Source organism: Haliotis rufescens, unplaced genomic scaffold (genome assembly GCF_023055435.1).
Source record: "Haliotis rufescens isolate VD_foot unplaced genomic scaffold, xgHalRufe1.0.p SCAF_93, whole genome shotgun sequence".
NCBI lineage: Eukaryota > Metazoa > Mollusca > Gastropoda > Lepetellida > Haliotidae > Haliotis > Haliotis rufescens.
This window is the reverse complement of record NW_025964387.1, coordinates 1,046,664-1,107,611: the sequence shown is the minus strand read 5'-3', so window position 1 is coordinate 1,107,611 and position 60,948 is coordinate 1,046,664. Positions and strand designations below refer to the sequence as shown.

The 60,948-nt window shown below is 40.4% G+C and overlaps 2 protein-coding genes across 2 annotated transcripts; one reads left to right on the top strand and one right to left on the bottom strand.

Moving 5' to 3' along the window:
* The first annotated feature begins 261 nt into the window (after positions 1–261).
* On the top strand, positions 262–23,508 carry LOC124131981 (stromelysin-1-like). The gene is made up of 10 exons (XM_046495537.2): positions 262–415; positions 5,777–5,900; positions 8,109–8,219; positions 11,442–11,542; positions 13,201–13,435; positions 16,084–16,239; positions 16,674–17,138; positions 19,186–19,349; positions 21,591–21,771; positions 22,936–23,508. The coding sequence occupies exons 1-10, from the start codon at positions 293–295 to the stop codon at positions 23,247–23,249; spliced, it is 1,974 nt and encodes a 657-aa protein (XP_046351493.2). The 5' UTR covers positions 262–292; the 3' UTR covers positions 23,250–23,508.
* Positions 23,509–32,090: 8,582 nt separating this feature from the next.
* LOC125377687 lies at positions 32,091–46,349 on the bottom strand. The gene is made up of 8 exons (XM_048391607.1): positions 46,189–46,349; positions 42,827–43,061; positions 41,814–41,984; positions 37,909–38,089; positions 36,826–37,016; positions 34,858–35,091; positions 34,500–34,614; positions 32,091–33,226 (listed from the first exon to the last, which is right to left on the bottom strand). The coding sequence occupies exons 1-8, from the start codon at positions 46,224–46,226 to the stop codon at positions 33,123–33,125; spliced, it is 1,269 nt and encodes a 422-aa protein (XP_048247564.1). The 5' UTR covers positions 46,227–46,349; the 3' UTR covers positions 32,091–33,122.
* Between the last annotated feature and the right edge of the window lie 14,599 nt (positions 46,350–60,948).

The window sequence follows — 60,948 nt, the reverse complement described above, 5'->3', positions numbered from 1 at the left end:
CTAATAATTCAGTAATATTATGATAAGTAATATTCCACTATAACAATGATGAACTTCATCTAATTTCCATTATGACAAGATAAGCTTATTATCAAGGAATGAAACTTTATGATATATATACATACACACATTGACGACACTCATCTTATCGTATATCCAATATGTCGAAGGTTATACTCTGTTTCCTGCTATAGGAAGGACCTAGCTTCCTATACACTTACGTCTCATTGTTCACCGTGCCATATGTATGTATTAGTTTAAACCATCACCCACAACGACAGCGGGCTTAGCAATGCTCCCTGCAGCAGTCCTACTTCTCCTCTGGGCGGGGCAGGGCGAGACCCATCCCCATAATGGATCGTGTGACTTGGAGCCACAGAATCTGCATAAACCACGAAATACCCTCGAGGCTGTGGTAAGATATTGTATGATTCTAGACAATGAGTGGGCATGAAGCCGCTTTGAGCATCATTTTAGTTATATCACGATGACGGAGGTAAATATAAATTGTCAATGCAAGCGAATAACCAGCCTAGATTTTCTGCCGAACTTGGCGTAAAGGGCAAATTACTGTGGAAATTATATGAATGGACCACTGAAAATCAGTGATGACACCAGGTGTTCGCGAAAAAGGCAAGCATTTTCTGCCCTACCGGTGGCACCACTACTCATACAAGTAAGTATTCATTGCCTGACGCAGAAAAGCAGTACTCCTGCCATGCGACGTCATGTGATCGATGGACCAGAAAATCAAGTTACACGAAAGTACCATTACTGATTTTGTTGAAACCTATAAAAACGAAGTGGGGCAGAAACTAGGCGTTCATCACATAGGTGAAGTCCACGACATGATGCTGATAAAGCACAAAACGTCTTCAGGGCAACCAGGATTCGAACCCACGATCAAATGTTTCTGGCACGCATAAATTACGCAAATCTGCACAACTGATTACCACGACAGGGCCGAGTGTGCCCTAATTGTATCTTCAACTAACTTTATTGCAACCAATAGTTATGGCCGAGTCAACACCATGACTGCTCCTAATGGGTCCGTGCAGCAAGACTTATTCTGACTAACACCCATGATGTGTGGTTGACTGTAAGACAATCAACGCTGTCATGCTACGACAATCCAGCCACGGCACACATTAATATTGCACGCGCGTTATTCCCATTTGAACCCTACGTCAAGTATGTGTGCAGCGTACTTATTTAGCCTGGTAATTACCGTGGGAGAGAATGCTAGCAGTAGCAAGTATAATGTGAACGTATTAGAAGACTACGTCTTACAGTTTATAAGACAGATATTACAAAGATTTAAAAATGCCTACCAAAGCTGACGAGGGGTTTCAAATAACAATAATAGCTTTTACTGAAACAGCTGATTTGACGGCCGCAAAGAGCGTTGAAGTTGATATATATTGGAAAAGACCTTAACTATCTCAGAAGGTGAGGTGAGGTGAAATGGGGTTTTAACGCCGTGTTCATGATTTTTGCACTTCTATAGCGACGTGAATGCTCGTGTGTGTGTGTGTGTGTGTGTGTGTGTGTGTGTGTGTGTGTGTGTGTGTGTGTGTGTGTGTGTGTGTGTGTGTGTGTGTGTGTGTGTGTGTGTGTGTGTGATTGCACTGAATTGACTACTGCCCGGGGGAACGGGTGGCCCAGTCGTCTAAGGCGCCGCAATTCGCTGTGCAGAGTTGCGTCAAATAGGCACGCAAGATTGTGGGTTTGAATCCCGGTTCGCCTCGATTATGTTTCTAAGTATGTCAGCACCATACCCGTGCTCGTGGGTTTCACCGAAGTGGTAAACGTCTAAGACCTGCATCACTTCGGGTTTTTCACCCACATTAAGCTGACACGCCGTGATATAACTGGAATGCTGTTAAAAGCAACGTTAAATCCAACTCACTCACTCACTTATAGCGGTACCCTATGGATATACCATGCCGCAGTTTAACAAGGATACGTAGATTCCGAGCCCACCAGTTCTAGTTTTAGTCCCTTTAATGCCGAGCACCAGGCAGGATAACAATAAGCACTTTTAACGTCATTCGTTTGACGCGCCCGGGATCCTTTCTCCGGGCACTGGCTTTATCCAGTACACCGCGGAGACTGCCCAAACACCAAAGAATTCATGTTACATTTCATCACAGTGAAATAGAGATAAAGTTCTGTATTTTTCAATGGGTGCTGCTCATTCTGTTTTATATTCAATCTAGAACCATCAAATGCACCGCGGCAACATTCGAAACTATGCTTATAATCAAAACATGTTGACATTCATTTGCTTGTGCAGCCTAACGTGACACTCCGGGGTTTCAAAAAGGTCAAGGCAATCGCTTTAATTATTGTTAAGTGTGGGGACGTAGATCTATATGATCAAGTGAAGCAAACATCACGTTAAACAAACGAACAGATTGATGGCTACCGTTTTCACTGCTGATACACTCTGACAAAGTTATTTGTGTTAAGTATCAGAACTAACTCAGAAATAATGCATAGCCGCTAAGCTGCAGTCGCGCCATGCATCGTTTATTGCGAACAAATCACAATGGGTTGTTTTATCCCATCAGTCTGAATAAACCCTACTTTCAACGAAATCGTGACTGCTGCATAATCGAAATAATACCCGACATCACCGTCAATGCTGATTGTAACCACGGTAACCAGACTGAACAGTGAGGAATATACATTGCATGCTATCAGATCGTGAATCTAAACTTTTCCCTGGAACTATTTAAAGTCCTCATCCTTTGGGGTTGATATTAATATGTTGTACCAGAAAACCAAGATGGTGTCAAGGATGTGATAATGCCCCTTTGGGTTGCTCTTGTTGAGCGAGGGGCGGTCGGGTCGGGTAGCCTAGTGGTTAAGCGTTCGCTCGTCACGCCGAAGACCCGGGTTCGATTCCCGACATGGGTACAAGATGTGAAGCCCATTTCTGGTGTCCCCAGCCGTGATATTGCTGGAATATTGCTATAAGCGGCGTAAAACCATATTCACTCACTCTTGTTGAGCGAAAGATCTAATTCCCAAGGTAAAGGAACAGTACAAAAGACATCGCTCTTCAACAATAACAACACAAGGAAGTTGTGGTATAAAGTTCCATATTCATATTTTATAATGTTATTCACCCCCCCCCCCCCCCCCCCCCCCCCCCCCTTTGTTCTCCCTGGACACATGTACCATTGCCCCAGTTGTCTTGGAATATTTTACAGTTCACCACAATAATAATACTTGGATTGTCAGCACAATACCTGTGCTCAGGGCTGTCAGCGACGTTGTCAACGTCTACGACCATCTGACTTTGCACTACCACATTAAGCTGACGCGCTGTGACTTGGACACATATTCCACACAGCGTCAGACTAGACGTACTTTTATTTCGTCTCGTCTTCAGACAAACCCTCAGACGAAAGATGGCGACTTATGATAACATTCTAAGGATTTAGGTTTTTTGTGGAGGGAAGTTCCTCACTTTTACTACAGAATAAAACAAACGAAAATTTTAAAACAGACGTATCCATTTCACAAAAGTAGTTAGAATGACAGAAAACATAATATCGAGTACTTCTAATTTTGTACATTAAAAATTGTGGTCATTTTATTATTACACTTTAACATACACTTTAACAAGTAACAAAAACATCACAATAGAAGCCAAATGTGATGTCAATGCCGTCATGTTAACCGCGTCGTTACAAGCCCGAATGAGATGTTGCACGGCTGTTGCTGTGGGTCTTATCGAGAAGTCTTTATTTGGATTGTCCTGTGAATAACGGTGAGAAAACTATCTTCATGATACTAATATCAAATGTCAGTGCAAGAGACTAACCAGCCTAGAGTACCCGCCGAAACAGATTTAATTTGGCGTAAAGGGAAAATACCTATGATTTTTTTTATGAATGGACCACTGAAAATCAGTGATGACACCAGGTGTTCCATAAGAATTCCGTTGTAGTCCATTGTAAACACTATCTTGTTGGCGGTCCATGGATTAACGGTTTAACCCTTTTTGCGAACACTTTGTGTCATAACTGACCTTCAGTGATCCATTCAGATAATTTCGACCCCGATGTTGCCTTTTACGCCCAGCGGATCCTGTTTCAGCGGATAATCGAGACTGGTTATTCAATAGCGTTGACGTTTTTTATATTCCGTATTCGACGTAATAAGCGCCCAGGGCGCTCTCAAAATAAGAAATAGGGGTCTCTTATTAGAATATTATTTTGGTGGAAAAGACAGAGTTGAAAGATAAATTTCGTGGTTTATGCTGACAGACTGAAATGTTCAAATGAAACAGATATATTTTTCCAGGATTTAATTGCCAATAATTAAGAATGCATGTAACACACGAGTGCGTATTATACGCGAATAAATCAGTCCTGTGTACATTGATCAATCGGAAGGGGTGCTAATTGGGATTGTTCACTAGCCAATAAATTAGCAAATATCGCCGTGGGCGCTTATTAGAGCGGGGCGCTTATTACGTCGAATACGGTATGTCATATCAGACGCCATTATATGAGTGTCTTGGCAAGTTTTAGAGTTGGAATGAATGGCGCCCTTTCATGTACACATTCAAGTTTGTTTCATAACCTAAATAACTTTGGTTGTTATGGCAAATAGTTTTAACGCTTTAAACTTTAAGCGTAAATTCGCTCATAATTCAAAAATGACCTGACCTTTCATGTTGTCAACCTTCCCTCGTAGCATGCAAGTGTATCGAGAACACATATATTTGTACATGAACAATGATAACCTTTTCATTTTGTATTTTTAGGTTTATACCTAGCCTACCCCTGAATTGATACAATCGAGTGATTGTACATGTGATTATTATATGTACAGTACAAGTGAGTGAGTATGGTTTTACGCCGCTTTTAGCAATATTCCAGCAATATCACGGCGGAGGACACCAGAAATGGGCTTCACACATTGTACCCATGTCGGGAATCGAAACAGGGTCTTTGGCGTGACGAGCAAACGCTTTAACCACTAGGCTACCCGACCGCCCCTGTACAGTACAAACTAAAGCATACACACATGACGGGGGGAAGACAAGAACACAGACACGTAATGGTTATGTGATGTACTTGTTATAGGCATGAAATATGTGTTTTGCATGTTACGTTTGCAATGTTTCGGCAACTGTTTTCGGCCTTGAATTTTATATATCTGTAATTCTTTTTCAAATCAATTTTTCAAGTGTATACTTTCTATTGCTTGGCATTTTTTTACTGGAAGTCCCGGAGACGTACACGACTCAAAAGAAGTTAAGGATCACACGATTCTTTCATATCACTATACTCTTACAGATGAACGCTGGTAATATGATATAATCGGGAGATCCTTTACTTCTTTTGAGTAGTATATATCATCGGTAGTAAGCGCCGGATGGTCGAGAAATAGATATGTTACTAAAGTGTCGAGAGGAAGTATGTCGAGGTGATAATGTTAAAATATGAAAGCAATCAACAAGGTTTCGCTTTGTATGTTTCTTTGTTTATTGTTTAACGCCGCACTCAGCAATATTCCAGCTGTATGACGGCGGTCTGTAAATAAGCGACTCTGGACCAGACAATCCGGTGATTGACATCATGAACATCGATTCACGCAATTGGGATCGATGACATGCATCAACCCAGTCAGCGAGCCTGACCACCCGATCACGTTAGTCGCGTCTTACGACAAGCATAGACGCCTTTTACGGCAAGTACGTAGATGGGTGGGTTTATGCGCATGAAGAATATACATGTCTGGTGAAATATTTCAGGACTGGCTTGGTCGATTCGGATACATCTCAACGCGCGTATCCTGGTCTCAAGACCCGCGTTCTGTTGAGGCTTTGGATGCGGCCATAGCTCTGTTTCAAGAGCTGGCTGGAATAAACATCACAGGTGGATTTTTTACTTTACAATTTTCGCGCAATGTGCTCAAATATACTTGTATTCATTTCGAAAACTATATAACTTACAGAGCTAAATACGTTTATTTATCATCCAAAACTGGCTCCCACAGGAGATATCGTTTGGATGAGATCTAGCGATATCTACAGTGTAGATATCGCTGCAATGAAATTACATCACAATGCTTTGCAGACCATTGTGTCGTCACTGGTTACCATGACGTCACAATCAAATGACATCACTAATGGCTCTGCTACTGAAGCTGTTAGCAGTACTTTTACACTGCTATATACTGTTTACAAATTGAAAAAGCAGGAAGAATGATGTTGGATGAAAAATAAAATCTCACCCTTGTGTCTTTTGATATCAAATATATCAACACTCGTTGATAAAAGGGGCAAAAATTCTCGGCAAGCCTCGTGTTGATATATATATTTGATATCAAAAGACACTCGGGTGAGATTCTCTATATGTACCACGTCTTTGTATTAAGCGACAAAACCGAAGTGAACTTTGTCATGCTCCAGCGTTGAAATTCATGTTCACCAAATTGTTTCTCATGGAATCTTTGCTGCTTTGGGCGTTCGGAAATAGCGCCCAGGTCCTGGAGGTGCCACTGACTCAATTATGGCTTCGCGCAGATTGAGTGTATTGTTATTCAGTTACAAAGTCGCTTTTCCGTGTTGAAGCGGGGTCAGTGTAAGCTTCCAGTATAATAATATCACGGTTGTTGTATATTGAGTGTATAGTTGTGTTTGTTGATGTCATCGTACACTAACTGCAGGAGTATTTGTTTCATGTCACATGTATGTCATTGTACACAAGCTGTATGGCTTCAGGGGGCACGGGTGGCCCAGTCGTCTAAGGCGCCGCGATTCGCTGTACAGAGTTGCGCCCCTTAGGCACGCCAGAAACCTATGATTGTGGGTTCGAATCCCGGTTCGCCCCGATTATGTTTCTAGGTTTGTCAGCACCATACCCGTGTTTGTGGGTTTCACCGAAGTGGTAAACGTCGAATACCTGCATCACTTCAGGCTTTCCTCCCACATTAAGCTGACACGCCGCGATATAACTGGAATACTGTTAAAACCGGCGTTAAACCCAACCCACTCACTTACTCACTCACTGTATGGCTTCAGCTGATGTCATCGTACATCAACTGTATGGCTTCAGCTGATGCCATTGCACAGACTTACTGCATGAGTGGACGCTTCAGCTGAAGCCATTGCACATTAACTGCAAGCGTATTTGTTTCATATCACGTGCATGTCATCGCACACCAACTGTATGACTTCATCACATGTCATCGCACACCAACTGTATGGCTTCAGCTGATGTCATCGCGCACCAACTGTATGGCTTCAGCTGATGACATCGCGCACCAACTGTATGGCTTCAGCTGATGTCATCGCACACCAACTGTATGGCTTCAGCTGATGCCATTGTACACCAACTGTATGGCTTCAGCTGATGTCATCGCGCACCAACTGTATGGCTTCAGCTGATGTCATCGCACACCAACTGTATGGCTTCAGCTGATGTCATTGCGCACCAACTGTATGGCTTCATCTGATGACATCGCGCACCAACTGTATGGCTTCAGCTGATGTCATCGCACACCAACTGTATGGCTTCAGCTGATGCCATTGTACACCAACTGTATGGCGACAGCTGATGTCATCGCACACCAACTGTATGGCTTCAGCTGATGTCATCGCGCACCAACTATATGGCTTCAGCTGATGTCATCGCGCACCAACTGTATGACTTCATCTGATGTCATCGCACACCAACTGTATGGCTTCAGCTGATGCCATTGCACACCAACTGTATGGCTTCAGCTGATGTCATCGCACACCAACTGTATGGCTTCAACTGATGTCATCTCACATCAACTGTATGGCTTCAGCTGATGCCATTGCACACCAACTGTATGGCTTCAGCTGACGCCATTGCACAGACTAACTGCATGAGTGGACGCTTCAGCTGAAGCCATTGCACATTAACTAGATGCTTCAGCTGATGCAATCACACACAAAGTGCATGGACAGACGCTTCAGTGTATGTCATTGCACACCAACTGCATGGGCAGTTGTTTCAGCTATTAATCTCGAAAACTTGAAAACGTTGTTTCAGTTCTATAACATACTTACGTGACAGAATTCCCCACTCTCTCGCCACTGCCTTGTGTTCTGTCAGGTAAACTTGATACGCCTACGCTGGAGTGGATGGGGAAGGAGAGGTGTGGTGTTCCGGATGTCATGAGAAGAGAACGACCGGGCAGAAGACGATTTGCTCGGAACAAACCAGGTAACCAATATATAGCCAATTTCATCTTTTTGTACAAATCCCCTGATGGACACAGGAGGCCTAGTCGTCTTAAGCTCATCCGTTCGCCATTGCGAATTGCGTCCCGGGTTGTTAGAGACATATAACCGCGGGCTTACGTGATGTAATATAACTGAAGGACTGTTCAAAGCGACGTTAAACATGACTCACTCACTCTTTTTCTGAAACCCGACATCATCTTGGTACCAATGAGTGAGTGAGTGAGGTTTTACGCCGCTTTTAGCAATATTCCAGCAATATCACGGCGGGTGACACCAGAAATAGGCCTCACACATTGTACCCATGTCGGGAATCGAACCCGGGTCTTCGGCGTGACGAGCTAACGCTTTAACCACTAGGCTACCCGACCGCCCCTTCTTGGTACCAAAGATATGTGGACGTATTTGTTATACACGAAATCTTTGTGATTTCAGAAAGTTATTCTTCCTGTCTGATTCACTGTCTGAATACATATTGGAGTGACAGCACCTGTATACCCGCTTTCGAGAATGTACATAAGAGTGTTGATATATTAATAATGATAATAATAATACATGCACTTATCAGACAGACAGTTTATTCAGTAAGAAGGCCATAGGCCCATAATACAGACAATGAGTGATTTCATGAACTACGCATGCCAAGGAAGTAGCCGATTTAAGTTTCTCTTAGCCGTTGGACTTTATATAGATATAAACATGTGTTATATACAACATCAAAGTTTTTCGAGCGCAACAGTTAGCAAAATGAATATGCTCTCTGGGCTTTAACAACTGCAAGACTGTTGAAAAAGAAATATATTAAGCTTGGATTTGAAAGTGGATATAGTTGGATCAGATTTTAGATTTCCCGGCATATTGTTCCACAGAGAAGCGGCAGCGTATGATAATGTTCTTTTGCTGACTTTACATTTCTAATACGGAAACTGTGAATAGATGTCGTTGTTGAGATCAGAGAGTTTAAGAGAGTAAATCGGTAAGAGTTCACTGGCAGGTGCAAGGTTGTTATAACACTTTGTGGCATTATGATGATCTTAACGTTTACTCGTGCAGCAACTGGAGCGCCATTAGATGCTGAGAGACATGATCCAATATAGATCTGAATATAATCCAAGCAGCTTTGGCCTGAAATCTGTTAATCTGGTCTTTGGATAGAGGGTTTATCCTCACTTTGCCACCAGGACCCGGTTGTATCAAAGCCTCATTAACTAATGGCTACATTAAACCCTAATGATTAATTAGTTAATGAAGGTTAAATACACGTTATGCATCATTAAAGTTTGATACAACCGGGTCCAGGGATTAACAGTAGCAATGTTTATACAAGCATGGGGGCCATATCAAAGTCACCAAATATTGAACTGAGTTCACCCCCTCAATTAATGTCAAAAGTGTTCACTGGCAGTATTGGTGAGCGAATTTTCTTATTTGTTGATTAATTACTGATTAACGATCAACGTTCAGTTTGTAGATCCTGCTATATAAGAAGGTTAATTTTCATGATATGATATGAAGTGCTATATAGAATAAAATAATTAAATTTTTGTGCATATCGTATATCAAAATTTTGTGATGACTTCTATTGTTTAACCAATTAGCATGCCTGACTAATTTTCATACTGGGAACAATAGGTGGTGGCAAAGTGAGGAGATCCCGGATAGGTTGAGTTACAAGTACGTTCTTACAATTGTCAATTCGTGAGACAATACAAGTTTTGCTGCAAATGATTGTGTGAGATATGGCCGAATTTTACCAATATTATTGACATGGCAATTAGTTGTTTGGCACACCCTAGTCACTTGATGGTTCATACTCAGCTGCGGACCCGTGAAGATTCCGGGGTAGAATAGGTTTTCAGCAACCCATTCTTGCCGTTAAAGTTGACTGTGCTTGTCGTAAAAGGCGACTAACGGGATCGGGTGGTCGGGCTGGCTGACTTGGTTGATGCATGTCATCGATCCCAATTGCGTGGATCGATGATCATGATATCAATCACTGGATTGTCTGGTCCAGACTCGATTATTTTACAGACCGCCGTCATATAGCTGGAATATTGCTGAGTGCGGCGTTAAGCAACAAACAAACAAACAAACAAAATCATACTCAGCTGCGGGTCCAGTACCACGCCCAGATTTTTCCACTCATCACAGCGAACACAGTAACACATACATTACCTGTAACAAGTTGTTGAACATCAGTTGGCCAAGTTTCAGCAGTTTCGATGTCATCCACTGCTTTATATCAATATAATTATACAGCTTTCAATCTTGGCAACCCAAGCTCCAGCATCGCCACGTGAGAAACCAACATACAGACTGGTTACCATCAGCATACTAGTGTTGGTTGACTTCGTGCCTTTCAGCAATGTTGCTAAGAGATCGCGTATATAGCGTAAACAGTATTGGTCCTAAGACAGAGCCTTGAAGGACACCATGGTCAAGCTTGTAGACAGGAGATCGTTTGTAGAGGGCCAATCTGTGGATTTCTATAAAAGTGGTATTAAAAGCTTGAAGGACAAATGGAATAAGTGTCTTGAGGTGAATGGAGATTATATTGAAAATTAAAAGTGTAAAAGATATTCTGCGACTTGGTCTTATATTGAAGTTGCAAAACTTATTGAACGCCCCGCGTACATGTACATTCATAGTAAAGTCTCCAGTAGATAAGAGAATAAGAGTAGCGAAAGGAAGTATGAATATGTTAGTTCAAAGTAGGTGTTCATTATTTAAACGTACACACGACTTCAGAAACATTATGGTGTCTTTCTAAGGAAAAGAAGCAGCTAAAAGTTACTTTAGTTTAGATGATTTTTGTAAAAACGTATACGATAATATATTCATTTTTGGCATCTGGGTGATAGAATCTGCTTAAACTATACGATCTGCGCGTTATGCACTGGCGGCCAATTCATTACCAAACGGTAGGACGTAGGCATTTAATAAACATGGGAAATCAACATCGAAAACTTACTCAAAAATAGAAGTTCTATAATTACGCGTGGCAATCACCTCAGTGACCGCGTGATTAATTTTGGTAACTAAACATTATATGCTCGACAGTATTTATTTCATGTGGTTATGTGGGGAGCAAGTCCATGCGCTTCCCGTAAAATGCATTCTTTACCACCCTTCCTGTCAAATGTTGCTCAATTTAATTTTTTTTAAACCATGAAGTGTTTGATTAACTCCCCCCTTCTGTTCATAGTTCTGAAATGGAAGAAACATGACCTCACCTATTTCGTGACCACGTACACGCCTGATCTTCCCAGAGGTGAAGTCGATCGTGCGCTGGAAGATGCGTTTCAGGTAGGTTGTGCTTGTGATTTATTTCAGGGCAGAAATGCCGTGTTGTGTTGTGACTTGCCGTGTTGTGTTGTGACTTTGATGTTTTACTAAATGAATTACCAGAATATTTTGTGAAGAACTAAGTTGTGAAAATTCCGAGCCGACTTATTCTTGTTGTAATCACTTACAGTAACAATGTGTACCAACGTCATTTGGTATGACGTCCGGGGATCAAACCAGCGACCTTACGCTCTCTCGGCAGATGCTTTATCCACTAGACAAATATAACACTTACCGATGTAGAAAGTAATAAACACGAAACAATCCATTTCCATAATGTCCTTAGAGTCAATTGTATAATTCCGACTACAACAAAAGGGGGCGGTCGGGTAGCCAAGTGGTTTAAGCGTTCGATCGTCACCCCGAAGACCCGGGTTCGATTCCCAACAGGGGTACAATGTGTGAAGCCCATTTCTGGTGCCCCCCGCCGTGATATTGCTAGAATATTGCTAAAAGCAGCGTAAAACCATACTCACTCACTACAACAAAAGGATGAGTTTATGAATCAATATGAAATAGTGATGAAATCAGGTAAGTAGATACTACGCAAGTCAAACCGTCAAAGTCCTCGAATCGCTCTAATATATAGGCACGGAAGGCCGTCTAGAAACACGAAACCTCTCCAACGATCAAGTTTAGCTATGTTCATTAACAATAACAAATGGAGGTAATTCAGCATATGACAACACTCCTTTTCACAATATGGCCCTCGATAGTTTACGAGCGTTTGAGTCATTTGCTTGCACAGACAATCACTGCAAAAAAATGTACAACAATCTCTATTGCCACAAAATACATGGCACAAGTCAATACTGCCAGGCCAAGACTAGAAGTAGGCATCAGACTTCAACTCGCAAGGAGAACAGTAGTGGGTATTGCGACTTAGTGGGGGTCGTTATTTGACCTTTGCATTGTGGAAGGGCTGGCTTTAATCACACTGGACCGCCTCTGTGGTCTAGTGGTAAAGCGTCCGGGGTTCGATCCCCGGCCGCGTAATACCAAAAGACGTTAAAAGATGGTACTTGTTGTTACCCTGTCTGGCGCTCGACATGTACATTAAAGGGTTAAAACAAGGACTGGTCGGCTCGGAGTCAGTTTACTTTGTCTGAGTGGGCTATCCATGTTAAACTGCGGCATGGTATCTCAGTGAGCTAGCAATATAAATCGGCATCACTCCGGACTAGTACAAGCAGCCACACACACACACACACACACACACATACACGTCGCTATATAAGCGCAATAATCTTGGACGCAACGTTAAACCCAATTTCACCTCACCTTTAATCACACTGGATATCATCGCACGGACTCTTTTTCCAGATATTTCCAAACGTTCCACTCTTGGAAATAAGCGATTTTAGAACAAAAATGACATATTACAACCATTTGCAAAGTTGATGTTCCAACGGATGGGAATATTTGGAAAGATATGTCTGCTGAGATGAGGAAGGTTTTGAATTTTAAAGCCCTCACTTCAATTTTGAAAACATGAAAAACAGAAATCAGTCTTTACAAAGTTGTTTCCAAATTTGGAAATGTTACTTTTTGAACATCTCTGTAGTTTCCAAGCAACATAATTATAGTGATTGCGACATGTCTATCCTGTTAATATCTAGGTGTGGGCGGATGTCACTCCGCTAACCTTCTCTCGTGTTTCATCACGTGACGCGGTGGATATTGAAATCAAGTTTACTCACGGCGTCCACGGTGACAACAATCCATTTGATGGCGAAGGAGGAGTTCTTGCGCATGCGTTCTTTCCACCTACGTATCCCAGTAATCTGATTGGAGGAGACACCCACTTTGACGAGGCAGAGATGTGGACAGTCCTGCTAGATGACGATGCTCCTGGTCAGTACCACGTGTGTTAGTGAGGATTAAAAGATATTATCACAATTTAGAGACTTCAAACGCGGTTTCCTTAACCGGAATTGTTAGCAAGAGGTTTAAATATTAACCTCTAAATTGAATACTATGTAAGTACATAACAGACAACACCTACATTTTCTTTGAAACCGGGGGAACCGGTGGCCCAGTCGTCTAAGGCGCCGCAATTCGATGTGCAGAGTTGTGTCCCTTGGGCACGCAAGAAACCTGTGATTGTGGGTTCGAATCCCGGTTCGCCCCGATTATGTTTCTAGGTTTGTCAGCACCATGCCCGTGTTTATGGGTTTCACCGAAGTGGTAAAAGACCTGCATCACTTCGGCCTTTCCTCCGACATTAAGCTGACACGCCGCGATTATAACTGGAATACTGTTAAAAGCGGCGTTAAACCCAACTCACTCACTCCCTCACTCACTCTATGTGAAACCCCAAGTAGTGGCACATAATCATTTTCAGTAGGTAGATTTTTTATTTCATTTATATAAGCATTTATTCAAGTATTTATACCTGTATTAACACAACACGACGTCCCCTCATCATACAGTGTTCCATAAGTGCACGCTGGATTAACGTCTTCAATTATTAGTTTTAATGTTAAGTCATTAACTTAATGTGGTAGTCATAGTGACCCAGTTGACCTGACGTGATAATATGTGATACGCAATTGAGTATGTGATTTTATGTTGCGCTCGACTAATAAATCATCGTGTGATGAAGTTCGATACGACAGACGGAATTAGTAGCATTTTAAATATTTATACAATTGGGAATGATATTGACTTCGACGGTACTTTGTAGAATTCAGACTTAAGTATAGTTGTACCAATCAACATTTTTTGTGACAAGTGCATAGTTTTCTCAGGTCTTTCAAATTGTATGTATGGAATAGTCGCGATATCACTTGAAATGACATTAAATGAATCAGCTATGGAATGTACAAAATCAATATCAAATGAAAACCATACAATCCAGTGATGGACATCATGAGCATCGATGTGCCCAACTGTGATACCATGACATGCATCAACCAAATCAGCGTGCCTGACCACCCGATCCCGTTAGTCGCCTTTTACGATAAGCATAGTCGCCTTTTACGGTAAGCATGGGTTGCTGAAAACCTATTCTACCCAGGGTCTTCACGAGTCGAAAACGAAGTAGACCCTTTGAATTTTGTTGGAGAAACAGGGACAGCCGCCTGTGTATGGTGAGTGAGTGAGTTGGGTTTTACGCCGCTTTTAACATTAATCCAGTTATATCACGGCGTGTCAGCTTAATGTGGGAGGAAAGCCCGAAGTGATGCAGGTCTAAGACGTTTACCACTTCGGTGAAACCCACGAGCACGGGTATGGTGCTGACAAACCTAGAAACATAATTGGGGCGAACCGGGATTCGAACCCACAATGATAGGTTTGTGGCGTGCCCAAGGGACGCAACTCTGCACAGCGTATCGCGGCGCCTTAGACGACTTGGCCACCCGTGCTACCCCCCCCCCCCCCCCCCCCCCCCCCCCTCCCCCCCTCCCCCTCTTTATGGACTACAGGAGGTTTAAAAATTACAACCGACTTAACCTATGTATTTCTAAGCACCTAATCGGTCTGAAAGACTGCATAACTGTATATCTCAGTTTAAATATAACAAAGAACCTGAGACAAACTCAGACAAATTTGAAATAAAATGAAACTTGTGCTTTGTTGGAATACCAACCACCAACCACCAGTGTACCCATGCTTGCCGACTAATTGTGACAACCCGTTGGTAGGATGGGTACGAAAACAGGTCCCCAGTAATGTATCTATTTGTCAAGATCAGGGTTGTAATAGGTCTTCAGCAACCCATGCTTGTCGTAAAAGGCGACTATGCTTATCGTAAGAGCTGACTCACAGGATAGGGTGGTCAGGCTCGCTGACTTGGTATATGTATGTCATCGTATCCTAATTGCGTGGATCGATGTTCATGATGTCAATCACTGGATTGTCTGGTCCAGACTATTAACACAGTCATTCTATAACTATGAAGGTATGAAGGTAAGAAGTCAATGTTAATAGAAAATGCTCATCAACGATAATGGACACTTCGGCATTATCAATTATCGATTATATTATCAATGGCATCATTCTGTTATGAAATATACCCTGGAGAACAATCTGGATATGCGAAGATGACACCTGCCCTATGCAGGGGAATATACGTTTTAACAACATCAAATTAACTATTCATCGAAACCAATGATATTGTGCTTAATAATTACCACTAAATACTTAAATCGCTTATATTATTTCCTAATTTGCGCCAGTGATCCATTTCTACTAATGTGAATGAACCTCTAACTGCATATTATAGGAGTACTTTAATGAGGTAATGTTAAACCAACTGCACAAAATTGTCTGTACATATAAGACAAGATTTGAATATATGATCTTATAAAAGGTAAGTTACTCTGAATTTAAATCTAAGTAAACTAAATCTACTTAATACTTATGTTTATCAATCAGTTGTTTGTATATATTTACATTAAATTCATTATGAATCACATTATTGTCTCAATAATTTATTGATAGGTATTAATATTCATGTATTAAGATTTCATTTGATTCATTTAACTGTTATTCGATAGGACGACGATTGTTCTGTGTGGCCGTGCACGAGTTTGGGCACGCTCTTGGTCTGGACCACTCCGACGATACAGATTCCATCATGTGGCCCTGGGCACAAGGCTGCGGGAACGGCACGCTGGGGGCGTCAGACGTTGATGCCATACAACGACTATATGGTAATTTGAACGACATATGGTAGGGACTATACGGTAAGGTTTCGTATGAAAGGTATTGATGAGATTCTGTTTGTGTCTTGTTTAACGCTGCACACGGCAGTATTTAATATTTATGATGGTGGTCTGTAAAAAGTGAGTGAGAACGAGAGAAGCCTGCAATGGACATCATGAGCATCGATCTACGTAATTGGGATACGATGTCATGCATCAACCACGTCAGCGAGCCTGACCACCACTCTTTCTACAAGAATAATCGCCCCTTAGCACAAGCAGGGGATGCTGAAGACCCGAATCTGCACAGGGAACAAGCGTGGGTTGCTGAATACCAATTCTTACCCGGATCATCACGGGTTGGATTGACTAGAATTGACTGTAATGTACTGTTGATATTCACCATAACTTACTTTAAAATAAAATATTACGCCATCTTACAGGACCGCCGGGTGTGCCGACCGTTTTTCCAAACACGACCACGTTGCCTACCACTGAAGCAAGTACCAAGAAGAGACGAGTGACGCAAACTGCTCCCACAACAAAGAAAAAGATGAAAAAAAGAACGACCCCCGCTAAAAAGACAACGCCCCGAAAAACAAAAGCAACAACTCCAACAACAACACCAACAACCCCAACGTCAACCCCAACGTCAACAACAACTATCCAAACAACAACCCCAACGTCAACAACTATCCAGACTACAACCAAAAAGAAGAAGCGCAAGACGTCTGAGCCAAAGCCTACTACAAAGCCAAGAAGACGCAAAACTACCACCCCTACACCGTCGACGACGACCAGTACAACGCTGCCACCGCCAACTTTGCATCCCAACCCGTTGTGCAGAGGGAATGGCAAAATGGACGCCATTGATGTAGCGGGAGATGACAAAACATACGGATTCAAAGGTAGAACAGTTCTTTCCGGTCTTGTCATGAGTTTTATGTCTGAACCGCAAATATTTTGAGCCTCTCATTTTCACTTGTGAGTTGAAAAAGTGAACGAAGTAGTGTTACCTATTGACTTCTCAATATCACCTTGTTGATATTGTATATGCGTATGCTTTATGACGTAAATTACAACATCGGGCAAAAATGTTAAGCCCCTGACATTACAGTTGTACAATCGGGGTGGGCTGAAATAGGCAATTGAAAATGATTCGCCCTGTCAGTTTCATATTTAGATCAATGCATAAAGATTCAGAACGTCAAAAAAACTCCACAAGACTGTGTGAGGGGATGACGTCAACGTTCCAACAGTAAACTTTCATTTTTTGTCGAGTAATATATTCAGCAACTCCCGCCTTCAGTGTCTACATTTCACAACTTTTGAGGTACAATGGAGCGTGCTCTTCCTACCAAGATTCCAAAGAGCGTCATACAACACTTACTCAAATGTTGTTTGATCGAGTTTACAACATCGATGGTCTCAGTAAAGCTTTTGTGTGAGACATGTTGAGAATATTATAAAACTTATCGCATTAGTGACAAAAAGATGTCGAGGCAATTTCCAATTTTGACTTGTACCATATGTCCCATGTTTCTCAGTCAACACCTAGCCTTTGCATGTATTTGTGACCGACGCCAGCGGTGGGGGCAGCATCCGCTCACCTTTTCGCGAATACTTGACCGCGGTGGTCTATTTGTAATAATTCTGTTAAAAATCGGTGGGCACCTGGGGATTATTGGTAATTGTATAGTAAATTCATGCATTAGTCTAGAATTGTCTGTGACAATCCATTATTTGTATATATGTTGTACATAAGACCGTATTGTTGTAAGTTGTTCAGTTTTATTTTTAACGAAACCCCAAATTCATCAAATATACTTGAAAAAATGTCCCAACAATGAAAGGGAGACCCTGAATAGCCTACCGCGCTTAAACAACGGGTTTCCAACTGTGTGAGTGAGTGAGTGAGTGAGGTTTTACGCCGCTTTTAGCAATATTCCAGCAATATCACGACGGGGGACACCAGAAATGGGCTTCACACATTGTACCCATGTCGGGAATAGAACCCGGGTCTTCGGCGTGACGAGCTAACGCTTTAACCACTAGGCTACCCGACCGCCCCCCAACTGTGTGGAGTCAATACTGGAGGCAACTGCATGAGGTACCACATTAGTGAACCATAAAAGTGGAACTAATGAACATAGGTGCAATGTGTGAAGCCCATTTCTGGTGTCCCCCGCCGTGGTATTGCTGGAATATTGCTACAAATGGCGTAAAACCATACTCACACACACGCTCACTCTCAGGAAAGGTTTTAGTCGCTTTTATTAGGAATGTTATTGCGAATAGTTTTGGTTATTTTATGTGTGTTTCAATTACTTTTTCGGCAATGAAAAGTTAACATCACAGTCAAGAATCGTGTGCATAGCTTCATACATCGTATCGGCAATATTGCAGTCATATCCCGTTTAGAACAGGCTCTTCATTATTGTACTCATCTTTATTAAACATGCGTGTAAAACAACCCAGATAAAGACTAACATTGTATTAATACGGTATTCAGTTGTTTTAATGTAGCAGTATAAAATCCGGGTGACACAAGCAAGCAAAAGCTCGATTCCCTCTTCTGAGACCATGGGGGCTTAGAGTACGTCTGGTTCGTGTATGATCCTCGATGGTATCTATGTGGTCACTTCGTCATCAGTAATTGTATGTACAGCCAGCCAATAGTTAAAAACGAAAAACAATCAGTAGTGAAATACTAGGTGATATTCTGCACGTTGACACATATGTGCCCCTTAAAGGCGGACAAGTCACTTAAGTCCACACTAGCATGCGCTTCCCCAAAACTGTAACACTGTGAATACATCGTGATATGTTATGATTTTTGAGAGTCTTATAAGAACATGAGCTACAGTTGGTTACGTTGTTTTAGTAAAGCAAACTTTGTCCTTCACATGTATCAATCGCTTTTAATAATTTTGTTAATAAAACGTATTTTTTAAGGTTCTCAAGTATTCCGATTCAACGAAAACGGTGTTGATTCTGACTTCCCTAGACCAGTTGGTGATGTTTTCAATCCCGGACCGAAAACAGTGGACGCCGCAGTCAGTTACTATTATAAAACTAGCTGGACTAGAAAGATCCGATACATCACGTACCTCTTTAAGGTAAGTTACCTTATAAAGTATATTTAGGGAAGCATTAGATGCATACAGGGACAGCGGCAGATCATTATAAGGGGAGCGTTAGATGCATACATGGGCAGCGGCGGATCATTATAAGGGGAGCGTTAGATGCATACATGGGCAGCGGCGGATCATTATAAGGGGAGCGTTAGATGCATACATGGGCAGCGGCAGATCATTATAAGGGGAGCGTTAGATGCATACATGGGCAGCGGCGGATCATTATAAGGGGAGCGTTAGATGCATACATGGACAGCGGCGGATCATTATAAGGGGAGCGTTAGATGCATACAGGGGCAGCGGCAGATCATTATAAGGGGAGCATTAGATGCATACATGGGCAGCGGCAGATCATTATAGGGGGAGCATTAGATGCATACAGGGGCAGCGGCAGATCATTATAAGGGGAGCGTTAGATGCATACATGGGCAGCGGCAGATCATTATAAGGGGAGCGTTAGATGCATACATGGGCAGCGGCAGATCATTATAAGGGGAGCGTTAGATGACATGTAGGAGAAGCACCAGGGGCATATAAGGGGCGCATCAGATACATAGTCCGGAGAGTCTGATGCGTAAAGCAGAGCGTCAGATACATATAGGGGAGCGTCAGATGAAAAAAGGGGAGAGTAAGATGGATATAGGGGAGAGTCAGATGAAAATAGAGGAGAGTAAGATGGATATAGGGGAGAGTCAGATGAATATAGGGGAGAGTCAGATGGAAATAGGGGAGAGTCAGATGCAAATATAGGAGAGTCAGATGGATATAGGGGAGAGTCAGATGGATATAGGGAAGAGTCAGATGGCAAAAGGGGAGAGTCAGATGGAAATAGGGGAGCATCAGAGGCAAATAGGGGAGCATCAGATGCAAATAGGGGAGCGTCAGATGGAAATAGGGGAGAGTCAGATGCAATAGGGGAGCGTCAGATGCAAATAGGGGAGCGTCAGAGGCAAATAGGGGAGCGTCAGAGGCAAATAGGGGAGCGTCAGATGCAAATAGGGGAGCGTCAGATGGAAATATGGGGGTGTCAGATGCAAATAGGGAGAGTCAGATGCAAATAGGGGGATGTCAGATGTACATAAGGGAGGGCGTTAGATGCAAATAGGGGAGCGTCAGATGGAAATAGGGGAGAGTCAGATGGAAATAGGGAAGAGTCAGATGGAAATAGGGGAGAGTCAGATGGAAATAGGGGGTTGTCAGATGCAAATAGGGAAGCGTCAGATGCAAATAGGGGAGCGTCAGATGCAAATAGGGGAGAGTCAGATGGAAATAGGGAAGAGTCAGATGGAAATAGGGGAGCGTCAGATGGAAATATGGGGGTGTCAGATGCAAATAGGGAAGCGTCAGATGCAAATAGGGGAGCGTCAGATGGAAATAGGGGAGAGTCAGATGGAAATAGGGAAGAGTCAGATGGAAATAGGGGAGCGTCAGATGGAAATAGGGGAGCGTCAGACGCATACAGGAGATCGTCCGATGGGGAGTGTCAGAGGCATATCGGGGAGCGTCAGTTGCTTAATGGGGAGAGTTAGATGCATATATGAGAGCGTAAGAGGCATATTGGGGAGCGTCAGATGCATAGAGAGAGAGCGTCAGATGCATATAACGAGATCGTCCGATGCACATAAGGGAGGGCGTTAGATGCATATAGGGAGAGCATCAGATGTATTTTGAGAGATCGTCAGTTGCAAATAGAGAGAGCGTCGGATGTAGAGGAAATATATGCCGTGTGAAGTAGTATCTCTGTCACGTGCCGGGATCCGCATTTCAGAGGGCGAATGCTAGTTTCGCTCAAATTATGATCATCGATCTGCTAGCGCCCTACCCATTTCCAAACATGTGTGAAAATCTACGACTGGGCTATTTCTGGGCTTAACTCAGAACTTATTCTGACAGGTCACAAAAATGTATCCGCGTTAAGACCCTACGCACTCACTCACTCACTCACTCAAGACTCAGAAGTATCTAACATTTGTCGGGTTTTATATAATTAGAAACGTTCCATTACCTATTTTTTATTATCTTTTTAAGTCGGTGTGGATTCCGGGTCAGAAAGGTCCCGGATGACGTGAATCTTTGCTCTTGCTATCATCACTTGTGAGCCTGGTCGTGTTGTTAACCACATGCCGTTCTGATAGTGTTGGAACATTACTTACTTCAGCGTAACACAGCGTCCACCCTCATATATCATGTTCTTTATTTCGTTACATCGTGAAACATTTTCAGAACGACGTTGTATGGAGATATCAGTACAAACGAAGGAATCTGCTGAAACTGTGGGAACCGAAAGAGTTTGTCATTGAGGGAGGCTATCCTAAATATATCAGCGAGGAATTTGATATCAAAACCACTGGAATAGACGCAGCTTTCAAACTGATGAAGAAAAACTCGTTCTATCTTACTAAAGGTATGGCTAATAAAAAGGTTATCGAACCGAAAACGTGTTCTATGTAAGGTTATCGATTGTTAAATTGACCGCCTCCGTGGTCTAGTGGCCCGGAGAGCGGAAGGTCCGGAGTTCGATCCCCGGCCGCATCATACCAAAAGACGTTAAAAGATGGTACTTGTTGTTACCCTGTCTGGCGCTCGGCATTAAGGGGCTAAAACAAGGACTGGTCGGCTCGGAGTCAGTATACTGTGTCTGAGTGGGGTATTCATGTTAAAGTGGGCTAGCACTATACATCGGCATCAGTCCGGACTAGTACAAGCAGCCACACACACACACGTGCATGCACGTCGCTATATAAGTGCAATATTCTTGGACGCGACGTTAAACCCATTTCACCTCACCTGATTGTTAAATGAGTTGCGTCCGATAGGTTTGCCAGAAAGCAATGTTCGTGTGTCCGAATCCCAGTGACAGACAGACGTGTTTGTTCAGTATTTCGGCCTTGTGGCCCAGAGTGCAATTCAGTGCACAGAATAAATTTGGTAGTCACGTGACTGACATGTCATTTGTTTCATTGACAACTCTTTGAAATCTTATTGACAATGTGTTTGATAAAGATGGCTACTGACTTAATAATATGTACATCACTTGAGATGAGTAAATTGTACCTTACTTGGTGATTTATGTATGTATTTTCTAAATGTGGCAAATATTTCTTTCTTTGGGAGGCAAAGGCATCGTAGATAAACAGAACATGGAACTCGTCTTCAATGGACCCAGATTTACAATATGTACAAATAATATTTGAACAGTCTATGTTTTTGTTCTTCCTAATAACTTGTTTTTTTAAACATTGTAAAGAGAATCTTAACTTACACATCACTCGTGGAAGGGATTTACCATTTAATCTTAGATATTCCTCAGGTCCAAACCCTGATCATGATTAAGGGATGCCACAAGCAACATCCACAGATACCATCATGTCCAGACCACGTTTATACCAATACCAACTGAACATGTCGAACCGTTGTCATTTTCCAGATCCCTTAGATATTACAAGTGCTGTTCACCGTTCAATACATGTGAATCGTCTTAGTGGTAAGACCGCTTTGTAGAACGAGCACTTGACGCCCTTCATTCCATGAAACATCTTCATCGAGACATTGTGTTTCTTTTCCACAGGGGATAAGATATGGGAGGTTCAAATAAAGAGCACAGGACTGACGACAAAGAAGCCTAAACAACTGAGCAAGCACCCGGCGTTGTCCTATCTGCCCCCTCTGGACTCCGCCGGGCTCATGAACAGCGGCGGCTTCTATTTTTTCAGCGGAAACTACTACCACCGCCTGTTTCCTATCGACCGTCACCATGCCAGATGGCTGTTCCCTCGCCTCACTCTCAACTGGTGGTTCAACTGCAACATCGAGAGCGTGGGCGGCCCATTGAACATAGCCAGTGACAAGGAAAAGAACTTCGTGAAGGAGGTCCGCTTCTGAGAAATCTCACTTCTCCAAAAAACAGCCACATTGAGCAACGTATTTGATGTAACATTCATACCATTTCATACCTTTATACCATTTCTGTATTACCATCTCTAGAAGGCAATATGATGTAAAAGATAGCCCTGTCTTTATATTTGACTGTAGACATTGAAAGTATTGTTATCACCATACAAATGATACAAGCCCATATTTTTTTATTCTATACTAGTGCATATTTTAGCATCTAATAGTATGTATTATTATTGTAATGTAATTGACAGCAGAAAGAAAAACGTAATTATATTAAAATTCATCAGTACTTTGTATGTCTTTTTTTCTATCAAGTCGATGAACTGGCACACTGGTGTATACACTGAAGACACTAATCATAATGTATTCCTCAAAGAAGGACCTGTTCCAGATGTATCAAGACATGTGGATCGCGTATATTTATGGTTAAGTGAAGGTTAATGTCAAAATCATATGCATGTGACTGTTTGAAGCTACACTTCCAAAACCTATCTAAGTATTCTTCTAGTAAATAGAATATACTCATCTGTAAAGATGAAATCCGTTCTACCGTGGTCTAGTGGAAGGAGTGCCTGACCGGTGGTTCGATGCCCTGGTCGCGTCATACCAAAAGACGTTAAAACGTGCTACTAATTGTGTGATTGGCGGGTACTGATGTTAGGTCAGGAGTAATAACTACATTCAGACAACATAGAAACCTATTACGAAAAGACAGTAAAACAACTAGAGTGTCACAGATTTACTTTAAAACTAGCATATAACCACTAAAAGATATCACTATTTATAACCATATAATATAAAAACGGGCTATAGATAACCAGCAACCAAGGTTAGGCCACCACACTGGGGACCATGGTACCCAAGCAGGATTTACACCATCCTTTAAGTCATTGTAGATTATGGACAAGGTTTAGCCAGAGATTAAAATAAAAAGACATTCAGCGATTAAAACATTGGTATACATAAAAATATTTTCAATGACGTGGGCTCACAAACCCTCTCAGAACAATAATTTTACTCTACATCAACCCCATCAAGGGCATAGCCACATAAAATCTCACATGATAATATGCTACCAACTTATAAAATACATAACTTTCAAGATCAAACTTCATCAATTAATTCAATTTCTTTTTTTGAAAAGAAACAATAATAAAAGGAGCACTTATCTGATTAAAAAGATCCTTTATGGATGCAACTTTGAAATATTTAGCCCTTGTGATGGAAAAATCAACAGTCAAATAGGACATGCTTCACCATCATTCTTTCATCACAAGTGATACGGAATGGAGGATCCTCACCCTCAATAAATATTCATGGGTATATCTGCCGGGGCCAGTAGGAAATCGTCGTAAAATGACCTCTTCAAATCTAGACTGACAACCCAAGTAGGTGTAACCGATATTTATTTTGATTTCATGTGACTTATTTATGCCCATTTCTTTTGGATGAGTTGTAGGATGTAATTTCCAATCACAGATTTTCCAATCACTGTATGTTATAAAGAGAGGTTTCACAGACTATTTGACTGCTGCTTTTGCTGCAGCGTCAGCCATTGCGCCCACATGACTGGGCAACCAACAACAGACGATGTCGTATTGGTCAGTTGAAAGATCATTGTAAAGTTCTAAAATAATAATTGGATGAGTCGGAGAGAAATGTTTTCAGTGCCTAAAGACAGATAGAGAATCAGAAAAGATGATAAACTGTTTACATGCAGACTGTCATTGAATGTATACCAAGGCTGTAAGGATAGTATTGGCCTCGGCAGTGAAAATATAGTGTGTTGTATCTATTTCTTAATTTTACATATTCCTGTTGACAGTTGATTTGTGTCCGATTTTAGAAAACGTTCAGGGAAACGTCTACTTCTGGCCTCGTCAACTGCCAGGGAGGAGTAGACAAAAGCCAAAATGGAGCGATAATATCTTGATCTCGAGTAGCATAAATAATATGTGGTTTGGTTTCCTCTTAAACAGTTCTTCATAGAGGGGATGAAAAACGCAGTCAGAAGTATTTAGAATTTAGTGATATACTGAAGACACAATTTTAATACGGCTTGGTTTCAAAGAAGGGTCATCAGCCTCGTCATAGAGGCTGTTAACAGGAGAAGTTCGAAAGGCACCAAGACATAGTCTTAATCCTTGATGGTGGATTGAATCTAGTTTTTTTTTTTTCTATAATTACCCTTGCAAGCTCCAGCATAGACAATTGAGCCATAGTCCAAGTTAGAGAAGATTAAAGATCTATACACAAAGAAAAGAGTTAAGCACACCCTATTTTTGAACCATGACAAATGGCAAAAATCATGGCATCGAATGACTGACCACAGGACCTGGGCGATACCAATGTCATCGGATAGAAGAAACATTTGACAACAATTAAAGAAGATATTGGTGAGTTGTGGTTGAAATTTACTGACAAAAACATCATGGTAAAACAGGTACTGTTTTTGACTTTAGACAATACCTCTGCCTCCAGTCAGACGTTCAAATCTGGGCTCATTGCTGGCCAGGGTAGAGTCGTTTTGCATTGGCCCTCATGTAATCCGCGACTGCATGCGAACAATGAGGCCTGGCATTGTCATCCATGTACTGAGCTCGAGTAGCAAGAGAGTGGTTGTCAAAATGAGGAACGACGACTGGCCTCAAAACGTCCCGGATGTACTGAGGCCCTGTTAAGTTGCCCTCATGGTGACCAAGTCCAACCTACATGAGAGATGCACCCACAAACCATTCTAAACACATGCGTAAAGAAGCCACAATATCAACATCATTGCTTTTACAGAGTCCATTTTGTTCTACTCTATTCTTCAGAGAAACATTCAGTTCTTTTACAGTCTTCCCATGACAGGGTCATAGGATCACAATGAAGAATGGCATGCATTCTCACACAATCTTGATATAAACTTACCATATTAAACAAAGCTTCCTTTCCTTAAGGGAGAAATACACACTGCATGAAAATGTGCATTTCCATGTTTGCCATCATGTTTGGAATACAATGTTGAATTGTTGGATGCTGTGCCAATAGTAGGTGAGGTGAAATGGGGTTTAACGTCACGTCCAAGATTATTGCACTTATATATAGCGACTGTGCCCATAGGAGATAACACAGATTTACACGGTATAACCCAAGCAGATAAATGTCTATTTGGATATGTTTTCTGCTGATTTGAACATGGAATTTAGTGTTTTATGTCTTACAGAATGCATTGCAGTGTTTGTGACCCCGAGATGAGTGTTTAATACTAATTTATGAAGTTATCCATAGAGAGTTTTTCTTAAAAAAATCTTAATTGCCATTTAAAAACTGCAGATTATTTTTTGGTTCAACTGTCTACTACGAGGCACTAACTTAACCACTACTTGGGTACAACAAAATAACTTAGTCCTAAATGTTTATGAATCTGTACTTCATTTGTCATAATTGTATCCTTTATTAAAATTTTCAATAATCATAATGATATGTCAAATATTTCTCTAATTTTCCTTTACAGTTGTCCCATATGATGTCATAACATTTTTTTTAAAAATTTGAATGTTATTTATCAATATTGAAAGAATGCCACTGGCGTAATCGTCTCATATTTAGATTCTTTATGCCAATTGGGGTAGGTTGGTGGTAATGTATTCTACATAGTAAAATAATATGCACTTTAGATGGTTTAAAAGACACCGGTGAAGAATATCAATATTTGTTTTGTGTCCTATGTTTGATAAAACAATACGTAGATTGTTAACTCATATTGTCATTGACCACAGTTCTGTTCTGGTAGAGCACCTCCCTTCTGATTGACGTATTTGTCATACATATTGGCTGCATTAACACAACCGCAACGGGAAATACATATTCAAAACATGTCTTGTTTGTTATAAAGTACATTGTCTGGCAAATGATTCCCATGTAACAGTTCTCTTAACTGAGCAACCAACACTTGAACTCTCCTCTTTCCATCTCCTGGGATAAAATATGCTCAGTTAGTTTTGTACCGCTAAAGTAGTCAAAATGTCACGTTCTTCAGTGATACAAGTAGTCTATTTTTGTTGAACAATCCGGAATATGTACAGCTACATGTATTTACCAAGGCATTCACAAATTAAACATTTCCGTTGGAACTACACAATTGAACAAATTAAGCTGAGCATAAAAGAACGTTGTGATATGGCCTTCATACAATTACGTATTCATGTCGTTTATCACCCTGTGTTATAAGAGAGCATATAGTTTATATTTAATCATCTTAGCAGAAAATATACAATTGTGATATAAGGTACGGTGATACTAAAGTCAAATCTTCCCCCGATCCGCCTTGTTCATGAGGAGACCCATTCCAAGATATTAAATCTTTTGTGTTCGAATGTACATTATTTCAATTTTTTAGAACTGATGCTTACTTTAATCATGATTAAAAATTGATGACATTCTTTATGATATAAATAACAACTGAAGCAACCTTATGTCAGTTATGTTAAATATCTTGTTATATTTATAAAGAAGACCAAGCGATATGCGATTAAATTAAACAATATTATATTTACCCTGGCTAAATTAGTTTTTATACTCGTATAGCAACAAAATGATGTGGGTTTCGATATGAAAAGAGTAGTACCCAATATTTCAATAAGATAATATAATAACACTGTGTCATAGATCCATATCTTACTCCAATACAAGTATTATTGATTTATCATGTTCTTTCATTATACGCTTCGAATTTACATCCCATCACTGCTTTGAGACTATTGAAACTGAGAACTTCAGTTTTGACAACACAGGTCATGGTTCGTAGCACCAGAGGCTGCAATCTATCCAATTAAGCGTGTGAGCCTTATAACACGGTTTGAATAACTGAGTCATAAGAAGGTGTCAAATCTCCAAAGCCCACACAACAACAATAGCACTATATACCAGGGTGATAAAAACCAATGAGATATAATAATGAATCTGCTGAGGTCATGCTTTGGTGCGTATTCACAGAACCATCTTACACCGAAATGACGCTTGCTGACATGGATTATTGTTCGTATACTTGACTAAAATATCTGGTGCCCTAACGACAATATCTGACTTCATCTTAGAAACAAAATCTAGTGAAGTACCACGTGTTCCCTTTGGTTTAACCCTTCACCATGCCTGACTGATAAATAGTTCAGCCTCCTCCATGTATAACTACAACTTATATGTTAATACGTAATGTTTGAGGTATTTGTTCAAATTGCATTATTTCAATCATATGCGCATATCAAATTTGACGACGTTTCATATGTTGACATATATCATTGTGACGTGCAGTTCATACGGAAATAATTTCCCACATATGATTCGTAAATGCTTGTTACACGAATATGTAGCGGTTGAGATAGTGATATGCACACAAGTACCCACTCAGGGGCCCAAAGGATTCCAGTTCCGTTCTTAACAGAGACAGCCGGTGTTACTCTTTAAACAAAGGCTCTTACTTTAACGTTAACACGTGAGATCTAGCCATTGTTGCCTGATCACCCGAAGCTCGTAAAATATAGTGACGCGTTCCTCCAACTTCAAAGGACAAGCATTTATAAACAAGCTAAATGAGATGAAATGACGTGCCAATTTATTTCTGGTCAGAAGTAGGTCAATAAGTCCAGAGCAAGGATATTTCTTCCAGCACGTCTCACACTGCCTTGAAGGTTACACAATTTCCCGACCTCCATGTGTTGATGTTACTTTCTGTGCGGGACAGAGGCTAGTGTTACCATTTGACCACAACCAGTGACCTAGTCATTAGTTCAAGGACAACGTTCACTGCATTTGTCCTACGTGTCATCAGTTATCCAAACAATTTGGAGTACATAAACGAACCCTGATAAACCAAGGTTTGTTTTGTATAGTAACCATCTAGTAGAACCAGAATGTGTCTACATACTTCGGCCATGAATATCCCACTCAGACACAGTATACTTTCCGAGCCGACCAGTCCTTGTTTTAGCCCCTTAATGCCGAGCACCAGACAGGGAAACAACAAGTACAAACTATTAACGTCTTGTGGTATGACGCGGCCGGGGATCGAACCCCGGACCTTCCGTCCTCGAGGCGGACACTCTACCACTAGGCGGTCGATTTGTTCCTCAGTTTTCAAAAGAATCGCAACTTAAAAAGTAATGGTTAGGCTTCTTTCACAGAAAAATATATATCCTGTTGGTGTATAAGTACCTAACTCGTAAATTTGTAAGCTGTACTATATTATAGATTGCTAATATTTTACTGTCAGTTGACAGGTTTCCACAATCTAAAGACTCACTCACATCTCCACACTGTAGTTTCAACTTATTATTCATCGTAACATCAAAGTATCAGGTTCTTCTCGTGTTTTAAGAAAATATCACTCCAGTGGGTGTTGTCATGTCGCCTCCTGTAGCTAGTGACGTTGGGGATGATAATTTAAAACTATGGGATTGTTCTTGGTAAAAGTAGAACTTTATACTGATAACTTTGTGGACGTTTTTAATTTTAAGTGGATGTTCCGAGATGAACCATAATCCTTTGACTCTCAGATATGACTAAAGCAACAAATCCCTGAAAGTGGCTTAACATCATGAGGATGTTCCGAGCCTCTTATAGAGCCAAATGTGTTGTCCCTTATTGTGTGCGAATAAGATCTGTTCTTTATTCGTAAATTATATAGAAGTATTTGACTACGTTCGTGTAGTTGAAACAACAGTTTATGTCGTTATTGCATGTTGCTTTGTTGTTTAACGCTGCGTTCAGCAATATTCCAGCTTGGTGTTGGCGGTCTGTAAAGTATCTAGTCCGGACCAGACAATCCAGTTATTGATATCATGAGCATCGATCCACGCAAATCGGATGCGATGACATGCATCAACCAAGTCAGCGAGCCTGACCTCCTGATCCCGTAAGTTGCCTTTTACGCCAAGCATATTCGCCTTTTATGGCAAGCATGGGTTGCTGAAGACCTATTGCTGTCGAGAGGTCAGTTTGTTGACATAAACCTACTGTATGCATAAGACACCCCTTATGTTAATTTAGAATCAAGTGCTTTCAATAATAATTAAATAATTGGCTTTTACTGGCATTAGCGAACTAAGATCAAAATTAAATGTATAATTAATAAGTATTCTGTTATCTGTGTGCTCAGAGCCGCGTGAGACAAACATAGAACCTCATGTATGTTTACCATTCTCCACATGAGTGTTTATACAATGTGAGTTTGTTTGCAGACAGCCGGAGCATGCTGTATTATTGCTGAGTGTGACGTAGAGCAACATACGAAGTCTTCACTAAGGCGTCCAAGGAAGTCATTGTTACAGACGAAATATACTGCACAAAAGTCAAAAGAATCACTGCACAGTGTTAACTTTCAGTAAGTTCAACAGCATTTGATGAACAGTTTTCATGAATATATACTTTAGCACGGTAGTGGCATTATCCCGAAGCATTCGTATGCCAATCAACGCCCAGTTTGCCAGTGCCTAGCACGGGAAAGGCACCATTGGGGCGAGAATGGTTTTCCATGTGCTACTAGTCATGTGAATCGATATCGCATATGCATCGTTTCTAGTTCACATTAGTCTGAAACATTTAAGGAGACACATTCAAATGATATTCTTACGACCGATGCCACACTTCTCAAATGTGCAGCATGTGCTGTTGACATGTTCAACTCACGAACGTCCGTAGCCGACGTTGCAACGGCGATGGTTTGCAGTTCAGGGGCAGTTTATGATTTGCGGACGACAAACAGGCACGACAGCTGGTCGCCCTTGACCATGGAACCCAGGTGTGACGTCACAGGCAGATGACCGTCAGATCATGTTACGTCACCGTTTTGTAACTGCTTCATCGATACCGCATGACATGTTTTGGGGTCGGGCGACCGGAACCGGCTGCGAACTGGAAGACCATATCTTTGACCCATTTTGACGCCATTACAGACATGAAGGTCAGCTTTGGGCACCTACCCAACGCTGTTTAATGCCCTGACCATGTGCTGGTCTAGGAACTAGAGCAATTCATGGCAGCTCATGGTCTAGGCCTGTCATGGAGTGGCCTTCAAGGTCGCCCGACCTGGAGCCCCTTGGGCACGCTGGCACACTTCAGGAAAACCCGACAGACGTTGCAGGAACCTAGTGCCACATTGGTGTAACAATGGCGCCGTACCCCAAATTGAATCTTTACAAGCGTCAGGGAGTCAATGGGGAGGCAACGTGCTGCAGTTGTGGGCGCACATGGAGAGTATACGAGCTACTTAACTTGTGATGCCATCAGATAACCCCGCTTGTGATTTGCCATTTTGACTGCTACTGATCTTGGAGAATACTGTGGACTGATAATTTATTCAAATTCTCCCTTTTGACATGAACAACACTGTGCCTTCTTCAACACTTTCTTCTGTCATTATTCAAAGTGGCAAAAATAAAACGGTTGGGAAGTTCCTAGTTTGACTGCATAAATCCGTTGGCTGACAGGTGTCACATTGAATACGATATAAGCAATAGATCATGGCATTACAATTGTGGAGTCGTTTTAAAGTGTCTATTTGTTTGTCACCAGAGATAACAATTGTTGTTTATTCGCTCAACTGTGCAAATGAATGTTATTTATTGCCAGTTATTCAGATGAACGTCTCATGAAGGTGTTATCCAGTAGTGACCCAGGTTAGAACGTCAATGGTTATACATGTCTTACCTGCGACCGTCATTCAAACTGGTCAGCAGTACTTGTCTATGACTCGAATCTGTCATGAAGAAACACAACAAACATCTCTGTGACTCTAATTCAGTAGAGCACCGTTGTCATCTCCTTAATTCATAAAACCTGACAAGGTTATGTGAGAAATCTCATTTATTTTACATTGTTATATAAATTTGACTAATAATCTGTTCAAATCACTTTTCCTTCTGTATTATTCACAGATAATCGTTGTTTCTCAGAGCTGAAAATAATCAAAAATATCAAATGATTACATATAAATAGAGAGGAAATAGAAACATATCAATTCACTGAGATCTGTTGAAGAGTTCCTTGTTCGTTTTGTTTGTGCTCTCTTTGAAAACTGCCTGACAACAGTTGGGGCTGCTGGTATTTTGCATATGAACTGCTGGGCAAAAGAAAGTATACACTAATGTTTGATGGTGCCGAAAATGAAAAAAAACAAAACAAGAAATGGTAAATCAATGGCGATGTATTTGATAAGGGTATCATAATGGTGGTATGGAACTCATGTTTGAAGTGTTTTGAAGCTGTTTTCAGCCTTGTAACGTCGTGATAGTTATTGGTCATACATAAAACATTTAGACAAAGATAATTCAGTCCAAATGTGGATGTTACTAGATATAAGTTGAAAGAAAATAGGACACTAAAACATAAATATGCTACAAAAATCTCAATGTGTTCCTGCATATAAAATTTCACAAACCACTAAAACGTGGACAAATATTTGTTAACGAAAAAGCATGTACAAAACACTAACGTAAATAAATCAGATTCAAACAAATTACAAAGATAACAAAGGAAAACTCGTCTAAATAACATAAAACATATAATCAAAATTCGTTGTTCAGATTCTTGGAGATGCATTATGTTTATCCTCCTCATCAGTGTTAAGCATACATGAATAAGTATACCGACTGTTGCCAACACAACATTGTCTGATTTATCATTTTGATGACCCCATATGACACTTGCAAGTATTAACATTTTTATCTCTACAAACAAAAATAGTCCAAATTGTCCATATTGGTTGTGTGTAAAAAACAGGCTTGTTAGAAGGTTTTCTATCATCATAGGATTTTATAACAATTGAAATTGGACATATACATGTATCCTGATATCCTGAATGGATTCAATGTTTCCATATCATTGACCGTGGTTCAAGGCAGCTGCTGCAGCAACAAGAAGACCCAACATGACAAACACCCTCTTGCCACTGACATTCCCGGCTCTGTTTAAGCAATTTCCACCTGCAATGTACACATGATGTCTTTATGGTCACACAAGACTACACCTTAAAAAAATTACTATATTGGGAAATGGCATGTCAAGGGGATGCTGGATACCCTAAACAATGTATCAAAGTATGTTCCTCTTTAATTTGAGGATCATGTAAGGTATTTGGGAAACATAAGCACCCCCATTTTTACAAAGCGACCATAGTGCAATGACCATAATAGAGTCAATACTGTAACACAGGCTATCACCGTCGCTGAGATCGCTTTGTGATTTTTGGCACAAAACATGACTTTACTGATGCAATTATGAAACTCTTAAATGTAGAATAGTTGTGCATGTGTCTCAAATTATATTTATGTGCAACATCTGTCATATTTCACTCATCTATTGTTGCATGTAATCATTTTTTTACATAATCACATCTATTAATTCTTTTCCTAATGTGCATCACTTCTAAATGCCTTTCAAAAACCTATTATTTATCCTCTTTCCATCTTTGATCGCAAAAGTTATCAGCACTTCTGGTTTAATTACATCACTTTCGGTTTGGAAGTGCAACAAAGTCAGATCTTTTCACACACTATCATCTCATCACAGTCAATTAGTGGGTCAGTTATTTGATCAGTCATGATAAGGATAATACATCAAACATTCTCTACATAGCTCCAGTATGTACCTGTAGATCACATGCCGTACAATCAGCATTGGTTATTTATAGTCATTAGATTAACAAATTACGTACAGTTACGTATCCAGTTGTCTCAAAATGAACAAAGTTATTAATGACATCAGGGCAACACTTAATTATTACCGGGTAAATTTAAGTATAAATCTCTCACTTGATCATCCTAATAGTAGTTTTAATGACTTTGCATAACTACATTTTAACCAACGAAAAGACTTGTTGTTTTCTTATGATTTAATGAGTCTGTAACTACATATTGTCTTTAAAGAATAGAACAATAGAAACTACTTAAGGAATGGTTTTAGGGTTAGTTGTACAAACTCGAATAAAGTGAGCTATCACGGCGGGGTACACCAGAAATGTACCCATTGTCGGGAATCGAACCGAGGTCTTCGGCGTGACGAGCGAACACTTTAACTACTAGGCGACCTGACCGCCCACTCGAATACAGATATCACAAGTGTACATTACTAATCTTATGCCACCTGTCAATTGATGCCGTTTTGCCATGTGCCCATAATACTTGCTGTACACAAAAGAGGAACACAAACACTAGAGCCACATGTTAACAAACTGACACCCAGAAGATAATGTCCTACCTGTTGCTGTCTTCCATATTCTTTGGTTGTCGTTGATTTCACATGATACGCAAGCATCTTCTTCCAATGTATCCCCCTCCATCACACACTTTCCTTTGTGAGTGCAGTATCCATCCTAGATAATACATAATACATACAATGTAGGAAGCCGATTTAACACTGGAGCATGTAATTTTCTGATACTTACTAATATATCACTGACACTTGCAAATTCAGAATAACATAGACAAATGCACCATTACTTTGATTTTGTATACATCTCTTATGAATAAAAAAGCAAATGAAAGAAAGTTAAGAATAATTGTGGTATCAATATTTATTCATGGTAGGAATGTCAGTTTTAGAAGATAGTTCTAACCCGCAAACTCCAGATCATAGTGTCATTGTCGACAGTGACGCATGTCGAGTCATACACCAGGACGGTCAGTTCGTTACTGTAGAACGTTCCAATGTTAGACACTGAAATGTTGTAGCTGGTGGTAACATCATCCGCAATAGCATCTGGTAGGTAACAAGTCACTTCACTTATACTCTCTGTGACAGCCTTGGATGTTATGACGGATGAAATTGCCATCTGTCCATCCTGTTTCACCTAGGTTCAACACAAATCAATAACTCAAGTAAGTCATCAGTAGCCAAATTCTAAAAATTCGAGAAGGCATAAGTCGAAGTAGGCATCACCATAGGCACCAATTGCTGATCTGTTTATGAATCAGAATGTCTGCTCAGGTTTGCAGAGACAAAACAAGGTAATTTGGCCAAGAAGTTGAACTTCAGCTTCAGGTTTTTTGATGATCTGATATCGTTCAATAACCATCAAATAGGCAATACCCTTCCAATGATTTTCCCAGCTGAACTAGAAATAAAGGAGACCAGTGACACCACTTAATGGGCTTCATATTTTGATCTATGCAAAAAGATTCAGAATGACAAAACACTCTCCACCAGACTGTATGACAATTGGGACTTCAACTTTCCCTTTTTGTTCACCCCATACATTGACAATTTAAGGAGAAAGTGGACCACATTGTGTTGCTGAACATAACATGAAGGCTCATAATCATTATGTGGTTTAAACAAAAATATTTAAAAAATGTCAAAATTGTATTTCAAATTCAGTAAACATTGTTTCTGAAAAGCGACATAAAAGCAACCAACAATTTCCATAATCATGATACATATATAAAAGATCAATACCAGAAAATATTCTGTTTCCATTATATGTAAAAACAGTACTGGGTAAGTTAAATTTTAACGTCACAGAGAAAATAGATGCCACGCATATGAATATCAGTTTATTGAACAATTACGACTTCAAAATATCACAACAATAAATACAAGTGGCAAAATATTTTCCATAATAAAGAGAAATCTACGCTTAAAGCAGAAACCATCATACGATTCTGACTTTTTCTTGAGCCTGTGATAATGAATCACAATAAAATAGTGATCCATGTGTTAGTGGGGATGTCTTCAGCCAATGACAACATCACGCATAAGCTTAACCCTAAATTTCTGAATGACATTTAATAGGTTCGTCTTATCTCTTGGCCATTTTTTTTAATATGCTTCAACAAAATCTATAATCATCTTCAAGTTGTGATCCCAATTGGTAGCACACTGCTCACGATATTTGGGTCCATATCTGAATAACTGCCGAAGGTTGGAATTGCCAACAGAGAAGTCGCACATGAATATATGACCAACATGTCGGTAGCAGTATGATGAATCTTGGCAGCCTCAATTAATGGGATTTAATATCATGAGCTGCCAAATCAACATACGTGGCGTGAGGTGGGGTTTAACGTCACATTCCAGCTTGTTGCAGTCATATTTTGCGTGCATGCATTTGCATGCACTAGTCTGAACTAATGGCAATTTCATATTGTTAGCCCATTGACATACCATGCCACAGTTTAACAAGATTACTCCACTCTGGGCCGACCAGTCCTTGTTTTAGCCCTTCAATGCCTTGTTTCTGGGATGGTCATACCTTTCAAAGCAATTTCAAGACCTATCCTCTCTGGTCAATTCTGTGGACTCTAACTGTTTGTTTAACCACCCACCAGCAAACGTTGCTGAAGTTGTTGTTTTTTATTTCAATGAACATACTCTTGTGCTTACTTTGTGCAATCCCAATAGTTCCTTATGGAGAGGCAACAAATATTCCACATGAATGGCCTTCATCCCTTTTTGCGACCAGGGTTGCGTCTCCGTCTTCACGGACCTTCAAATTCATAACATGTCGAACATGTCAGGCCATAAGCTCACTAGGACCTTCGGTCTTCGTGAGCAAAAAAGTCCAATCTAAATGAGGCAACTGTACCATGCTTTTCTTTATTTGACATCTGGAGGATTCTTCCCCACTAAAGATGTCACCCAGTACTGCAGTTTCAGTGCATTTTCCTGTAGCTAGGTCACAGCGACCTCCGTCTCCAACGTCAAATAGAGTAGGGGGGTTGGACAGTTCGACAGAGCAATCTCCACCTCCGAAACCTGGGTTACAACGACACTGTCCTGGAATTAGGAAAACGTGTATGAAGACAAAGTACAAGGATTACAATGGTAATGTCTTGGCTGCATTCACCCCCCAGAAGCCAGTCACATGCAAAAACAAAATAAATTGGAAGTGAATTAATAGCTACAGACTTACACACATATATAATTGCCAATATGCAATAACAACTCTAGGTATCCTACATGCACATTCTTATTTCCTGTAAGAGATGTGTTACCTACATGATATGTCAATATATGAGGTGAGGTGAAATGGGGTTTAACGTCGCGTCCAAGATTATTGCACTTATATAGCGACGTGCATGCACGCGTGTGTGTGTGTATGTGTGTGTGTGTGTGTGTGGCTGCTTGTACTAGTCCGGACTGATGCCGAGTTATAGTGCTAGCACACTGAAATACCATGCCACAGTTTAACATGAATATACTGACTCCGAGCCGACCAGTCCTTGTTTTAGCCCCTTAATGCCGAGCACCAGACAGGGTAACAACTACCATCTTTTAACGTCTTTTGGTATGACACGGCTTGGGATCGAACCCTGGACCTTCCGCTCTCCGGGTGGAAGCTCTACCATTAGACCACGGAGGCAGTCGTCAATATATGAAATCAAACATGAACATTGATAACATAAAGGTGACAGAATCTCAGCCACAGTCAGCAATATCCCAGGTATATTAGGGCCGCTTGCACATAAGCATGAGCAGAAATACCATTGAATTCTTTTCAGTCAACCAAAACATGGGATACTGTGGATGTTTCTTTAACGGATCCCCACCTGGTGACCAACAGACAAGCTTGTAACTGAAACTGGAGATTGTTATGGGTAACATTTACTTGTCAACCTGTGTGTGGTTAGAGGTCCATGTCTCAGGTTTTAGCTATAAGGACACTTACCCTTTTCACATACACCTCTTTTGCTGCAATCTTGAGTGCATATCTCTTCCGTAATCTTTTCAAAAACTGATGTTTCACCAGGCTCAGATATGTTCAAAATGGGATTCACCAAAGCCTCCCAAAAGCACTTTGTATAGACGCTTTCCACAGCCATTGAGGCAAAAGCATCAGTGCCACTCAGCTGCAAAGAAAGAGGTTCCAAATTTGTCACATCAGTGACAAAAATGATGTCCGATGCAATTCCCTATTTTGACTTGTCCCATATGTTTCCATGTTTTTTCAGGTGTTTGTGACAGATGCCATTGGTTGGGCAGGATACTCTCACCTTTTTGCGAATACCTGGGCCCACTTGCACAAAGTAATCTTAGATCTAAGACTATCGTAAGCCTATGTTAAAGTATGGGAGTTACGATGATCTTAGCGCTAAGATCGCTTTGTGCAAGTGGGCCCTTGTATCATCACTATTTGATAGTGATTCATAAACACATTCTCATGATATAGACAGAATCATACAATCAAGTCATTAAGAGATATTGCTATTGGATATGGAAAGGGGTTTGACGCTTTGTTTATTTTGATCTCAATTTCTGCCAGATTAGTTGATTCAAGAATAGTAGCAGATTGTTTATGAGTTTTGCATTCAACTAGAAGAGTGCCAAACTTCGGTTTTGTTATATCAGATATATCCCCTGCTTTACCGTTTATTGCTTTTTCTTGAAGAAAGGGTGAATAACATGTTAATTTACCCCAAATTTATGTTTCACCATGATTCCATGGAAACGGCAAAAATAAAAAAATTCAGAATCTTCAAACTAGCAAAAGGCACAAGTACTCATTGTAGTTAATGTGTGTAGCAAGTTTAGTGAAGCTAGGGTGCATGGTTAAAAAGTTATGGGCCGTACAAATGCTCGGACGGAAGGACGGACAGACGGACGGACGAACGGAACGCTATATACCCCCGATTTACTTCGTAAACGGGGGTATAATAAACTCCAGTAGTGTAACATACTTGATTGTCCCATGAGCCTGCACAAGTGCATAGTATGGTTTATTACTGAGGTTCAGGTTACAGGACTGGGGGTTAGTCCTATTCACAGATGAGTCCAGGTTTTATCAAGTGAGCAGTTAAGGACGTTGTGTGTGTGTGTCGTTCAACATTCTGCATTTGGTGGTGGGACCGTAATGGACAATCACATTGCAAGTATGGACACAGACTTCTCTGGACAACAGAACACTCCCTTCTCCTGCTGTTTTGCTAGATCTGTCACTCATCAAACAGGTGTGGGATGAAATAAACATAATTTACACAATCAATCTGCGACAGGCCTTGGTCTATATGTGGAATGACATCCAACAAGCCTTCCTCCCCCATCTTGTGTCCTCAATAAAGCGCTGTTGTCAAGCTTGTGTCACTGCTAATGGTGGTCATACCTGATACTGACTTGTGCAATGACAGTTGACCCCCATGCCGCTTTCAGCCTGAGATAATAATTACAGAGGACATGTGCTGACACTATTTGGAAGAATTCATGTTTCGTGGACTTCAATATAAATGAATCATCTTGCTTCACGTTAATTTTTCCAAACTGATACTGTTCCAAGGCTGACTGGGATATATCCATGTAACTTGTTGACTTTTCTATGTGCTTCCAAAATATAAGATTGATGTACAAATGCCAACAGCGGCATAACTTTTATTATGAGTAATTCACTGACTCTGATTTACATCTAATTTTATCCTGTGTTATGATGTCCAAAATGTCATTCAGAGTTATACTGAGATTCTGATTGATAGAGTTTCTAAACATTTACGAAGCCTGTTCTTTTGGTAAAAGAAGCGTAGCTTGGTAGGGAAAAGCCATACCTCAGGTTATAAAATGCATGTCCCGGGGCTAGTATACAATTCATATTGGACCAAGTCGAGAAAATTTATCAAACATTAGATATTATTTGCCCATGTTGATGGGCCTCTTATGTGTAATTATTCATAAAATAGAAATTTTAACGAAATGCTACCAAGTCATATGTACGTTTAATGTACAGAGTCACAAATAAAGCCATTCATAAACGGATTAATTATTCATCTTGAGATTAGTAAATATGTAATTGTTATTAATTCCACTTGATTTCTTGCATATCACCGTGGCAGATGACTACATTTATAAACCTGTGGTACCGACTTCAAATCCTGCTGTACGGCTCAAATCCCAATGGCAACACACGCTTTTCCTGACATTGGTCTATCATCAAGGTAAATTAGAGGGGAAGTAAGATGTTCTGTCATTGTTAGTGGTATCTAACTGACAACTGATATTTTTTTTTATATTTGTATACTTTTGCCGGATTACTCCTTAATTCATTTACTGCTTACTTTTGACTGAAAAGAGGCTGTGTGAGGTCCAGCTGCCATTTGACAAATGGAACTGACATCACAGAATCTTCATATTACTGCCTGCCACATGTAAATCCATCTGAAGACATCATGGGGAGGCAGGTCTGTGGGTGGACCTCCAGATGTAGCAATGCAGGATAAGTATATAAATATAAACAATATCTAGAATCTACTTGATTTTTTAACTTATCCTGCATTACTCTTTAATGCATCCACATTGGACAGTACGGAGGTGTTCAGTGAGGCAGCCGTTGAGTGCATCTCTTGTGAAGATCAGCAACTACTCGACTAATCCTGTCCGTGGAAGGAACTGGAGTCATTACGATGAAGTGAGGTTCTACTTCGCCTCATTCACCATCCATCCCAGCTATGGCGCTGGGAAGCTCCTGGTAGGAGAAACAGGGTCGCTACCTCCGTATGGAACCTGCAGGTCGAAACTGTTCTGGGAATCATAGGCATTGATTCTGGTCCTGAAAAGTCTCAAGGCCCGCTCCAAGCACCGTTTGTTGAATAAAGCAAGATTGTGGATCATCCCCATCTTGTCAGAGTCCTTCTTGGGGACGAGTGAGTGAGTGAGTGAGTGAGTGAGTGAGTGAGTGAGTGACGAGCGAATGCTTTAACCACTAGGCTACCTGACCGCCCCTTGGGGATGAGGAAGATGGGAGAATAGAAGCCTGGTGTTATGGTTGGGGCATACACCATCTCTATGGCTCTCCTTCGCAACAGGATGTCTGTTGGCCAACTGAACTGTGTGCAGCTGTCTGGGGCAGAGCAATAGTGGAGGTGCCAAGATCAATGGAGGATCCTTAGCATAGATGAGGCAATACCCGTAGCGTAGTTGTAGTCTTCCACCTACTAAAGTGTCGACAGCCTGGACGACTGCGGGTGGGTGCCCTGAAAAGAAGACTGATCAGGCGCCTAGTCCCTCAGGGAACTGCACCTGGCAAAGTAGTTGTTCGGCCTGGTAGACAATTGAATAGGGTTCTGGGACACATATTCCAGTGCTTAAAGGGCCATCTTGTATCGAGTCTATCTTGAAACAGTGGCATGTGTGTCCGCTATGTGATCATTGAAGAGTTAAGTAGCTGACCAGAGTTGATGTGGGAGTCAACATTTAAAATCTGAGTCCCAGTTAGCCAGGGCCAAGTAACCTAGGCGACTTATGGCAGTGATTCTAGCAAGGGGAGCTCTGAGGTGAAATGCATGTGGTCAATCCTGGTCACTGGCCCGAGATGAAGAGGCAAGCACTGACAATGGTTACAGTGAGCGCCTGGTCTCTGTTGTGTGTAATCGACTTGATGACCTTGTGATCCTCGTGTTAGGCCTGAGTATGGTCCATTACCTCAAAGGCATGTATGGTAGAACAAAATCTAGCTCATCTCGCTCTTCTGCCACTCAACAAAAAAAAACTACAACTATACCAAATACCATCACATTTTGAAATAACAATATTCATAAAAAGTCAGTCAAATGAGTTAAATGTATAAAAAATCTATTAGAAACATTGTCTCACCTGAATGTCCTTCACACATTCACGTTTGCTGTTGGCAACGTTGACACCAGGGACGTCTCCACACACCTTCACTGCTTTAGACTCTGAAAACTTGTCCTCACAGTATGCCTGTGCCAGTGTCTCATTCCAGCCATTAAACCATTCTTCTGATGTCTTCTGACTCTGCACTTGCTGCAACATTGCTCACACATTAGTAATACTCAAATCATACATATATACACTGCTGTGCAAGTAAACCTGAAGTCATCAAACATTGGTACAGGAGAAATGCAATATCATGTATCAAAAATGAAAGAATATGATGGTAGTTTGTTCATTAGCAAGACGACAATAGTCACAGAGAAATACAGAGATACTGACTTTTCCAATTTATGAAACATCCAGATTAACTCTGTTTCTTTGTTGCTTGTTTGTTGTTTAACACCGCAATCAGTAATATTCCAGCTACATGAAGGCGGTCTGTAAATAATCGAGTCTGATTGACATCATGAGCATCAATCTATGCAATTGGAATACGATGACATGCATCAACCAAGTCAGCGAGCCTGACCACCCGATCCCGTTAGTCGCCTCTTACAATTATGGACATTATGATCATGACCTTGAATAGGACATTGACAAGTATGATGAAAGACACCACATATAACTTTGCAACAAATATTCATACGTGTGGCAACACTTATCACGAAACATTCAAATTTTGCACAAGCCCAATATTCATAATCTGATTTGGTCACTGACGATAATTATCAGTTATTGTTGGTATTAACCTGTGCAGTGTTGACAAATGTTATGAAGGCAACTGAACCAGAAATAACACATACCAGACCACTTAAAGCCCCATAAACTGAACTATAAATAGGAAGCATTCATAAAATCATGTCATCAGGATCAAAACTCTCACATTGAAAGTATTGTATAATCTTATAGTGGTCCTGTCACATGTAATATTATACTTGTCCAGTGCATAAACCACCTGAAGTAGTTGTTATGTTTCATTGAATAATACCTACCCTTTTTGAACGTTTCGGGGTGCGCAAGGCCATGCGTTTTTTCCGCTTAGATATAACACAGTTCTTAGGCTTTATATCCTGAAAGTTCTTCGGTGTTTTGACCGTCTCGGTGGCAGCCATGGCGGTACATGTCAGATTCATTTCTTCACATGTACAGTATTGGAGTAACGGCTTGTAGGACGGTAGTCCTGCTCTGATGACCTCTGGGTCAAACAAGTTGTCAGTCTCTGCAACCCTAAAGTAACAAAGGGAAGGATTAGACTTGTGAATTTGCAAAAGTGGGCGCGTGATCACTTTAAACAGGAGTTTCCCAGCATGTGAGTGTCTCATTTGAGAGGGCGTCTTGAAGTGACGCATGGCTCAGATGCTGCATTTCGGTGCATGGTACTGAGAGAGTGGTAACTGGAGAGATTCTGGAATTTGAACAAACAATCAAAATCTTTGCACCACAAGGGAATAAATTCTGGACAGAAAATTGTTGCGCCTTAGACAATCTGACATCCTCTGACATGGTTGCTGTAACAGTCATTAATATACTTTATTCACATTTAAGTTATACAAGCAAGAATTTCTCATAAGTTTGCTCAAGGAAGTCCAATCATTTTCAAACCACATTCAAAATCACACTTGACAAGTATTTTGTCAATTCTGGAAATATCATTATTTTCTTTATTGCATACATGCTCTATAACATCTGTTATGTTTTGTTGTGTACTTGCTAAAAAAGAAGCAGACCATTTCACCATTACTTCCTCACACTTCTCAAAGTCGTCACATTCAATCCCCAAAACAATAGTTCCAATGTTTACCTTAACCAAGACAACTTCTTAAGACCAGAGGCAACAGTAACTCAGGGTTTTATTAGATGCACATATGTGCGTCCAGTACCCACAAATGTTGAGATTAGATGCAGAAAAAGAATATACTGCGTCTCGAGGGATACGCAATAATATTGATTGTAACTCCAGCGCAACAAGAGCAGTTATGGGGGGTCTTGTTTCATCCAATCATTCATGACCACTGTCTGCATGATCATAGATTCATTCCAGGCTCTAAAGTAATTACCTAGACAAACAGTACACTACACTATTTCATTAATTTACAGGACCCTCATATTGTCTGATTGTCTGCAAGGACCCTTAAAATTAATTATTGGGGTTTCCCACCACTTTTGAAAATCAAGGTAAAACCCATAGTAAATGGCAGTTAATATTACAGCCATATTTTACAACAACCTCCAAGAATACCGTAATCTTTCATAGATACGCTACCAACATTTCCTGTGGTAGGGGGTGGTCTGGTAGCCTAGTGGTTAAAGGGTTTGCTCGTCACACTGAAGACCCGGATTCGATCCCGACGTCGGTACAATGTGTGAAGCCCATTTCTGGTGTGCGCCGCCGTGATATTGCTGGAAAATTGCTAAAAGCTGTGTCAAACCGTACTCTCACTCATTCTTGAGGTGGGAGTGGGTGAGTTAAACTTTCGTGTCACATGGAAAGTAAGTAAGTGATGAGAAGTAATACATGCACATAAAATGCATATAAAACCCTGTTGATAATGGACAGTAAAACATTGAATATCACAGATGTGTTTCTAAAACTAGTGAGAGAGCATTGAAGTGATGCGACTATATAGGTCGCCAGGAACCAAAGTAAGGCCACCATACAAGGGACTATGGGGATTTATGGTATCTCTCCTACCTGCATAGTACCCTAATGTGGTTGTATTATTAAATGATATATGCAATATAACAGGTCACAACTCAGAAACTAACAATGCTATATAATATCCATCAATATATATGTTCTGGATGCTGACCTTGACCTTTGACTTATTTCTAAACTACACCTTTATAAAACAGGTCCAAAACCTACATGTATACATTTGGTTTAATGATTATGAGAGAGTTTTCTAGGTAGTAACCTTCACCTTGTGGAAATACATCCATATGAATATCTTCTAATGTCAATAATCTTTGTGCCATATTCAAGACAAAGTATGAACAATCATTGGATGATAACTTCAAGGGTCAACTTCGGTGTCGACCTTTCACATCAGTCATGACATGTGATCGGGCAAGATTGGTCAAAGAATATGTAAGTAAAAAGGTTCATGCTTGTAGAGGCATCCATGTTTATGTATAGGATAAAACAAGCCTCCAAGGTCTTGGTTGAAAATGTAAAACCGTGTTTTATCCAAATAGAAGCAAGAAATACCATAACAAATCAACATACCTTACAGTGAAAAAATACAGTGTCTCGCGGTATAAAAGGAATTAGATCAAAGCGTGCAAGAAAAAACCCACATGCAACATGGAACAGCTGGAAACATAACATGTAAAATTAAACAAGTTCACATCACCTGCCCGGGTAGCTCAGTGGAAAAACAGTGGGTTACAAAACTGAACAGGATATGTGAGGTTGCAAGTTCGATTCACATCATGGAATTTTCACTTTCACCAAGCACAATTGTGTTCAAATCAAGGGGCAAATTTATAGAATGTTAACTGTAAAACCTAGGTATTACAATTGAAATATAAAACCTCAAAGCAGGTTAAGAAGTGACCCATTTCAAAACCTAGGTTTGGAAGTAGAACTGGTTACAGGGTTTCCCCAAGGTTGTCAGGAACGTCATGCAATATAGGGTAAGGTGATAGGTTTTTAAGAAGATGTCAATGACGATAATGTAACCATGTTTCACAAAACCTTGACACTGGCCCTGGCCTTTGACCTTTTCATGTGTTAAAATAATTCCCAAGGCATATTTTGAAGAAGTCCATGTAAGCCTACCAATAATAGATGTGTAGTAGTCTTTCAGAAAAATAATCATGTGTGGCAGTCATATTTTAACAAAACCTACTAATTCTTCCAACAATATTGGTAATATGTAAGAATAATTGGATATGCAGTAAGTATGTGCATGCGTAACTATGTACACCATTCCTTGTCAGTGAGTATAAATTGTTAGTCTAATTGACTGTTGGCCTCTTATGTCATTTATTAATCTATTTAAACAAAACTTTCGACATCTTGGCACACATTGGGGTCATGAAGCTGAATGTTTGAGTATATGATCTCAGATATCTGACCGGACATTTACGATCAAGCAATCTGCAATGAATAATATTTTTGTAACAATATCATTTTGACATGTGATATACATTTATTTGTACAGCTCACCTGACTGAAAGTCAAGTGAGCTTTTGTTGTGGTGCATAGGTCATCATCTGGAATCGTGTCTCATAAAAGTCCTCGCAAAATTCTGACCCGACTTTAGATTCTGCAACATTTCCTCGCAACTCAGGAGAACTTCTGGGCCTTCTATTTCTGGTTCTAATTTGAATAAGATAGCTCATAAATCACCTCCAAGATTCTGCGAAGTCTTCAGTAGAGTTTGTCATGGAACCATCTCTCTTAATCAAGTCATCATCTGTTGTTGCTGACAGTTTTCCACAGATACCACGACTTTTCCCAACATCGTTGACAGAGGACGTAACGTAAACATTCACAAAATGATATCGATCCTCATCCCTTATGTGGACGAGTACTCTATTCCCAGTGGGCAGATAGATCTGAAAGAAAAAATAAATGCTGAGTGAGTGATTGGTATGTATCAAAAAAAAAATATCAATTGACAGTCTAAAATGTCAGCCACCTAACAAAAGACAGCCACTTAACAAAAGTTGCTGTCAGCATTGACATTTAAATATGGTCATAATATTAAAACCGAGGAAACATGCACTTAAATGCATAAGGAGAAAATATAGATGCCAAAGTTGATCAATGTCATAGGAGAAGGCATTCAGAGCCAAATATATCGCTTTTTGAGAGAATTGAAGTCACTACAAGGTCTAAACTTGGAATTGAAAAAAACAAAACAAGAAATGTACAAATTTTTAAAGTCATGAACAAATCTTTTATTGTTTGGAACAACCATATATTTTGATTCATTGGGCAGGGGTTTTCTGAAGAGATATATCTATGTAATACTCCTGTAATCTCACCCTGTGCATTTTCACTTCTTTTTCAATTCTTGTTGGGAAACAATCACTAACCATCAGTAACAATGGACTGTGCACTGCCTGATTCCCTTACACCGGCTCCACAGCTTACTCTTTCTTTTTCTTATTGTATTTGTGTGGACGTTTCTGAAGATGGTAGGGGCACGATCACTCATCTCTTGCGGGATAATGGTTCCAGGAAGTAGTAATTCCACATCAGCATAGAACGGGAACCAAACAACAACTACAGTGCCTGAGACCCCTGTTTGGTCGTGAAGTGCAGTGGAGTGGAATAACCAGACACTTTCAGGTATGACAAAGTGCTTCATTGTGTTGATATAAACTTGGAAGTCCTGAATGGACAAATAAAGTTAACGGTGGACTGGTAAACAGTTGATCACGGAGACTGGGAAGGCAATTTTATCAATGAAATCTCCTCTGAGACCGGCATGCACAGCACCTTGGCGGTGTCGACCAATGTCAGTCCCTTAAACTCTTGTGAATGCATTTCAATTTCAATGATCCTAGACGGGACAGAATAGCTGTTCATGCTGGTCCTTCTATTTGATGATAACAGTGTATTTGTAATCATTTAACCAGGTTGACTGGGAAGTTGATGAGTGGCGATAAAGTCCCATCTTAGATTGAGACAAACAGTACCAAGACAGTGTCATTTAAAATTGATGGTTGTGAATTCTCGTACATGTGTTACGTAGACACGAGCCACGGTGGCTAAGATGAGAGGAAAAAATGTGATCTGATGGACGTACTTAAAGGATGCAAATGCCAAGTGAAGAGATGGCAAAGGACAACAGTCAAGTTCCATACAAGAGGACGGAACTCCTACTTCTGATCTTCAAGTTGTAAACCACAAGGAGTAGACAGAGCTCAGAGATGGTCAAGACATTTAGTGTCACAGGTCAACAGCCACAGCAGATTTGATGGCAAATAGTTACGGTGAGAGTTAAGGAAGTCAGCAATCAATTAAGAGATGCGATTACAGTATATCTCAAAAGAAGACCACATAACATAAGTGGTCGGAGCTGGGGGTGAGTGCACGTTGTGACTGCCCATGGTGAGGTGAGGTAAGGCACCCATAAACTTCTTGTCACTAATGAAAATCATGTCGCTGAGACAAGGGGAATGGGATGACGAGGGAGATCTGGATTGAATCAGGTTAACAAGCCTACCGAGGCAGTGAAGGAGGTACTGGGTGAAGGGAAGCTGCCACAAGAACTCATCTTGGCATGAATCTGCAAGCAATCATCCAAATATACACAAATGTACAAATCTTATCAGTTTGGGGATGGAGACGACAGGCTTTGTGTTTCTGGTAAATAATTTGGTCATTAAAATTCAATATGGTAGAACAGATATATATTATTTTGATCTCAACTCTAAATGGTGCGACGGAGACTATGCAGAGTGTGGAGTAGATGTTCCAGATATACAGAGTTGAAGACACTTATATCGTAGATCAAGTACATATTTGTTGAGCCCTTTGTTGGCATATGAATATCAGTGAGTAGAAGCTGTGGACATTGGTGGTTGGATCAAAGGACGGGCAGATTTGCAGGTTCATAATGAGTAGCAATGACGTCAGAGTCAATGGCTCCATTATGGGCATCTGATTCCCCTCCTGTAGGTAATATGTGATAAACAGGTCACCCAGGATGGTCACGTTAGGCCGAAACTGCTGTAATCTTCCATCTACAGAGGTTGGGACACCTGAACAAATGGGGAGAGTAACCATAGGACAGTTGATTCACCTAAATGAAAGGGAGAGAGGCAATAGCAAATGTCATATGCCAGTGATAATAAGTCTCCGTCAACCAACGGGAAAGGAAGACGATCATCTTGGTATGTAACCATAACAAAGAGCAAAATGTAAGACCATAATTATGCTAAAGTAAGCCTGAAGAGGCCACCCTTGTACATCAGACCATAAACTACATAATTAATAACTTTTGGTTATCAAAGGACAAAAAAAGGGTAGCCAGAGGATGCTATCTGATTCTTCAAACTAGGAACCAGATGTCTGTATTGGCCTATGCCAGATGTGATGTGATTGTGCGTGACCTCGCAACTTCTGGTCACATGGTACTCGTAGCTGTGAGAGGAAGGAAGTGGGTACAACAACAACCTTATGAGACCAGACCCCTCACAGCTCCATCTCCTAGGTCAGAAACATACCAGTAGAAGCATGAAGGTAGTTGTGCTGGATAAGAACAAAACATTGATGTTGTGGCCAATTTTGTCACTTTTTGGTACATTTATACCATGAGCCGTTTCTAGAAAGCTCTGCACCTCACAAATGTCTATCATACCTAAATGTCCCACTGGTAGGTTAAGCTACATGAAATACAGAATGATGTGTACAGAGCTATTGGGTGGCTAAATGAGAATGTTTCACAGCGGAAAGCTACTCAAAGGTTAAATGTTAGTCCATCTGTCATTTGCAGATTACGTCAGCGATTCCAACAAACACAGACAGTACGTGATAGACCAAGGTCAGGACCCCCTCGTGTGACAACAGGAAGAGAAGACCGGTACGTCGTTGTTGAAGCATTGAGGAAGAGAACAGTCACAGCAAACCATCTTCGAAACTGAGGGCTGCTACAGGAACAAATGTCAGTGACCAAACCATAAGAAACCGTATGAGGGAAAAAAACATCAGGCCCTGACATCAAGCCGTTAGACCGCTTCTTCTTCCACGTCACAGAGCAGCCAGAGACGCATGGGCATGGCAACACCGACAGTTGACAAGACAACAGTGGTCAGCAGTTCTTTATTCTGACGAATCTCGGTTCTCACTGCAGCATAATGACGGTCGTGTTCTTATCTATAGATGGCATGGGGAACGTTTTGCTGACGTCAACGTCTGTGAGCACAATCGTTTTGGTGGTGGTAGTGTCATGGTGTGGGCCGCCTTCTCATTTCATCACAGAACCTATCTGTACGTCATCAAAGGGAATTTGAATGCTGTTCGCTACAGGGATGTAATTCTGAGACCAATGGTGATTCCTTGTCTTCATCGAATAGGCCCACAGGCGGTTTTCCAGGATGACAATGCTAGACCTCATCTTGCACGCATAGTCACTGACTTTCTGGGACAAAACAATGTTACTCGCATGGAATGGCCAGCATATTCTCCTGATATGGCACCCATTGAACACGTATGGGATCTGTGAACGAGACGTGTTAGGGAGAACCACCCTCCACCTCAAGATCTGCACCAGCTTGCTCAATGGCTGAGTTTGGAGTGGCATGCTATCCCACAGAACACACTACAGACATTAGTGACATCCATGAGGCGTTGTTGTGTTGCATGTGTGGCTGCTAGGGGCGGACACACTCGTTACTGACTTTTCTCTCTTGGCCTGGATTTCCAATTTTGACCCCAGTGACATTATTGAAATCAACACTTGTTCACGTTATGAAATGTAGTGGATTGTTCATGATTCTTTCTTACTGTATACTCGGTCATTATTGAATTTACTACACATGTCTTCATCTTCTGTTCCTTTTTGATTTAAAGTGCAAACATATCAGTGTTCCCTAACTTCTTTTGAGAAGTATAGTAAGGTAGCGCTGTCGGCTTGATTGACTGCAAAATAATGCAGAAACATCTATGAATGTTCTAATTTGTAGACGCAAATATGAAAATAAACAGTCACTCTAAAAATGTCTTACTTCTCGGTTACTGAAGTTTTGTATTTAATTGCATAATTACCGTTTTATAACCTCTATGGTCCCCCGCTCACAGCAGTCTCTTGCACATAGCGACACCAACAACAACAAAAGTTACTTCCCTTTACAACTTAAATGAAGACCGCTTAAATATTTCTTTCCATAAAGATTTTTAAAAATTACAAAGTAGCAAAAGGCACCACTTCAGCATGTGACTGATACATGTTTCAAGTTTCAATCATATATACTGAATGTTTTTTTAATTCTGCCCCGAAAACAAACCCCATCCCCAATGGAGTCCATGTCCAGCTTCTTTCCATAAACATTTAAAAAAAAAAAGAAGAGTTTGCCACTAACATGGCTATATCCCCAGCCCATGTTGCAGAATTTATGACATAATTAAATCTAAACAAACCCTAACCTTTTTTAACCGAGGTGAACTTGTCATGGAAATTGTAAAAAAAGAAGAGTTTGAAACCTAAGTCCATCTTGTTGCCATGGAAACGTAAAAAAAAAAATTCTAAAAAGCAAAAGGCACCAGTTCAGCATGTACCTGACAAACCTGCAAAGTTTCATGAAAAAATATTGAACGGTTTATGAGTTATGCTCCGGAAACGAACCCTAACCTCACAGAACCTTAGTCCATCTTGCTGCCATGGAAACGTAAAAAATAACAATTTCTAAATAGCAAAAGGCACCAGTTCAGCATGTACCTGACAGACCTGCAAAGTTTGATGAAAAAATATTGAACGGTTTTTGAGTTATGCTCCGGAAACGAAATGTGATGGACGTACGGACGGAGCCTGTTTCTATATTCCCCGCCAACTTCGTTGGGGGGGGCATAAAAATTCGAAAAATCCTAAAATATCAAAAGGCACCACTTCTGTATGTGAGTGATAGATTTGCCAAGTTTCTATCAAATACACTGAATGGTTTCGAGTTCTGCCCCGGAAAAGGAAATGATTACGGACAGACAGAGCGGCTAATCGCTATATCCCTCCGCATTATATGCTGGGGGGATAAATACGGGTTATGATACAGGGCTAGGGCTTGGGAAGATCAGTTTGCTGATGAGAAGATCATGCATGTCTATGGTGAAACAACAACGTAGGTTTACGTATATTATGGAGATATTGCAAAATTGAAGAGCTGTAGCATGGCGCAACCACCATGTCTGTCTATGGTGAAAGGGCCACATAGGTCTAGGTAGAGTCCACAGCAAAACTTAATGACCTGTATCATGGTATAACCAACCATTATTCTCCTAGCTGCAAAGGAAAGTTAATAAGCAGCAAGCTTGTGACAACTGCTTGTTGTATAGCAAGGAGCAAAACCTCATGTTTTGAGCACAAGGCGAATGAGACAAGAATGAAGGCTTGAGCCTCGTGTGTCATGGACGGGCTGCGTTCGGGTTAGTTGTTTCAGGTTGCAAACAGTTGGGTTGAGCGAAGTTTTCACCATTTGTTCGGAAATAGAGACAAAATGCATAAATATTTGTGAAATATGACTTGTTCAAATAAGGCATATTTTTTCAGTAAAGACAATGCAGGATGATTAAACAAAAGTATCATAAATGTTGTCAATGAGAACAACTGCATTGAAAATCCCTAGATTCCAAGCATAGGGTAGTGTGATTTTATGACAAAATAGCTTGTTATGCTCATCCCACCTCTCAAGTTTCATATGTTGTACGATAAGCTTCTGTAGTTTTGATATCCTGTGTGTAGATGTGTGAAGTCTACTAATCTATGTATTTGTGGAATTTAAAAAGAATCATGAAGTGATAATGTGAAACCGATGAACTAACCTTGTAATGAAAATAAACATGCAAATCTCTCCTAACTTGCAGCACGTCTCCGTCATCCCCACAAGCCGTGTAGCCGATGTGCCAGGTGAGGGACTCACAGTGACTGATCTCAAACACCGTCTTTCCAGCTCGGACCACCACGCCACATGTACAGAATGGGCCATAAGTGTACCCGACACAGTCCTCGGTTTGTATCTGTACCTGAATCACAAACAACATTCAAGAGCAAGAATGAATAAACACACACACACACACACACACACACACACACACACACACACACACACACACACACACACACACACACACACACACACACACACACACACACTGTAATAATTAAATAAGTGGAGTAATATTGAACACAGTTTTAATTGGCCAGCGCTTTCAACTCGTACCATCTACGAGTCTCATCAGGCGATATATATATATATATATATATATATATATATATATGAGTCATTTTAATCTCACCTCAATGTCGTCTGAAGCTTTGTATAGTGAGTAGACTGCTGAATGGTCAAGGTAGAACTCCCTGGAAAATTGAATAAAGATAGAAAAGAAAACATTTGATTGTTATTGTATATGGATTCAGTAGGTTGTTTTATAAATGCATGAATAGAGAAGAGTTAAAAAAAACCATAAAACATCAATAGATGTTTGATTGAATAAAGAACATTTGTTCTGTTTCAGTTTCAAAAGATGTGTGTTATGTGGCCTAAAAACGTGTATGTTCCCAAGCAAGAATTCATGTATGAAATAATAATAATAGGCAATTTATATTGCACATATTCCACCATATTGCACCATTCAGGGGCATGCACAAAGCGCTATTATTAGCCCGGTCACTGGATCACTGTGCACTCAAGAATTTTTCCCAGCTCCCTTGGGAGTATACAACCAATGCTGCCTGTTACGCTAGAAGGTTCATGTTCATGTATAGTTCATGAATGTTCATGAATCTCAGGAATATAATTCATGAAGCCAGTTCATGAATAATTGGACATGAACATTCATTAATCCTGGATCACAATTATTCATGACCTTTTAGGAATAAATTCAGAATTCATGAAAGTCTATGATTGTTCATAAAAATCATTCATGAATTTTCATGATTGTTTATGAATAAATCTAGAATTCATGAATGTTCACAAAAAATATTAATTAACTTTCATGAATTTTTATGAAATCAGAATTCATGAAATTTCACCAATGTTATTAAGGAAGTGTTTTATGCACTTTAATGAATCTTAAAGAATAAATCCAGAAATCATGAAAGTTCCTCAACATTTGAGAAATTTTATTCAAGGGACGCTAATCTAAAATGACAGCTTTTCCTAAAGGGTGCTGTGTTTTTCACGCCTAGTTTCGAGCAGACGACACCACACAGAAGACACAAGTGCGGTCATCGGAGTACTGTTTTCCTCAAATATAGCGGTAAATGTTTAATTTTTGTATTTTTATAATGTTCCCACTTTACTTCCAAACTACTACTAAAAAATACATTGTTCATTCAGAAATACCAACATGAGTACCGGGTAACTGTTTTCTAGAAATTGAAAACACCACGTTCACCAACTTCATTACTAAAGCCGTATAATATGTCCGACTGTCGTCACACTAAAGGCTTGCATAATGAAGCTAGCATCATAACATATTCGAGTTTGTCAGCATCATATAGAATCTCACTAGTCGTAATCGTTATGATAGGCATAAGTAGTGTTAATTGTGATAGAGCCTGACATGAAAATATTTTACAGAAAAGAAGTTGTTGAATTATAGTTATAAAAATATAATAAAAAGAAGCCATGAGACTTTCTTTGTTTTCATATTCTGCAGTAATCTAAGACTTGCAAAAATATTATAGACTTACATGGGTTGTATTGGATATATATTTGTTCAGTGTCTGTATGACAGACTAATCGTGATATTAAGTTCCAAGTTATTATTCCAATATTAAGTTGTGAAGTTTTTATATGAATACTGGTTGTTATTTATTCTTACAAATAGTTAAAAAAAAGAAACAGATTTAATTGAAAAGGTCGACTTCACTTTTGCTTCTGACAGTGGTCCATAAATAAATCATCAATAAATCAAACTGAACAATTCTGAACGAGGCTTTCCAAAAATGTACAGGATATAGAAAATTGCACGTGGACACCTAATGATCAATGTATGGAGCATCACTGCTGTCAGCCCTATCGCGAGTTCAGTTTTCGATCATCAAACAGTTGACATGGGATTGCTATTGTTGTTATTTCAGTGAGATGGATGACAGCCCATGCAATTATTTGTATATATTTTGTAATTATTAAATACTGAGGGGAGTTATGGTTAATACTAAGGGGTATGTATTGGATGAAGTAAACTGAAGAATTAAATGAACATTCATGAATCAGATTAATGAACAATTGTTGAACAATTCATGAATTATTAATGATTATTCATTATTGTCCCTGGATGAAAATATAAGCCTTACTTTTTACTGTCATTGGAAGATACCAGAGCTTACGGCCACAGTACTGTGACCAGATAATTGCATGGCAGTGGTTCTGTTTCAAACCCACCTAAACTTTCTAACAATAAAATATTAAATAAAATACATAAGAGGAACTTAAGCACACATAGGTTTATACACATATCACAATGTCTCACATAGATATTTGACAGGTACTTCACATCCATTTGTACAATTCACATCACACACGACACACAAAGACATTCAACAAATCACACCGACCACATTGAAAAGAAAACAAATGGCAACTCTTCAGAGAGGACATCGCACCAATTTATACGTCACACCGAAAATGCGACACATGCAGGTAACTTCTCTCACGAGTAGCAGTGTATACAGGCACCCACAACTCAGTGAGCCACAACAGTGTACATAGTTATCAAACATATTACCATAAATGAGCCACAAGTATTTACAGCCTGGGCAAACAACCATGTCGGCTCGGAATATGACCCTAACAAAACTAATAATAAATCTGCCCTACCCCAACAAAGTTGGAAAACTAGTGAGACTGACTGACAAATTAATAAATTGTAAATTATACAATATATTGTATATTTATATACTTATCCCTTCTTACACTATGCATTTCTCATTCTTCTTTATATCTGTAAGTTGTAACATGCCTGAACAAAGTTTTCCAGCTTCTAAAAAACAAATATACCCAAACACATCTAGCATCACCAAAGCCACCTCCCAACAACATGGCCCATGCACCCTTTTCATGCTGGTCGACCTACACGCGCTGAACACATGATTTCCCCAGCCAACTCATTCTTGTAAAGCAAGACAATACAATGTACGACTTCAGAGATGTATCTGACCAACTGACTCTATAAGACAGTGCTATCACTATCTCCCAGACACGTAAAAAAAAGGTCTTAAGAAACCCATGCTTGCCATAAAAGGCGACTATGCTTGTCGTAAGAGGTGACTAACAAGATCTGGTGGTCAGGCTCGCTGACTTGGTTGATGCATGTCATCATTCCCAATTGCGTGGATCGATGCTCATGATGTCAGTCACTGGATTGTCTGGTCCAAATTATTTACAGACCACCGACATATCGCTGGAATATTGCCAAGTGTGGCGTTAAACAACAAACAAACAAATATACTATCTCCCATGATAGGACCAAACAGCTGGGCTCTGAATCGATAGGTTTAGACATGAAGAGGAAAAATCGACAACATCCACAATAGGATCTCTGATCCACTACCCATGAACACATGTCCAAATCATAGGTGAGAGGAACACCAGGTATTCAAAAAAATATTATAAACTCAAAGAATCATGCCAAGGTTTATTATATCTAGAGAGAGACGTAATACAAGAAACCGGATTGGGTACACATCTCACCCTATCTGCGCTGACTTCTTGTGTGAGAACCAATGACCCAAATTGATGCAGACCTTGGACGTCAGTCACAGAGATGTCTCGAAGGTAGAAGGATGCAAAAACTGTATCCAATTTCCAGAAACCTCCTTCCTTAATTGCAGCCAAAGTGTACGTAATTACTGTATAAAGCCATAGTAGAGGTTACAGCACAAGTTTCGTGAGGGTTGGATGCAGGTTGGCCAGTAAATGTTTAAGTCCGAAGATATACGAAACAGATCCAAACTAAAATCATGGTACGGGAAACTTCCGTAACAACTGCCATGGAAAGCATGATAAAAAGTCTCTCCAGGAATCTCTATCACTATCTCCCATGGACGACAGGACAAGCCAGATTGACACCTCTCTTAACGATTAGTCAAAACCATCTATCACACCTCAGTGATTTAATCGATGGGTTAAGACTAGAAGAAGAATGATCTACCATATGCAGAAAGGGATCGTTGGCCGAATACTCAACAGATGCCCGAGAGTGGAATACAGGATCATGACACCCGGATCCAGCCGCACCTGACGGTGACTTCCGGATGAAGACCAAGTGAATTCTTCAATCAGATACTCAGTCTGGGACAACCTGAAAGATTATAATAAACTTAAAGAACCATGTCAAGGTTTATTATATCTAGATACGGGCATAGTCTCACCCTATCTGGCCTGGAGTGAGTGAGTGAGTGAGTTTGGTTTTACGCCGCTTTTAGCAATATTCCAGCAATATCACGGCGGGGGACACCAGAAATGGGCTTCACACATTGTACCCATGTCGGGATTCGAACCCGGGTCTTCGGCGTGACGAGCGAACGCTTTAACCTCTAGGCTACCCGACCGCCCCTCTGGCCTGGAGACTTGTTGAGCGAGAACCAATGACCCAAATTGATACAGACCTAATGCGTCAGTCACAGAGATATCTTGGAGGTAGTGGGATGCGAAAACCGCCTTGATTTCCAGAACCATCCTTCCATAATTGCAGCTAAAGTACAATTACTGTGTAAAGCCTGGTAAAGGCAACAGGGCAAGTTTTGTGAGGTATGGAAGTGACAAGAGAAGGTTGGCCAGGGAAAGTATAGGCTCGGAGAATGACCAAACAAAACCAAAGTGAAAATGTGGCCTGGGAAACTTCTGTAACAGCTGTTGTAGTAAGCAGGATAAAAAGTTTCGTAGGAGTAGGCTCATACGTTGTAGAAGGAGTTGCATTGAGGGGTAGACAAAAACCTATTTGCAGAAGGCACAGAACAAACGGATCGTCCAGGATGGCCCAATTCTAGACTCAATCTTCCGCTGACAGGCTCTGTGAATACAGGAATGGCTAGGGGTGGAAGACCTGGCAGATTCGCTGTTACTTTTATGTCCGTAAGATTTGCCACCAAGTTTGTGTCCTTGGCGACCACAAAAGGAACAGGATTTGTTACTAATGACCTCCCAGAGGTCTGACTGAGCAGGAGTAAAGGCACGTTCTTTCCGGTCCTTCTATTGTTTCTCTTCAAGCTGGTTATGTTGAACACGGAGCAGATCCACTGTTACATGGACCCTCTTGTCACACTAACCCTCCTGTGCAATGTCTTGAATGAGTCGAGCAAACAGTGGAGGAGTTGACCAAGGCAGTTGGTATAGGGGATGCTGAGCAAGAAGATCCAAAATAGGCATAACCTTGTGCTGGATAAGACCGACAGCACCTCAAATGCAAGGTTCTTGGGGAAAAGATGCGCGATCCTGATGTACTGTCGCCAGTAGAATAGGCGACTAGGGGTAGAGTTCAGCAAATAGTAGTGTCTGGGTGCACTAAATCTCAGAGCAGGACAGCGGACATTTCTGGGTCAGAGTCGCTACATCACCGTCTAATTCAGGAGCAGTCATCAATAGGCCATGAGTGCCTACATCAGCCAACACAACTTGAGGAGACTGCAATCTATTGCACTGCTGGTGACAGGATCCATAAGGCTTTACACAGATTTGTAGCCATGTGCGATATAACTGGTCTTTGAGGGAGCATAACATTTGGCAAAGTTGCAAAAGGGACAACAAAGGATCTTCAGTCGAAGTTCACTTGGGAATCTGGAGTTTATCCGCAATCCTAATCAAGACCATAGCCGGATCTGGAGGGTCTGGCCCTGGGATTTTGTCTTAAATCGGGGATCACAAGGCTCAATTTATGAGAATATCTTAAGTCTAGGACAAAATTTGATCTTAAGTCCTAAGACTGCCCCTGAGTAGGCTTAAGACAAAATTTGTTGCAAGAAAGATGGCGGAGGTTGTTCGCCTCATGCGTTGCCTTGGGGCTAAAAAGGAAAAAAATACCAATTCAGCGGATATTTCGAGACCGCTTCAATTCTCTTGATATGTACAACCACAAAGGGCTCTTTGAAAGATATAGATTTTGTCGGCCTAAAATTTTTTTCATCATTGGTCTAATCGGTGATGAACTGGCATACCCCACTCATCATTCCCACAGTCTACCAACTATTATTCAAGTTTTGATACTCCTTCAGTTTGTTGCCACTGGGGCTTTTCACATTTTAGATGCTCAGTCGTTTTGTGTCAGCCATATTTGATAGTGTTTACAAAATCACATTACACGTACACCAGTAACGAGAGGCAAATACCATCATATATTTCAAAATCAGCTCTGATACCTACATCCTTGAATTCCTCATACATTTTAGAATCAAATGCCAAATGGTCTTTGTCACCAGTACAAATTGTCTAGATTTAATCAAGCAAAATAAATGAGGTGTGAAAACGAACGCTGAAAAAACTGCACTTGTTGGATAGGTAAACAAAGCCATTTATCTATTCGTTGAATGCATTGGCTCAGCATTTTCAGAATATACACGGGAAGAGAATTGTAGGAAGAATTTGGGAATTAAAAACAGATACCGGTACATTGCAATGATTTGATATTTTCAACAGAAGTTGTCAAAGTTTCCGTCCTGTGTGACGCCATGACTGAGGCAAAATCACGCACAACGACAACGGTATTTATCAGAATTTTTAACTAGTTCTGTTGGTTTCAATGAAAAATATAACAACAAATAACAGTACACAGATTGTCAGAATGTTAAACTGTTAACTTTATTTCTATTTCTTTCACATAATTTTGTTTGTTTTGAAATATAATTTTGAGTACTTGATTACATAAAAAAAAACAGGTGCGTGTCTTGTCAAATTAAGATACACTGTAAACTATCGATATTGTGTTGGAATAGATTGGTTCCTCCAAAAAGGATTGTCCTTACCCACTGCTAATTCTCACCAAGAGACCTTAGTTACAATAAACTAGTTCTAAGCATAGCGGAGTTATGCCCTCTTTTCTTTGAACGTGTGTAACCTCTCTGTCGCCTTTTGACGTCATTGAGGTAAATCAGTTTGTCATTTACGGCAGGCTATTTTTTGCATTGAATTTATGTCATTCTACATACGCATATAACTCCATTTGATATATATTTATGTCCTTCAAATATTAAGCGGTATTTTGTTCGCTCTGTTTCGGTAAAGCTGCTAAATAAGAAAATTTGTCGCTCAATACATTTATCGGTGTTCACTAAAACACAGAGAAATTTCATGTTTTTCAACGCAGATTAAATTCTCGGACAAAACTTGGCAGTGTCTTTTTTTCAGAAAGGAAATATACACCTCTGTGCAATCTTATAGCCAGAGGTAGATCCAGTGCCAAGTGAGCGCAATTCTCGCACCACCTTCACTTTTCCAATCTTATGATAATGTACATAAAAAAAACCCTCGGCATCCAATGGTTACCGTAGTATGGTATAACGTGCCCTTGTCCATAGGACGACTGTTTTAGACTTAGACTTAGCTGAGATTTTGCCAAGACCGTTTCAAGATCCAGTCTTAGACCAAATCTTATCTGAAAAACTTAAGACAAAATTCATACTTAGCAAAAATTTGAGCTGAGACTACTTTCATGATCCCGAGGCCTCGTAGTCAAGGTAGGCAGGCGTCAAATCAGAAGCAAAGACAGGGAACATGCATGTCATTTTCGGGAAAATCATCTACTAGTAGTAGCCAAGCGACGAGGGTTGTCTCTGTGCTGAGGAGAGGTAATCAGGTTAAGCAGTGTCAGTACCCTTGCCATTGGGGAAAGGATTTGGTAGCATTCCCAATGATGCGCAGGGTTTGCGTTGGCATTATACAAAGACGGGTTCAAAGGTATGTCACATCGTTGATAATGATAATCATAAGACCGAGAATGAACACGTAGGTAAGAATAAGGATGTTTCACTAGGGTATTTTGATAAATACATTTGGAATACAATAATTTTATAAATTCTGGAACTCAGAATTTCAGATTGAATTTTGTTGGGCTAAAAAAAAAATATTCTTGGTTCTCAGGCACCGCTGCATCATCACAAAGACCGCCGCACGTTTCGTTGTTTTTTTCCATTTAAAAAAAATAAAATTCTTAAATATTCCGCGTCTCGAACACACGACCCCTAAAGTGAAATCCTACAATACTTAAAAACAATGCAATCCAACGTGCAGTTACTTCCCTTTTCACGCGCACAGTTTTACTGCGCATCTCGTGTGTTATCATGGTTATGGTCATGGCAATAGGAGTTTGTGTGCTTGTTTTGCTGTTTACAAATTTGGTCAATGAAAACATGAAATTTGTGATAAAACATCCCCAGACATGATGATTTACAAATTCAATGGTATTTGTGTACTGTATGAGGGACAATGTTTCATACACAGAGGTTAAGAT

Coding starts and splice junctions, on each gene's coding strand:
- LOC124131981 (XM_046495537.2), top strand. CDS start 293: ATGCTCCCTGCAGCAGTCCTACTTCTCCTCTGGGCGGGGCAGGGCGAG. Junction 16,240..16,673: donor TGCCATACAACGACTATATG/GTAATTTGAACG, acceptor GCCATCTTACAG/GACCGCCGGGTGTGCCGACC. Junction 21,772..22,935: donor CTCGTTCTATCTTACTAAAG/GTATGGCTAATA, acceptor TCTTTTCCACAG/GGGATAAGATATGGGAGGTT.
- LOC125377687 (XM_048391607.1), bottom strand. CDS start 46,226: ATGACAAACTCTACTGAAGACTTCGCAGAATCTTGGAG. Junction 35,092..36,825: donor GTCAAATAAAGAAAAGCATG/GTACAGTTGCCT, acceptor TGTTGAACCTAG/GTGAAACAGGATGGACAGAT. Junction 33,227..34,499: donor AATATGGAAGACAGCAACAG/GTAGGACATTAT, acceptor TGTACATTGCAG/GTGGAAATTGCTTAAACAGA.